Source organism: Phalacrocorax aristotelis, chromosome 5 (assembly GCF_949628215.1).
Source record: "Phalacrocorax aristotelis chromosome 5, bGulAri2.1, whole genome shotgun sequence".
NCBI lineage: Eukaryota > Metazoa > Chordata > Aves > Suliformes > Phalacrocoracidae > Phalacrocorax > Phalacrocorax aristotelis.
In genome coordinates, this window is record NC_134280.1 from 52,026,984 (window position 1) to 52,090,813 (window position 63,830).

The 63,830-nt window shown below is 40.3% G+C and overlaps 1 protein-coding gene across 1 annotated transcript; it reads left to right on the top strand.

Annotated features, from left to right (window-relative positions):
- The first annotated feature begins 3,642 nt into the window (after nucleotides 1-3,642).
- MUC2 (mucin 2, oligomeric mucus/gel-forming) lies at nucleotides 3,643-55,292 on the top strand. The gene is made up of 49 exons (XM_075092518.1): nucleotides 3,643-3,778; nucleotides 5,438-5,702; nucleotides 8,155-8,269; nucleotides 8,963-9,053; nucleotides 9,434-9,543; nucleotides 9,780-9,996; nucleotides 10,468-10,593; nucleotides 11,570-11,687; nucleotides 12,021-12,159; nucleotides 12,817-12,927; nucleotides 13,935-14,004; nucleotides 16,634-16,771; nucleotides 17,330-17,494; nucleotides 18,093-18,187; nucleotides 19,102-19,228; nucleotides 19,889-20,144; nucleotides 21,022-21,074; nucleotides 21,356-21,465; nucleotides 21,897-22,048; nucleotides 22,529-22,667; nucleotides 23,267-23,377; nucleotides 23,656-23,835; nucleotides 24,844-25,083; nucleotides 26,756-26,912; nucleotides 27,322-27,450; nucleotides 29,293-29,467; nucleotides 30,361-30,404; nucleotides 30,969-31,166; nucleotides 31,521-31,550; nucleotides 31,907-34,834; nucleotides 35,613-38,312; nucleotides 40,011-40,390; nucleotides 41,535-41,709; nucleotides 42,280-42,533; nucleotides 43,696-43,879; nucleotides 44,009-44,210; nucleotides 44,533-44,711; nucleotides 45,981-46,050; nucleotides 46,355-46,455; nucleotides 46,609-46,640; nucleotides 46,814-46,991; nucleotides 47,536-47,640; nucleotides 48,288-48,328; nucleotides 48,980-49,102; nucleotides 49,609-49,707; nucleotides 50,377-50,505; nucleotides 51,180-51,219; nucleotides 51,446-51,575; nucleotides 53,009-55,292. The coding sequence occupies exons 1-49, from the start codon at nucleotides 3,709-3,711 to the stop codon at nucleotides 53,259-53,261; spliced, it is 12,234 nt and encodes a 4,077-aa protein (XP_074948619.1). The 5' UTR covers nucleotides 3,643-3,708; the 3' UTR covers nucleotides 53,262-55,292.
- Nucleotides 55,293-63,830: the final 8,538 nt, after the last annotated feature.

Below are 63,830 nucleotides of genomic sequence, written 5' to 3' on the forward strand. Positions count from 1 at the left end.
CCTCTCCTTTGCTGTGTGGGAGGTAGCAACTCTCAAAGTGTTCTTCAATATAGACTGCTATATGCACAGTGTTGCTGTGATACAGCACTCTGTATTGACAATGTTGTCTTTTTAATGATTCAAAAGTTAATTATAAAGTAATGTTGTTAGAAAATGTGCATGGCAGCTGGAAGGCTTGGATATGAGTCAGATGTATTCTTGCATTTGACGCAGTTTTTCCCTCTTACACAACAGAAGGTACTGTTAATTACATAACTGTGTATTTGCATAACAGAAAAAAGTCAAAGTTTACCATAACTATGGCAAGTGTAGTAAACTGTACTAGCAGGATGGTAATATTTGGTGGCAGGAGGCAGAAAAGTAAAGATTCTTAAATGTTCATGCAAGTGAACTCAAGTTTCCATGGTGTCCTGTGGAACCATCACCATAGTTATATTGTGAATATAACTCAGAATAATGTTTAGCTTATCTATTTGATACTAAATCTTAAATTTATTAAGTTCTGTCAGGTCAGTTAGAAGTGTTGACTACGTGCCATTAAGTAAGCATCAAGCTTACTTAATGCTTACTTAAGCATCAAGAGTTGAGCAAAATGGGAAAAGTTTATCAGCCAAGTGACTAGACTGGACATTTCATAAAATAGAATATACCATATTAAGTAGGCATTCAGTGTAGTATTTGGAGGATCATTCAAAAATTCTGGTTTTGAAGGCTGAAAAATAACTCACAGCAACTGTTGACTTGGAGGTCATTTCAATTTACTGCTGCAAAGAGGAAGGGAAGAGCAAAGGGTTTGGTCTCTAGTTCTGTTAGTGGCAGTAAGGTGATTCTGATTTCCCACATGGCACCTGAAAATATTAAGTAAATGCAAATTTACTTCATTTTTCACCATCAGTGTCAATAGGAATTTTGAGGCTAGGAGATGGAAGAAAATATTAGTAGAGGAAAATTGCAGTTAAAGCAAGTATGCTCATTTTGTTTCTTGTCAAACTCTCTCTAACATCTCCTTGATATGCAAAATCCATTGAAAGAATACAAGCTTTGGCTAGAACATTTCCCAGCTTCCTAGCGAGCTGTATTTTCAGAAAAGAAAACCTTCTTCAGAGGACAGAGGAAAAAATGCATGTTTTGCCAGTATTTTTCTTCCCAGTGTTTCCTAGAGAGAAAACAAAAGATTTGGAAAATCCCATTCCACTGGGTAAAATTGCCAGAGGAAGGAATGTGGAGTGTAATTCCCTTGATGCTTTTTCTATGTTATCTCTTCTTGGCTCTGTCAACTTCCCTGTAGTAAATCCCATAGATGTTTGAGAAAGAAAAACTTTTCTAATATTTTTTTTAAATAATCAAATATTTTTCCATGTGTATTGACATAGAAGCTGTCATGCTTAGGCTTTTCTCAGACATACCTTTTCTAGAAGGTGTTAGTAGGCAGATTTGTTAGTTGAAGTTATTACTTACTACATCCATTCCTAATCTCCAGTCATTGTGTCACAAAGGTTATCCCCGTTTGTACTTAACTGGAAGAGATATGTTTTGCAACCTTGGTCTCAGAGTATGAGCTACCAACAAAAAGAAAGAAGTATTATGAGTGGAAAATGGATGCTAATCTTAAAATTTCTACACCAAGCCATTAAGGAAGGGCATGTGAGAATGTTCTACTCGGGCTAGCATCAGCAGATACCTTACACTATTGTATTTGTTTGAATAAAAAGGAATGCCAATAACCCAATTATTAACTCACGGAGACTGCTTTTTCTGGGTCAATAGTTGTTCTAGACAGGAGACTATCTGGAAAAATAAAGGGAGGAAAAGAAAAACTCAAAATAAAGTCCTTCGGGAATCTCCGAAGTATTTTTAGAAAACATTTCTGAACTAAGAATTTTGGGGGCATAAAAGACAGAAAATTCCAAGATGGGAGATGTCTCTGAAATGTCATAAGAAGTTAGACCTGTTAAAGTAACAATCAGGGAAAGGTCTCTGTAGGCAGTGTTTCTTCTTTTTTCTCTAAATGGTTTGTTCTAACTGGTTATTACTGGTTTCATTTTTCTTTTCCAAGATGGAAAATCAATTCTATATTCTTGTAGTGATAGACTCCCAATGGAGAAAAAGGTGACTACTTAATTTCAGTCATGAGTGTTGAGTGAATGATACCCTATGTAAGGGTGAGAGAAATGCAAACCTGTATCCTCAAATAGGAAAAGCAGAAAGTCTCAAAACTAGCCTTGGGTTACTTGAGATAAAAAAGGCAAAAAAACCCAGAACAGCTGAAGGCCATACCTTTATGACAAAAGGGTGTTTCTAGCTGACTAGAGCAGGTAAAAGGGCTAAGTGAAGAGTTTCCTTGGTGCTTTACAAAATATAAAAGTTCTACTTGTAATTTGAGCAATGAAAGTAAGGAGAGTTCTGAACAATTAAGGGGATTAGAGATTTTTAGACACTGCACTGAGCAACTTTTGATGAGAAAATATAGAGCCTGGCCTGGGAGCTTTAACAAGCAAACCCTGTTAGTGCTATGAAGCAGCTGTGTTGAAAGATGTGTTGAAATAAGTGTATTTTACCTCAAGAAGCCTGTGTTTTGTCTTCTGAAGAGAGTTTCAGGAAAGCCTCTCAAAGGAACTTTTCAGAGTAAAATACAGTGCATGTGGAAAACTTGTATTTCTGAGGCAGCATTCTGAACTGGTTCCTGGCTCTCTTTTCTGCTTTCTTCTTCTCCCAAGTACCGTCTTCATCTTTCTCTGCACAAAGCAAACTGACTTTATAGCTTTTGTAGGACAGTACACTGTGAATTTATCATTCGTGTAGAAGGTAAGCACGAACAAGCTGTTTAGGGGGATTCTGTCTGAAAACAATTGTTATTCAGTCTGGACAGTAATGTTTTCCCCCTTTTCCTTCTTTTTTTTTTTTTTTTTTTCTTTTTTTCTTTTTTTCCTTCTTTTTTCCCCTAAAGCTTACTATGTTGTGAGAGTCTCTACAACCTTTTTGATGGACTTTCTGTTGCACTATGACAATGTTTGGTAGAGCATCTCTTGCCGTGAATTCCTTGAGCTTACCTTGTCACTCTACCTCGGTTATATTTTGGACACAACATGCAGTATGGGCTATACCTTGTTTTAGATGTTCCCCAGAGCTTTACAAATGAAAAGAATCAAACAATTGCCTGCAAAATAATTTTACAATGCATGGTATATAATTTTTATTTGTAAGAGTTACTGTTGTCTACAAGAAGCTTCACAAGCACTGTTTAATTTTTACAGAAATCATTTATGTGATGGTGAAAAATGAAAAATCCTTCGGCTTTGAAGCCACTGTTTGAGGGTATCTCATCCTAAACTACCTTCAAGGGATTTCTTTGTTCAGCCACTCCAAAAGTCACTATTTGTTATAGGAGTTACTGAAGGTTAAACTTGGCATGAGCATTTGAAGGATTTAAAAGCATAGCATCCTGTAGATGAAAAAGAGCAATAAAAAATTGCATGATTACTGAATCAATATTATACCATTTCCTGTATACTGGATTCCTTCATTTATGTTGAAAAATACCTGTCTGTTTACTTCTTATCTCCTGTAAATATCACGCCTATTTTTTTTACCCCTCCTCTTTCCTCCTCCCTTTTTATCTTCTTCCTTGTGGTAGAATCAATTGCATCAGTGGATATTATATAAAGAAAAGTTTTCAGTGGAGTTCCCAGTTCACCTACCTTAGGCACCATGGGACTAAGAGTGGCCAGCCTTTTTATGCTCTGGCTGGCTCTTTCCTATGCAAATGAAATACGAAAAGGTAAGCTCTGGAAAAGAAATGGTAGCAGATTGCCTCCTGGAAAAGAGGGAGAGTGTTAAAATTCCACTGCAGAGATAGAATGAGGCAGTGCATTTAAATAATGCACTGGAGTTTTAAGGTGCCTTAAATTTCTTAAAGTTTCAAATGCTGAGGCTACATGGCTCAGCCTACAGAGGTAGATACTGCTCTCTTTGGAGAGATTAGTACCTCCATCTACTGCATTAATCTCTGGTTTGATTTGCGTGGAAAATATTTTCAGTGCTACTTTTCTTTCCATGTGTTGAGACTTCCCTAGGTATGGCAGTTACTTGGCAGAAAGTACCTATAGGAATTTGGGAGGTTCATTGTTACAGCAATGAAGAAAGTGGATGACTGTGCCTCCCGTTATGTTGGAATAACATAAATGCTTTCTTCAAAAGTGAATGTAGTAACATTGGACAAAGCTCATTTTGCCGTTCAGGACATTAATAATCCTTCTGTAAAAGCTCTAATTTACTCTATTTGTTATCAACTTTGTTTGAAGTGTTGAAATGGAGCTCTCATACTGAAAACTATTTAAGGAGGAATAGGTGATGAATTTTGTGCAGTAATCAGGTTTGGGCTATTAGTCTTTGTCTGCTGCATCTTGAATTCAGCAGTGGGAGGAAAGAGTTATCTTGCACTTGATATCCCAGCTGTGAGCTCTGGGAGAACCTCTGCGTAGCCTTCCTTCTGGGGAGAGAAGCATACATGCCAGATTGGCTGGATGTATCTGGCACGATTCATACCATCAAAGTACAATAACTTAGACATCTCCTTGATAGTTTCACTTTCTCAGATTAAACACCACAAGAAAATCCTGTGAAGATGAATGCCATGTGTGCTTTTGGTACCTTGGCTAGCTTCCTAAGTATGTTCAGCTTTTATGCTCACCCCTAATCTACAGCATCTTGAGATTTATCAGATACTGTGTTAATTTGTATTATTTGTTGGTATAGATGGCTGGGAAGGGAACAAATATAATCATTGTCTTCTCCTGCTATTGCAAAAACAAATTATTTTTGTTCCTACCATGGTTATTTTCTGATCTATCTTCTGAAGAATTTCTACTCTGTAGTAATAGAAATCACTACTTCTGTTAGGAAAAGAAGGAATTTTTAAAAACTCCTGCTATGCACAAGTCCTTCCATAACATTTAATATATTTGTCTTCCAGAGTAGGAGTGGTACTTCCTTGGTTTCCTAAATCTGTTTCCTTTCCAGTGCATGTTGTATCAGAGAAGAAAATAGCTCTTAGAAATATTTAATATTGCTAACAAGAATACTGTGGTTCAGAATAAATTTGCGTTTGGCAAAGCAGGGTCCATTGCACTGATGTGCCAGCTTGTTAGTGGACAGAGCCTTAAGTTTCCCCACCTCATGCAGACAAGTTCCTTCACCTCAGTGAGTATTGTAAGATATACCCAGGTCTCAGCAGCATTTGTTAATGTTTTATTTTCCATTAAAGATTTACATCTTCTTTGCTTAATAGGTAGATGCTTGAGCAGTCTTGAGATCTGTGAAATTGCTGTGCACATAATTGCAAATGGTTTCTACCGTAGATTTCAGCACTTGCCTTTTCTTGATGCTAGCTCATTCATTTCACTTTTTTAATGCCTATTTCCTTTCCATCACTTAACAGGAAGGACAAGAAACCATGGCCACTATGTCTGCAGCACTTGGGGAAACAACCATTTCAAAACTTTTGATGGAGACATCTATCAGTTCCCTGGTATTTGCGAGTATAATTTTGCTTCTGACTGCCGAGACCCTTACAAGGAGTTCTCTGTCCACATTCAGCGTTCTCTGGACAGCAATGACCACCCTAAGATCCAGTATATTCTGGTAACAATCAAGGACTTGATGATATACCTCAGACAGAAACTGGCTGTGGTCGATGGGCAGATGTAAGTTCCTTTAGTGTAATAATATTTCAGAGAAATGTGCTGGGAAGATAAAAGCAGGATTGATTCTTTACTGTCTGTATACCATTAAGGTAACTGCTACAAGCATTTCCACAGGCGAAAAAACAGCCCTTTGAAATCCAGCATAAAAAATTGCTTTGGGGAGGGACTTTAGTATTAAATCGTCTTTTCTACACTGGCATAAGAGGTGATTTAAATGCAAGTCAGGAAGAGGCTTGAGTGAATTGTTCTTCTTCTGCTTGTGTAGGAAACAATGCAGCTCATGGGACAGATCTTTCACTGCCATAAAATGACATCGCTTCATTTGTGTTATGGCATCACCTTGAGTTTACCTTAGCAGATGGTCTAGCAAGTCCTCAAAGATGCATTTTTCTCCAGGGTCTTTCTCTCTCATTTTGTGGCAGAAGAGAGGTGTTTTTTTCTGATCTTCATAAATAATTCTTTAAGGTCTGATGGCCATTTCTCAAGGGTTTAAAACAGATATAATGCAGGTCAAAATTTGCACTGATTTGTATGTGGCAATATATACTTTTCCACAGTAAGCAGTAGTAAATTTCTCCTCCTGTAACATGGTTAATGAGGAAATAGTCTGACACCATTACTGGTGCCAAATAGTGTCTTAACCTAGCCTTTCCTATCATCAGCCTATCCTTTCAGTGTACGTATAGATACACACTGAAACAAGTGCAGCAACTCATAGGTTAAGACATAGTTCTGAAGATGGAAGAAACTGGCTGTTAGTATGTTGTAGCATAATTAAAAAAAAATCCTCTCTGTTGTTATTGTAGGACTCAGTTTTTTCCAAAATTCAGATTTTTCTCTGAAATTTGGAAGGCATTGCAATGAAAATCTGTTCAAATATAGAAAATAATATTCAGATTTCCAAGGATTATACCAAAATGCATAACAAAGTGACAGGATGTTATGAAAAATACATCTTGCCCCAAAATGAAAAAGCCCTTTATTGTATACTTGGGTCTTAAAAAGAACTCATGAAAAACAAGTTTAGAAATCCTTTAAAAATTATTTTTCTTAAGCCAAGCCTCTTTTTGTCTTAGGTATTATTCATAAAACAGTAGATCCCTTCTGAAGAGGTGCATTTGGTTTTTTGTAGAACTTAATTTCCCATATTGCTCTTTAAATAACATACAATCCATTGTCATGTAAAATAACATTTCACACTACTGAAGTGAAAACTGTAAAGTAGAAAAATATATTAATTTGCCTTTCGGTACCTCACCTACTGATTGATTGAATGTCCTAGTATTAGAAAAAAAGAGAAATATTCCATTCAATGAAAACTGAAATGTGAAAAGCTGCCCCATATTTTATATTTCATCTACAAAAATATGTTCTATTAAGACCTCATTGTCCAGAGGATGAACAATGTGGCAAAAAGTAGAAATAATGGTGTCTGAGTTCCTGCCTAGTATTTAGATGTGTAAGTCACTTGGCCATGTTAAAAATGCCTGAGGTAAATAGTTGGAAAAACCCCAGTGACAGGAAATTAGCATATAAAATTCTCCCAGTCAAGAGACTAGTTAAGAGAAGATATGCATAGGCATACATGAATCCTGATAGGTAACAATAATATTGACAAATCTGTAGAAAATGAATGGGTTATTTTGACTGGATTCCACTTTACACTACTTCTGTTTGAACAGACTCTAGTTCTTTAGATTTTATGATGAGGCTGCTTGCCACAATCCCTTTATTGCTTAATGACTTGTTGCATAGTGCACTGTTAAGACAGACGTACCAGAGCAGGAGAGAGATCTGTGCAACTGATTCTTTATCAGACAAAAAGATCTATGCTCGGCCTTCTGCGAAATATCTTCTGTCACATTAACATGACTTGTTGTCACCATTAACAAGCTTGGTCCTGTCAACCAAAAACTAATGAACTAACTACTGGGTTCCTGTTAACATGCTCCTTTCTTTTCAAATTTTATTGGTAGTCCCTGTATCTGCCTGTGCTTTTTGGACTCTCTTGAGGAGGAAGATCCTTGCAAATGAACATTCATTCTCTGAAATTGTTGTCAGATCTTTTTGGTAAAGAAAAGCTTCCATTTATGTTGTTATGTCTTTCTTCAAAGTAAATTATTCGTGAGTGTTTGAATATCCTCTGTTAATACCACAATGATGATGGATTTTCCTTTGACTCATTTGAAGACATCTAACATTTTGGCTTTTTATTTTTAAAAACCAGTACCTCGGGGACACTTTGCCTCTGAAATTGCTTTGCCTTTTAAAGGTATCAATTGTCAAAGAGAGAGAGGATTTTATGCCTCATTAAAATAAGACATCCTGTGCAGCTAGGATCAGGTAGACACAGACTGGTTTCTCTATTCATTAGGGTATTTGGCTTATTAAAGACATTCATGTTACCCCTTATGTTTCTGTACTAATGCAAAGTCTCTGATTTTCTTCCTAGAGTGAAGACACCTTACTACAGCTCTGGCGTGCTCATTGAGAGCAATGACATTTACATCAAAGTTTATGCCAAATTAGGCCTGATAGTGATATGGAATCAGGAAGATGCACTGATGGTATGTGTGATCCAAGTCTTCTCTATTGATATTTCCTGGGTTTGAGAGACTACTATATGGTGAACAGGAGTAGAATCTCACAAACTGAACAGAGCTAGAGTGTTAGGCTGACTCATCCAACTGACGCTCACAGTACCTTATTTTAGAAACATAAAGTTCCTTTCTCTGCTATGTGATAGAAGTAGCAGTATGGTGTGCAGATGATCTTACTGGTCTCAAGAAGGGGAGAGGAAGCTTTCTGAGAAATAACTAGTGTTTTTGCTATAGCACCTCCACACTACAATCTGCATTTTCCTTCCATCTGTCTGTTAAAGGATTGCCATCATCGACTTGCTTAATTTATAGAAAGACTTAAATTTTATCCCAGTAGGGAAATAAAAGAGAAAAAAAAAGTCCTGTGATTTTAAGAATACTTTCTTTTTCATATTTATCACCATGGTGGTTACTGCCATTATTTAAGTACAGGAGGTTCAGTTACTTCCTTCTGTTTTCTGTGTTACTTTTTGCATCTAACTCTGTGTTTATTAACTATGCTACTAATTCAACTTCAATAACTACTTCTGTAACAGTTTTGAGTTCACCATCACTTCTGTCATTTAGCAACTTCCCTTTTGATGAAACATATTTGCTTTGGAATGCCTTCATGCTCCAGATAATTCTTTTCTATTTTTTCATTTTCTTTCCATTTCCTAGGTGGAAGTGGACAGCAAATTTAATAACCGTATGTGTGGTCTCTGTGGGGATTACAATGGAGTTCCAATCTACAATGAATTTATTAATGGAGGTGAGTCATCCCACAATACTGAAAGTTATCACAGAAGATAGGCTGATAAGCATTGTGCATAGGAGCATCCCAGGAGAGCAAAATTCACCTGAGAGGTTTCTGTGATTGCCCCCGAATAAACATTATGTTCCAGTGCTGCATTCCTAGTCTAAGGTTATTTTATTTATTTATTTATTCCAGAGAAATCATCTTGTTTTTTTCTCTGCTGGCCTTCTTTTCTCATTACGTCTTTAGATTTTTAAGCACACGTAGACATAACAGACATAATTCAGAGCAAAGACCTATGTCTTCCAATTGATCAATAGAGTCCCAGGAATCAGATGCTCCTTGTTGTCAATTTCTGGGGCTCAGCAAGTCCTCTTTGTAATTTTTTCTCATAGTTGCAAGCTACAATTCAATTACGTATGGGAATTTACAGAAGATCCACAAACCTAATGCCAAATGTGAAGATCCTGATGAAACTCAGGCTCTTCCAAGCTGTAATGGGCATGTGAGTATTCCTGATGGTGAACTTCACTTGCATTGGCACATGGACACATCCTTGTGCTATGGGGAGTTAGTATGTGAGGAGCTGGGAAGATTGTCCCTTCCAGGGCAAATGGTTTCTTCCTCCTTCCAAGAACAGTGTTGCTGTTCAGAAGACAAGAGTTATTATGACAAGACAGTAAGTGACTGGAAGCTTAGGTGCTTACAAATCTCTCAAATATTCTAATTCTTTGTCCTTAGCGTGGTGAGTGTGAGTGGTTGCTGACTTCCTCTGCATTTGCTGATTGTCGGTTACGTCTTAATTTGGAAATGTACATCCAAGCCTGCATGCAGGACAAGTGTGCATGTAAAGGACATGAGGACTCCTTCTGCCTCTGCAGCACCATCTCTGAGTATTCTCGCCAGTGTTCGCATGCGGGTGGCCGGCCTGGTGAATGGAGGACACAGTATTTTTGCCGTAAGCAGCTATAAGCAGCTATATGAATTTTACAAAGAAACAAATATTTCCTGGGTGTAGCACTGTGAAACACTTAAATTCATTCCTTCTTTGCAAAACTATAGTCATATATTACAAATTTCATACCAATAATGTGATAAAGTACATAGTACGTTTTTCCTGTTTTCTTTTTATATTACCCTTGTTATAAAGAATCTTTTTCAGCAAGTAGAAATTCTGTTCCCATTAAAAAACTGTGAGGTTTGATGCTGCAGATGACTGGGATAATTTGATCTATTTAAGATAAAAAAAAAAAAAAGAAAATATAAAAAGCAGGGAAAGCAGTTCAGAAACAGACAAACATGCTTTTTCGGATGGAGTCTGGCTTGGGACACCACTGCTTTCAGGGGAGTAGGGGATATGATCTGTGGTTTCTGAGGAATGATGGACTTTACTCTCAAATGACTGGTGGTGTCTTTCTCATTCTTTCAGCCAAGACCTGTCCTGATACCATGATCTATAAAGAAAGTAGCTCACCCTGCATGGATACTTGCTCACACTTGGAGACCAGCAGCCTTTGTGAGGAACACTACATGGATGGTTGTTTCTGCCCTGAAGGCAAGTGTTAGTCTAGCTGTTGTATATGGAACAAAACCAACAGCTATGCCAAATGAAGTCATAGTTAAAATATTAAATGTAGTCAAATTATATCTTAAAAACTAGTACTACTGCTCATTATCCCCCCCTCCCCCAGGGAACATAATTATAAGGTTTTTGAAAAAGGAGGTCATAATTGATTAATGAATCAATGATTTTATAGTTAAATTGTATTAACACAATGACAGGTAATAGGTCTGCTTTTTACTTCTCAACAAATGAACTTCTCCTAATATATAGAAAAACATGGTTTTCAGGTTGAATAATTCTGAGACAATGGACATCATTTGTCCAGAAACTGATAATGAAGGACAGTGAGTGAAATTCTCAGGCTTACTGTCTGTAGCTGTACGCTTCTACGGGAGAACTTATCTTGGGCCGCATATCTCCGGGACACAGGGCTCTACCCACCCTGGGGACAGTGATGCACAGACATCAATATGATGGATACAAAATGTCCGTTTATTTAGCTGCGTCACACGCTTATATAGCTCTTGAGCTTCCTGTTCCTGCCACTCCTATGGGGAGGAGTCTATCTTTCCGTCACATCCCGTGATCTTCCAGTCGCTGATCCCTGTCTGTTCCCCTACAACTGTCAACCTTAGGAAAAAAGATTACAGTGAAAGTCTACAGAGCATGCCAGATGGGCTGAAAATCTAAACATAAAATTCTGAAATTGTTCTTATATGCTTATATTAAGCTTCTAATCTGTGTATAGTTATATAAATGGATAGACTTAACATTTTCAAAGCTGAATAGAGGTGTTTTCCATGTGTCTTATATTACAAAAAGTAGAAACAGTATTCTTCAGAGTTTTGATAATCTCAGCCTCTGCTTTCTGTGTCAAGTTGAGAGCATGCTTCCTCTAAGAGTTTCTCCTCTGTGGAAATTGCGTATTTCAGAAAGAGCTGTAATAGTTTACTGTTGTGCTTTACAGGAACTGTGTATGATGATATTACTGAAAAAGGCTGCATACCTGCTAGCCAGTGTCACTGCAAACTCCATGGAAAGGAGTATTCACCTGGACAAAGCATTACCAATGAATGTGAAGAATGGTAAATATCATGGTTGTTTACACACCTTTCTTTGAATGATCGTAAATGGGTCTACATTTTTCAATCTTCCACTTAGTCATAGGAGCCTTCCTGAAAACATTCTGAAATTAACTTTTATGTTGCATGTCTATACAACCAATTTTCTGAAAGTTTTCTTGTATCTATGGCATATGGCAGAGGGGAAACCTTAAGAAAAAGGTCAAAGATACAGTTTTAAAACACCTGGGCATACCTTGCTATTTGCTAGGTATACAGATGCTTTCAGTGTTCTCAGCTCATGTAGAATCTACAAGCATTTTCTTTATTATTTGTGTTATTTATTATTTATTATAGCACCTGTGATTCAGGCAGATGGATGTGCAAAGATCTACCCTGTCCAGGCACATGTTCATTGGAAGGAGGTTCCCATTTTACCACCTTTGATGGGAAGAAATATACCTTCCATGGAGACTGTTACTATGTATTGGCCAAGGTACTGTGTAATGTAGGGCTTTTCTCTTTTAGAGTAAATACAAGTGTCTATGCGCTGATATGTAACAGCTATGAATTGTTGTTTTATTCCATTGTTAGGGGATAAGGGAAGCAGAAATGCTAAAAGTAGTACTGGAAAATTCAGGATGGGCTGTGATAGCCCTAGGGGGGGATTTGGGCACTTACTGCAATGGGTGGTTAACTTAGTCAGGTAGTAGACTAGGTATGCTGTCATTACCCAGTGGAGTCTTTCAAGTGTAAGAAATCAAAGGATGACTCTGGCTGCATGGCTAGGTAGACTGCAAAAATTGGCAGTTCTCAGGATTAGAAGCATTCAGCCAGATCTGTAATACCTTTTTCTGTGTCTGAGTGTCAAAGTCAGCTAGGGAAAGGAGCTAGGCAGCTATTTAATTCATCTCTCTCTGAAATATCTGGTGCCTGTTGTCCTACAGAATGGCAAAGATCTTGATGAGCTAGAAACCTTACCACTGAATCTGAAAGACATTTCAGCTTCCAGAGCCACTGCTGAAATGGTGGTCTTAATAGCTAAGTTCTGTAGTAATTGTTATTGTAACTGATTACTTTAGTCTTTGTTTTAGAAATCATCTTGTGAGATTTTTGATTGAACTAATGGACGTTTATTTCCCTGTGGTTGTAGGGTACTGTAAACGACACTCATGCTCTCCTGGCAGAGCTGGGTCCCTGTGGCTCCACAGACAGACAGACCTGTTTGAAGACTGTTGTGCTGTTAGTAGATCACAAAAAAAATGTAAGTATTCTGTGGGTTCTGCTAGATATGTTGAAAATCAGCATATTTCCCTTACTGTGGAGCAACAACTAATTCTTTTGGAGTCACTATTGTAGATAGATAAGGCACCTCAGACAGGCTGAAAACCAGCTCAGGCTTCTGCCTTGAGAACTCAAGTAGACCTAAACTGAACAAGAGAGGAGATTCAAATAAGCTGACATGTTATTTTCTTCCCTTCTCTACTCTGAGTTGTATGATTCTTCTCACTGTATTCCAGGCTGGCGGGAAGTAACAGTACCATTCTTCCTTCCGTCACAGTATTTTACTTTATTCAGATATAATTTTATAGATCTAATTGAGTCTTCAGAAGAGATCCCATCTTTGAATGTTGATACAATCCAACCTTCTGAAACATTTTTATTTTCATTCACTTTACTATCTAGTAGGTTATGGGAATATCTAGACTATATTTATACATAATTTTACATACATGCACACATAATTTTCCTCCCATATTTCTGGTCTTCCATGTCCTTGGCAGCATAACTAGAACAAAACCAGACCAAATCAGAAGCCCATCATTTTATGTTTCTGCATGTACAGACTACCATTTGATGAGGAAATTTAACAAACTGCTTTATTACCATGCCAGCATCATACTAAACCATTAAACTAGCTGTGGTATGTGCTTTTATAGGGACCCGGAACTTGCTATAGATCCTAAAGGCCCAATATTTTCTTTTACTTGCTGAAACCAAGGTGCCAAATATAAATGAGCTTTGCATTTCATTACTGATATAAATTGTTGTGGGCAGGTGTAAGTGAAACACTGAATAGCAAGATGAAACCTTATTTGTATCCTGCAGGTCTGCTGACACATTCAATTTTCAGACAGATTCTTCCTTTCAAAGATTTTAAGTTCTAGTCGCGGTCTACATGTGCAAAATATCTCCCCTCTTAATTTTTTTTATTAGTTCCTTTTCCTCTCAGTACCTGGAACCTCATTGATTCTATCTGCTATTATACAGGTGGTGGTTTTCAGACCAGATGGCAGTGTGTTACTGAATGGGATGACGGTGAATGTGCCTCATGTGACAGGTAAGAAACATAGCCTTGTGTATCATGTGTCACACAGCTGACTTCTCAAGTGGGGGTGTATTTTTTCAGAGGCAAAAGTCGAAAAGAGGCATATGAAATTTGTTCACATTTTAGAACAACTTGGGGATGAATGTGATTTAATAGTTGTCACTGAGAATTTCATGGGCAGACTGACTCTGCATAGAGCAGATGATTGAAAAAAATGTCCCTTCGTTTTTTTCATACATCTTGAATATACTTCATCATGTAGCTTGGAAAAGAGGAATTGTCGTGGCTTAAATTTAAAGCAGATAATTTTACCTGCCTATAAAGAGGGGTATTTAGCACATTTCAGGTCTAGCTACATGGTGTAGATATGTCCTGGCTCTCAGTCATGGCAAGGCTCAGGCATGTCTACTCCACCCCACTTCTTCCCCATGCTTTACTTTTTCCTGTGGGAAGAAAGCCTGACAGAAGGTAACTGCTGATTTTTTCTGGCCAACCAGGGCAGGAAAAAAAGGATGTACTGTGTAGCACCCTCTCATCTTCCCACCTCACTGGAGACATCAGCATCTTTTTATATAATCAGTAGATTAGACACTTTTAGAGGCTGACCCAGATCACCTAATTTAGGAGCCTAACTTCTGGTGGAAGGTCACTATCAGACAGCAGATGTGAGCTCTGGGAGTAACTTCTGAAAGGAATGTAGAACTTCTCTTTGTCATTCCTTTTTAGATATGTTCAGGCAGCACACTGACACAGTATATGTTGCTTCTTATTTACCAGCCTATCTGCAAATGGCAAGTTACTTGCAAGAAAGTCTTCTGAAAGGACAAGTGTTCATAGGATGATACATTCATGAATGCTTGCACAAAAATAATTACAGTGTGTAGCTGAAAGTTTAGACAGATTAAAGTGTTCTAGGCAGTAAAATAGATGATCTAATATGTAGACTAAATAGATAAATAGAGACTAAAATAATAGATTTGCTGTAAGAAATTGGTTAACCAGTAGATGTTGGTTTTTTGGACTCAGGCAAAGCTTTTGATACCGTCTCTCAGAGTATCCTTCTGGACAAAATGTCCAGCATACAGCTAGACAAGTCCATAATACATCAGGTGAACAACTGGCTGTTGGGTCAGGCTCAAATAGTTATAGTAAATGAGGCTACATCAGGCTGGCAGCCAGTCACCAGTGGGACTCCCCAAGGCTCAACTTTAGGGCCAGTGCTCTTTAAAGTTTTTATAAAGTTTTTATAAATGGATGCAGGAATCAAATGTACATTAAGTAAGTTTACCAATGATACTAAATCAGGAAAAGCTGTGAAATCCCTCAAGGGTAGAGAGATCTGGACAGACTAGAGAGCTGGGTAATCACCAACTGTATGAAATTTAACAAAAGCAAGTGCCAGATTCCACACCTGGGATGGAGTAATCCTGGTTATACATACAAATTGGGAGACAAGAGGCCGCAGAACAGCCCTGCAGAAAGAGATGTGGAGGTTTGGGTTGATGGCAAGTTGAATATAAGTCACCAATGTGCCCTGGCAGCCAGAAGGGCCAACCATGTCCTGGTGTGCATCAAGCATGGCATAGCTAGTCAGCTGAGGGAGCTAACTGTCCCACTCCACGTTGCACTAGTGCAGCCCCACCTTGAGCACTGTGCGCAGTTTTGGGTGTCTCAATATGAGGACATAAAACTACTAGAGTGTGTCCAGAGGAGGGCAACCAAGATAGTGAACAGTCTTAAGGGCAAGACTTATGAGGAGCAGCTGAGGTCACTTGATTTGTTCAGCTTGGAGAAGAGAAGGCTGAGGGGAGACCTCATTGCAGCCTACAACTTCCTCAAGAGGAGCAGGAGAGGGGGAGGTACTGATCTCCTCTGTCTGGTGACCAGCAATAGGACATGAAGAAATGGTATGAAGCTGCGTTATGGAAAGTTCAGACTGGACATTAGGGAAAGGCTCTTCACTGAGGGGGTGGTCAGTCACTGGAACAGGCTCCTCAGGGAAGTGGTCACAGCACCAAGCCTGTCAGAGTTCAAGAAATGTCTGGGCAACACTCTCAGTCATATGGTTCCATTTTAGGTAGGCCTGTGAGGAGCAGGGAGTTGAACTCCATGATTCTTCCAACTCGATATGTTCTATGGTTCTATGTTTCTAATTAGTAAGCATGGTTCCTCCACTATGCTGATTTTGTATGTCAGTTCTGCTGATTTTTCTATAATGGCTTGATTAACTTATGTATAAGCATCTAATATTTTAGTAGTAGTAGTAGTATTTAGCTATGTATTGGCTTGTAAAGACATGCCTATTACTTACTGTATGCAACAGTGCTGGGATAATACTTTTCCAGAAAACCTCTTGCTCCTCAGATTGTTCATCGTTAATGAGTTATCATTGAAGCTGTATTGCAGAAAATCTGAATTTGGTTCTGATTCCAGGGATGAGTCATTACAGGTTGTCAACTTGCTAAGTTAGTGGGGACCAGCATTGTATCTAGTTGGTCAGTGATTTTCAGAGGAAAAAAAGTTATTAATTTGATCCTGATCTGAGAGTTTTCATGGCAGGTGATACCTTAGAATCTAATAGAAATATTTTTTCAGCAGCCTATGTGTGTGTTTACTGCATAGTTCATGTTTTGTTTTTCAGCCAGCTTCTCAGTATTCAAGCCATCTTCCTACTACGTTGTTGTACAAACTTCTTATGGGCTTCAGCTGCAGATCCAGTTGTTTCCAGTCATGCAGCTGTTTGTGACTGTGGATCAATCAGTTCAAGGAAAACTTCAAGGCAAGTGTCTACTCAAATGGGAAGCAAAGCCATGCTGAAGAGTCATGTATCCTTTCATGAGTGATAATTCATGCTACTTATTGATTTGAGAGGAGGAAACTAAAAGCAGAAACCAAAACATTGCAACAGAATTGACTCAAGCAAACTAGAAATGCGTTTTTATTATTTCATGTTGATGTGACCTATGACTCCAGTGCCAGTATATTAATGTTTCTTAGAATAATTCATTCAGTTTAAGTTTTAACTCCCCACAAAACCAGGCATTTGGTGCATTTTGTGGTTTTAATATCATCAGAAAGCATAAAAAATACAGGTCAGGTTGGTGATCTCCTGAGGCAGAGACATCTTCACAAAGACTGTTCTTCTCAAGAGGTTAAAAATTTAAAATGGGGCTCCTAAGTCTTCAGTGCTTACAGTATACATTAATACTGAGGTGAAGTAGTCAGCTGTATGAACTCCGGTTTCTAATGTTTGTGATCAGTTGTCCCTTTCCCTTTGACATTTTAGAACGAGAATGAGTAATGATTAGGTAAAATTTTTTACCTTCTTTTTCAACAGGTCTTTGCGGAAACTTTAATGGAGTGGAAGGTGATGACTTTAAAACAACCAGTGGGCTGGTAGAAGCTACAGGATCTGCCTTTGCTAACACATGGAAAGCTCAGTCCACTTGTACAGACCAGGTAGAAAAGCTGGAGGACCCCTGCAGTCTCAGTGTTGAAAGTGGTAAGCACACTAAAAAGTCAGATGGTTGGCTTCTGCCAGAATGAGCAGTGTTTGCTGTCTATTACTCCAACAGGTGTGTAAGCGTTGTAGTGTGGCGCTGAAGTTTTTTTTGAGGACTGTAAATTAATAATTAATTTTTGCAAGTATGTATACATATGAGCACTGATTTCCCATCAAACTGAAGTGAAATTTTAGGGGGTGATTGTAGAGGAATCCTGAGCTGGAAGATAGGGAAGCAAGGTCATTAATTTATATTATTTGCAAAGGCAGCTTGTGTTTCCTAGCATTATTTATCCCTGTGTTTAACTTAGATTTATGGTCCTCAAATGGAAAGGGCTGACACAATTCCATGTAGACAAGTTGCAGCAGTAAGATACGATTTTTGATTTTATGATTGCGTGTCTGCTGCTAGAATCGGAGAACAGGAATATACGTACAGTGATTACATGTAGTTTCTCGACTCCCCAAAGTGCACACAGTTCTCTCATTTGTATTGTTCCATTGCATTTATGTGACAACATAACCAGACATGGCACAAGGAAGAGAAGTGAATGTAATGAATATAATAATATAATTTAATTTTTCTCCTTTTTTGCAGCAAATTATGCTGAGCATTGGTGTTCTTTGCTGAAAAACTCAGAGGGTCCTTTTGCAAAATGCCATGTAATCATTGATCCTTCAGAATACTATAAGGTATTGTAATCTTGCACTCTTTTTAGTTCTGGTTGTTTTTTTTTTTCAGATGGATGACTGTAGACGTTTATCATTGTTCAAACATTTGAGACATTACTGAGTAGCTTGCCCATAAAAGCTGGTGAAGTTTTTGCAGTCATTAACTGAGACAGCCTAGCATGCATCCAAAGTATCTCCTATGAGGAGATTGTTATGGAATGTTGCTGAAGAAAAATGTAAATTTGTATTTAATGTACCTTTTTATCGGATTGGATATTTGAACTGGAAAGAAGATTCAAGAGATGCAGGTGTGCACAGAAAGTCTAAGTCTACCCTTACACATTAGTTGCTATTAAGTCAGGGGGAAAAAAAAGGTAAATATTTACTAAGTTTTTTGTATTGGTTGGAATGTAGCACCAAATAATTTTCATGCCAGAAACTCCATGGTTTCTTTTTCCCCTGTGCTCATCACTCCTGAGTGGTAAGTGAGTCTTACCTGAGCAAAAAAAGAAATTCCTAAGTCTTTGCTCATACCTCAGTCTGAGCTCAAATTTTGTGAACACCTTCATAGATCTGGTTAATATTTTACTATTTTGATTGTTCATTTCAATGGATCTCTGCATTTCTAAGTTGCAACTGAGAAAGAACTGTATCAAAATCCTTTAAGAAAGGTGTTGTTAGGATGCGGGCTACATTATAAAGGTTCAAGAGGCTTGGCTTAGGTTAGGATAAGCATTCAAACATTTTTATTGTGTATGAAATTAAGCAGCATTTTCAGTCTCTGGTCTTTGTCCATTCCTTCCATTGTTCTCTGATCACAGGGATTAGTAAAAACAACATGAAAAATAATACCTATCAGGGTATTTCGTAGCAGCTGAGTTGAAATTGCTGATTGGGTTCCTGTGGGCCAACTGACCCTTTCGTTCTTTTTTCAGAAATGTAAATATGACACCTGCCTCTGCGAAGACAGTGAAAAATGCTTGTGTGCTGCCCTGTCCTCTTACTCAAGAGCATGTGCTTTCAAAGGGGTCATACTGGGAGGCTGGAGAAAAAGTGTCTGCAGTAAGTAGTGGAATTGTAATTCCCATGGAATTAATTAGCCATGAGAAATAAGCAGGATCTCTCTGAATTTAGCTGTCAGTGATCTCAATATTAAGGGATTTGGAGTATCTTAGAAATGTCTAATGGACTTAAAAGAGACAATGCTTATAATGTTTACTAATTGATGTTATATTCTTTAGCTGTCATTTGTTCATGATATATTTAAAAGTAGAAAGCAATATTTTTCACTTTCACCTTCTTTCCCCAGTTTAAAAAATAGTGCTGTTTCTATCTTTGACTAATGGAATCAGCCATCATGGCTTTTACATTGTTTTTGCTTATCAGTGTCTTTGTTTATTATTATGCTTGCTTTTCAACAGTACAGTATTGTTGAGACTAGGAGTTTATTATATTGTGCACTCTCTCTGATTTTTAGTATGTGAAACAAATATGGGTATGAAAGTAGAAACTATTAGTAGCAGTTAAAAAGAAGTCTTGAACTAGTAAACAAAGTTAGGCTAATGTTACTTGTGACTTATGATATTTTTATACTTTAATAAAATCTAAGGGAATATTTTTACCATTACATGCTGCACAGCCAAAGAAACTAAAGTGCAAATGTCAAGGTTACATTGTCCATCCTGCGTCCCTTATTCACCAGTTTGTTTATTTTCCCTCCAGATAGTGAAGTGTCTGCCTGCCCAGGAAATCAAATCTTCCTTTACAATCTTACAATGTGCCAGCAAACCTGTCGTTCCCTTGCTGATGGTGAAAAGCATTGCTTGCAAGACTTTGCTCCTGTGGATGGTTGTGGCTGTCCATATAATACATACTTGGATAACCAGGATACCTGTGTCCCCATCTCCAAGTGCCCATGTTATCACAAGGGATCATACCTGGCACCAGGGGAATATGTTACAAAAGATGGAGAACGTTGGTATGTTTTATTGTGTTTTCTTTTCTGGGGGGATGAAAGCCCTTTTAAAATTTGCTTATTGGATGTAAGCTGCTTAGTTTTCTTGGTGCTCTAATGAACATTTGTAATACGTTTCATACCATCTTCATGCTGAGAAAAACATCATCCTGTTGTCATGCAATTTATTAATAATTGAGAAGTACGGCTTTGTCCGGAGGTGTGAGCACTGGTCTTCACAGATAAACATTACTCTGAAGCTGCACTGTTAATAGGGCTTTCTTGAGCAGAGGGGTAGAAGGCCAGCTATAATGTTATGTAGCTGTTTCCTTTTCTGCCAGAGACAGATTGCTTGTGGTTTTTTCCACTGGAGGAAGGTGCCCTTGATATGTATTTACTGTAGCATAGGCTTTTGAAAGCAGCTTTCATGACCCTGGTGTTTTTCATCATGAACTCTGACAACTGTTTGCTGCATGAATCATCAGTGCAAACTGTGAAATACTTCCTTCTCTTATCTGGCAGATGAAGTATACAGGCCCACAATTTTGCAGCATAGGAATTGAAGAGGCATAAAAAGATACTGTGTATCCAAATGAAGGCTTTGATTTAAATTATCATTATTATCTGTTTCCTAAGTCATCAAAAAGCATAGTATTAAGGATTAATAGAATAACTGTCATTCCTTAAAACATAACCTTTCTGTGCATTATGCCTAAACTCTCGCTACACCTTTTCTCCAAGTGAAAATTCATGAGTGGGCTTCAATATAGTTCACCTTGAAGTATCAGTAGAAATTATGCAGGATAAATAGTCTCAAATTTATATAAACAAATCCTTAAATTTAAATTGAAGACACTGAACTTACTTTTTTATATTTTTACTTACTTCATCTCTTTTCTAGTGTTTGCCGAAATGCAAAGGTCCAGTGTACTTCAGTGACAATCAGAATGAAAAGTAAGTGACATTATGTAAAGTAAAATAAAATAAAAAACATAACCCAACCTCCAAACCCAAACCAACACTTTCCACTTGAATTCTCCACCTATTTGTTTTGTGTGTTTCTTTTTTCTCTTTATGTCAAACAGTTACGCATTTTCACTTTTTCTGTCGTCACTGAGCCTCTTTTTTTTATAAGGATAGATGTACCCTGAGATTTCTTCTCAGTAACTACCACCTTTCACACACATTTCTTTTGCCTTTTCTTGATTTGTCTAAACCAACAATGTACCTTGCAGGTGCAATGGAATGTTCTTCTAACAAGACATACTTTGACTGCAACACATCCCCAAAATGGATGTTGCGAATGCCTGTACAACTTAGCTGTCATACTCCTCGAACAGATCATGTATGTATCCAATTTTTCTCCATGTCATGTTTCCTTTATTTTGTATTCTTTAAATGACACAGTGCAACACAGAAAATGCAGTTGTAACTAACAGTTTATATTTCCTTGTTTTAACCTTCCTTTTTTTTCTCCCTAATGATATTACTCTGTTGCCTATTTCATGATAATTCCCCTTATGGCTTCCCTGTCTGTTTTCTTTTTCCTGTGTCTCCAGTAGAGTCATACCTCCCAAGTAAAATATGATTTGGATTCTTAGATAATCAAAAAAAGAAAGGCAAAGCATTAGAAACTTAGAAAGAAAAACCTTATAAAACTAATCGATATTAGGCTGTTTGCTTAAAAGTGCTGTTTTTACTAGAGTGCTTATGAAGAAGTGAAAGAAAAATGCAGTGCTTTTTCATAAAGTAACAATTTCTCCTTATGTTCCTTAGTTTCAGGAAGAGTGTGTCTCAGCCTGTGTGTGCCCTGAAGGTCTATTAGATGATGGGAAAGGGGGCTGTGTTGAGCAGAAGGACTGCCCATGCAGTCATAATAACCAGTGGTATTCTCCTGGGCAGAACATAACAGTAGACTGCAACACCTGGTAAGTTATAATTTTGTACTCTCTTTTAGAATATATTCTATTCAGTAAATTAATAGTTACATCTAGGCTTATGTACTACAGTGGCTGCGATAGCTGCAAGTATTAACCTTTATTTTCAGCCATATTTTTTGCTATCTGAGGAAATACAGGTTGTGCTGAAAATATTGGGGTTACCATTACCTCTGTTTTCAGTAGGCATCTGAAAGGCATATTGGGAAAGTGCACTCATTTTTAAAATACAAATACATTCAGATCTAAAAAATGTAACTGGCCAGAGTTAAAATTCATGTAGAAATCATGTTATAGGCTTAAAAACAGGATAAACTAATGAAGTTGAAAGTTAAGACACTCTGTAACAGTGAAATGGGTATTGTGTACACTATTATCTTATACCAGGTAGCTGCTCGGTTTGTTTTGCTGTTTTCCAAACAGCACACTCTTGGTGAGATCTGAAAATTCAACTTTTCTGCTCTCTTCTAGTACCTGCCAAAAAGGGGTTTGGAAGTGCACTGAAGAGGTGTGCTATGGGACTTGTATGATATATGGAAGTGGCCATTACATCACCTTTGATGGAAAATTCTTTGACTTTGATGGGACTTGTGACTATGTGGCCACGCAGGTAATGCTCATCAGGAGGGCTGAAATGGCATCTGATTGCCTTGAAGATCCACTTTCCTCTTCGGTTTTGTCATTCCTTATTGCCTGCCATCACTGTTCCTGAGATGTTTGCACAGTCCACCAAGATAAATTCTGTTTTCTGTACGGGCAAGATGTGTGAATGTTTTTTTTTTTTCCTGATACAGTGGTTGTAAATTGTATGTAGGAGGACTAATATATAGTGAGAGCTAGCAGCTCATCATCAGTTGTGAAATAAATAAAAAATAAATTAAAATTCAAAGTCTACAAAACAAAGACATTTACATTTAAAGATATACCCTCATTTTGTTTTATCATCCTACATGTTTCCCAGGTTTTGCCACACATGAGACTGTATTAACTGTTTATATGTATGCAAAGATGTATGTGTATATGTTCATGCATTTGTGTACATGTTTGTGTATCTGTAACAATATTATGTATGTAGAATTTCACATATGAAACAGCAGTGACGACTTATACATTATGGAGATTTAAATGATTGTAATTATTATGAGATTGAATTAAAAATTAAATATTCTACCTATTTTTCTTATGCTAATTTTTCTCATTTTTCCATAGGATTTTTGTGGTGACAAAAATTCCAGTGGCTCCTTTAGTATCATCACAGAGAATGTCCCTTGTGGAACTACAGGAGTTACCTGCTCAAAGGCTATTAAAATATTTCTAGGGGTGAGTAACGATACTCAGTGAGTATATATTTGTATTCAAGTATTTTAAAAAAAGTAATGCTCCAAAGCCACATCCCTAAAAGCAGCTATAACAACGAAAGGTTAGAGGCCCTGTCAAATTAATCTGTAAAGTTGTAGATTCTCAGGTACTGAAACCTCTGTCAAACAAAGCTGCTACACCACTTTCTGTCATCCTGGAAAGTTGTATTGTTACGAGCGTCTAATATTTTATCTCATCATAAAAGTTAGTGTTGTAATATTTCTCTTTTTATCTTTCAGAAAACTGAACTGAAATTAGAGGACAAAGATTATAAAGAAATTCAAAGAGATATTGGAGGTGATGTGCGATATTGGAACAGGACAGTAGGCCTCTACCTCGTTATTGAGGCTAGCAATGGTGTGATGCTTATCTGGGATAAGAAGACTACTGTTTTCATCAAGCTGACCCCAGATTACAAAGTTAGGACCCATCTGTCTTTTTCTGAAGTAGTAGTATGAATAGATAAATGACATAAGGAAACATAAATGTTCTTTAATTCTAACTCCGTGTTTAATTCCTATATCCTCTGCACATTGATTATTAGCTTGTGTTATTACTATCACAACTTGCAGAGGTGCTACTGGAATTCCTTACAGTCCATCACAATGCATTGCAGAGAATGCATAGCATATGACTGCAAAAAAGGTAAATGTCTAAGGCATTCTGTGTTTGTGAATATTAAGAGCCAAGCATTGAAAGTCATTTAGGGGATGCAAACTGATTGTACATGCACTTGGAAACCTGCATGGAATCTCAGTCCTGAGTTAAAACCAAATTCCTTGTGCAATGCATGGAGATGGTTCTGATTTCTCAAAATCAGCATGCTGAATCAGACTACTGAATTCACTGGGCTGAATGAGGAGGTGCATGGTTGTGTAAACAGGGACATACTGTTGCTTGAGGATGCTGATGTACCTTAAGTAACACTACCAAAAATTCACTATTGTGGGTAAGTTGCTAAATACTTTCTTTCAAGAAAAATGAGTCCCTGTCATTGTTTTTTACCATGGATGAAGAAATGGTGCTCATTATAATAAAAGCAGAATGAAATTCCCTCAGGCTTATATTAATAGCTGACTTATGATAAATTGAGAATGAAAAACAAATTAAATCTTCTCATCCAAAAGAGGCTTAGCCACTCTTTAGTGTTACAATTTGGATGAAGGGCCACCACAGAGGCATGGAAATGCACTAGATATAATTGATTTCAAGGAGGAAGGACATGGGAGCTGAATAGTTTGCTGAGTACACAGACAAATAAAGGTTCAATTTCTGTACAAATTATTTGGAAGATGAAAATACGTCATTTACAGGGAGAGTCAGTTGCCCTTTTTAATGTCAATGTTTTGGTCTTACTTTACTACAGTCTGTTTCTCACTTCCATGGTATATTTAAAAGCTGTGGATATGTTAATTTTTTTTTTCCAGGGCAAAGTGTGTGGTCTGTGTGGCAACTTTGATGACAAGTCTAACAATGACTTTACAACAAGGAGTGGGCTGCAGGAGACTAATGCTCTGAAGTTTGGGAATTCCTGGAAACAGTCTCCCACATGCTCAGATGTCACACAAGAGATTAAGCCCTGTGATGTGAAACCTCATCGGAAGTCCTGGGCAGAGAAAGAATGCAGCATCATCCGGAGTGAAGTCTTTCAAATTTGTCACTTCAAGGTTTGTGGAAGGCAGTAAGCGATGGGTCAGCACAGTGCACTTCTGTTACCACAGTAGCAGAGATCATAGAAATGAATGAAGAGATGGTTAAATAGAGTAATTTCAATTATGTCTTCAGTACAGCTACAGTTGTCGGCACATTTCAGCTAGCCTTAGTCAAAGAAGTTTGAGTATCTGTGGCAATGTAGTAGTGCTAGCCCCAACTGCACAAGTTCATATTCATCACCACGGTTTAACTGCTACTGCTGTGCATGCTACCTTCATAAATCTAGCCTGAACAGGTCTGTGTGTGCTGCAGTTGCACCATCTGTTGTTGAGAAACTGTCAATACTATAAGTTCTGAAGGGCTTTGGGATCATCAGACCCATCTTCTTACAGAAATGCATACTGTACTTGAAAGGTGGCTGTTGAAGAGACCACTGCTCCTTGTAGCAGTCAACCCACAAAAAGGATCATCTTGGAAACCACTGTCATCATGCAGTTTGGATAGGCTTAGCTGCTACTTTTGCACCTCCAAATTGTCGCAGCATACACTATTTCAGGCACACAGCTTCCAGAGCATGGTCTACAGAGGTAGATCACTCCTCTCTATTTCTTGTCTCTTTCCTGAAGTATGGTAATATTAACAACAGTTTATTCTTAACTCACAGTGGAAAAGTCACAAAGAATTATTAATTTACTTAACTTAGAATCGTCAAATCATAGAATCATTTAGGTTGGAAAAGACCTTTAAGATCATCAAGTCCAGGCATTAACCTAGCACTGCCAAGTCCACAACTAAACCATGTCCCTAAGTGTCATGTCTACGCATCTTTTAAATACCTCCAGGGATGGTGACTCAACCACTTCCCCAGGTAGCCTGTTCCAATGCTTGATAACCCTTTCAGTGAAGAAATTTTCCTAATACCCAATCTAAACCTCCCCTGGCGCAACTTAAGGCCATTTCCTTTTGTCCTATCACTTGTTACTTGGGAGGAGAGACCATCACACACCTCACTACAGCCTCCTTTCAGATAGTTGTGGATAGCCATAAGGTCTCCGCTCAGCCTCTTTTTCTCCAGACCAAACAACCCCAGTTCCCTCAGCCACTCCTCATAAGACCTGTTCTCTAGACCCTTCACCAACTTTGTTGGTTTTCTTTGGACACGCTCCAACACTTTAATGTCTTGAAACTGAACACAGTATTCAGTGTACCAGTGCCGAGTACAGGGGCACAATCACCTCCCTGCTCCTGCTGGCCACACTATTCCTGATACAAGCCAGGATGCCATTGGCCTTCTTGACCACTTGGGCACACTGCTGGCTCATGTTCAGCCGACTGTCAACCAACACCCCCAGGCCCTTTTCCAGCCACTTTGTTGGCATCAATCCAACTTGGTTTTAAAAGCAGTAAAATGGAACTCTGTTAGAAAATGTGGGCACTGCCAAGGACTCCTACCTTATTTTTTCAGTCATAACAAATTATGAAGGTACTGTATTACTTTTAAGTCTATTATTATCCAAAATAGATTAAGCAGCTTCAAGCCTATAATATTTGTTTGTGATCTGGCAATTCTTAGAAACAGTCTCATTCCTGCCCAGCTCAATTCCCATATCTCAGGAGATCTCTCAAGCTTACTAGTTTGAAAACTAATTTGGAGATCAACTGGGGTACCATCTCTTTCCTCAACAGGTGGACCCAAATCCTTTCTATGAAGCTTGTGTTCATGATGCCTGCTCTTGTGACAGTGGTGGAGATTGTGAGTGCTTCTGTTCTGCAGTTGCTGCGTATGCTCAAGAATGTACCAAGGCTCAGGCCTGTGTTTTCTGGAGAACTCCTGATATATGCCGTGAGTAACAGTTAAACACAACTGTATCTTTCTGGCTACTGTCAGAAAGCCTATCAAATATTTTTAGAGGTTTACTAGTAGCTAGGGAAGAAAAATACTCTCAGAAATTTATCCTTATTTTTAATTTAAAATCAATACTAATTCTTTACATTTTTTTGTCATTTGAATCAAACTTTTTCACTCTGTGGTTAGTGTGTTCAAAATTAAAATATTGGGCCCTAGAGTTTTGACCCCAAATTTTTATGTATCCTATGTTTAAGTATAGTAGAAGAAAGTCCAAGTCCTATACCTCAAGAGAAGTTTTGCTGGCTTAATGTGTCGATTAATTTAGCTTGTACCTTTGAAGACCTGATCAAAGCTGCATTCTGGCAACGATGTTTTTAATCAGCTTCTCTTTTTTTCTCATCAGCGATATTTTGTGACTACTACAACCCTCGTAATGAGTGTGATTGGCACTATGAGCCTTGCGGCAGTAATGTCATGACCTGCAGGATGATTAATAATGTCAGCACCAACTTTTCAGTGCCATACCTGGAAGGTAAGTTCCTTGCCATTTTTGTATTTTATTTCATATAACTTTGTCCAGGTATCATTTAATGAATGGAATGTCACTCAGCTTGGCAAGATGTTCCTGCACCTGTTATGTAGAATTTGCCTCCAGTCTTAGATAAATGTTTCCTATAATGTAATTTATTATTTATTAACATCAGTGAGTGATTGTTACATTGATATCAGCCATAAAACTAGGTCTCTTCTTGGATAATATCCTGAAACATGCAAGATTATTACACCACTGTTATTTTGCGTCCCATCCTATGGGCATTTCAAGAGAAGAAAAACCTTTTACATGGCAAAGCAGCAAGTTACTGATAGTTGGGGTTTTTTAACTTATCATTCTTTATGCATCAGATCTGTCTTGACTTTGTTAGATTAATGTGCAGCATCCTCCTATCTTTACAATAGGAAATATCTTCGATATCAGGAACATTGATGCTGATATACATCGAATTCTTAATGGAGACCACAAAATGTTGTCAGAGGGCTACTGGGGGCTACCTCCATTTTTAGGGTATTTAATTTGTAGTTTTCGTTTAGGCTTTAAGACCAAGATGTGAGGCTAAAACAGGTTATTCTGCATTGTATCCCACTTAGAGGATGCACAAGCCATTTACATCCCATTGAACCCCTCAGAGTAAGTAGAGATATCATATTAGTAGGTGAAAGTCTTTGATAACTGAAAAGGAATTTCATGTTATGGGGACTGCAATGATCGAAGAACGTGAATGGCTTTATATATATCTTCCGTTTTACCACATGATGAAGTTAGAAAAAACAGCCACGGTTTTGGCCACACAGTCTTTTCGGTCTGGACTGGAAGGTGTTATCACCAGTTCAGGGATTGGAAAGAACTGCCCAGAGTTTGACTTTGCTATTTTAATCCTTGAACTGCTGGCAACAAACAAAAAAAAACCAGAAAGCCTAACTAAAAAAAAAGTTCCCTCGCTTTTGAAATAGATTGTCTTAGGTTATTAGAAAGATTTGGGAAGTGTCAGAAAGCAGATCATTATATATCCAAAAATCTTTCTAAATTATTTTGGTTTTTTTATCTTCAGTGGAAATATAGAGCGTGCTTACTTTTGTTAGGATATCTTCAGTACAGTATGGCAGTGTGAAGACTTTTAAGTACCAGTTAATTACATGGTCATTCAGTTTATAGGCTATTTGGAACTCCAGTAGAGTATAAACAGGATTTTATGCAACTAAGAGTTGGATTTTATGAGAGTTTATTTGGAAGCAGGACAAAATAATTTTTTAAAACTCTATTTAGATGAAAAATACAATGAGAATTGACACACAATTCATCCAAGGGTATGGAAAAAAGCAGATAAATTATCTATTTGGGGTGAAGATACCTGGTCTATTAAAGGCACATAGACTTTGTTTATGTAGTGGAAAAACCTGTTTGTTAATGAATCCACTTCCATATTCTTCACAAAAGTATTACTGATATGGCTGTCACTTTCAATATCTGTAGAAAAATAGAGATATTTCTTTGTCTTAAAATTACTAGCTGCCCATAGAAATCAATATAAATTAGGGATTTCTCCAAGATCTTGAACTAGGAAAAAACAACTTCCCATGTTTTTGTGACTAAACTCTTATTTAATCATCCTCAATCATCCTCTTTGTCAATCAGAATTGTTGATTTAAGTCTTTTGGAAAGACTAAGCGTCCAAGGATTAATTTGAATTGGAAATTTTCAGTTTCTTTCACTATGCTTAATTTGGTGAGAATCATTTACCTTCAGAAGGTATCCTATCATTGAGTTAACTCTATACTTTTTCTTCATTCTGTGTACTGTTCTACTTGTCGTCAACAGGTTGCTACCCCAGATGCCCTAAAGACAAGCCTATTTATAATGAAGAGACAAAGGAATGTGTGCCTGAAGATCAGTGCTGGTGTTACATCAATGGAACTCCTGGACCTGATGGAACTCCTGGAACTTCTGTTCCTCCCGGGACTGAAATACCCACAGAAGAAAACTGTACAAAATGGTATATACAAAAGTGCAAAAAATTTTGCAGTAGGTTCAGGAAACAATTTATGGATGCTGACAACCTCATTTTCTTCACTGGGTCTCAGACAAATAGAGATGCAACTTCAGCTGAAGGGCTGCTATGTTCTAGCATTTATCTATACAAATTAGAGGAACAATGCCATTTATTCCACTTGAGACTTAAACTCAAAACATGCGGCACTTACAATATGTTTAGATTCTAAACATTTAATTCATAATTAATTCATAATTTTCCAAACCCATAATAATCCAGATTTCAGGTTGATAGTGTCGTTATAGTAAGTGTATTGGCAAATTCATTAAATATACTCTTCGAAGTGTCATAAATGATATAATGGCATGAAGCCTGTGTGTGTCTCTGGAACAACCCTTTGACTCATGCCTCTTTGGGAAGATAGGGGTACTCTGCCTCAAATTCTCACTTAAACTTGGGATTTCAAAATCACTGTAATCTGAAATTAACTGTACTAGCCCTGAAAGAGATAGTTGAGTCCTAATTGCTCATTCCTAGAGCCTTACTAATGATGACACTGACATCTATGACTCCACATGGTGACCAGAGAAAAATACCCTTGATCTAGCTATAAGTTCACTGCTCTGAAAAAGTTGTTGTTATTATTATTGCACTATTGCAACTTGCAACACAAAGTGGTTCATGATAGTTTTAAGATGTTGCACTTAAATAATGAAAGTGATTACTTAGTTTGAATTAAATAATGATAGGCAATACTGGAAAATACTATACCCAGAAAAATATCCAGTAGTGTGAATAAAGATCAAGTGCAAATTTCTGTTTCTGTGCTCTTGGCTGTCCTAACATGTGCCATAAAACATCTGCAACATTTTAATTTTTGAAAATTTTGCTTTTAGTGTCTGTGGGCCCTCAGGATCCATACAGTGTACACCAATCCCAGGTAAAAAATGTTTGGGTTTTTCTACAAATAGAAAGAAAAAACGCATAGAACTGCTATGTCTGTCGCTACAAAAGACTTAGTAATGCTTTGGAACGATTCTTTCCAATGCAAGTGATATTTGTGGCCAAAGAAAATTGGGCAGCACTTTTGCTGAGCCTTGCTAGTAGTACTTCTTGTTCAACCTTTTCCTCATGTCCCTTTACTCTTTCTCCCCATGTCCCATATCCAGACTAATGGATTTCACGACAAGAGTTTGCACTCCCAGAACAGAGAGTATTACAGAAAACTGTCAGAGAGTAAATTTCAATTATTTCTCTCAGAACATTTTAAAACTTGGTTTGTAAGTCTGTTCTTCCAAGCATTTTATTCAGGTCTTTATTAAATATATTTTAATGTTCCTCTAAATGTAAAGGTAAATTAGTGTGATGCATTAAATCTAAACTCCAGGTATAGGTCTAAAAGGAGCATGCATGACTCACGTAAATGCTTACTTGTCCATAAATATTTTGCCTTTATCTGTAACCTGGTAGTAGAAAAATGGCACAGTAAAGCTTTTTCTTGCAGGGTGTCCTTGTGTCATCAACGGAACAAGTTATCAAGTGGGTGAAATTGTGGCACAAACACAGAATGGCAGCATATGTATAACATACATTTGTGCAGAAAATGGTTCCATAGAAGTTGAAACTACTTATCCTTGTCCAACATCTACTTCACCTACAACCATTTCAACCTCCTTTCCTACCAGTACTCTTACCACCACAGGTAAATCTTCAACAGAGTTGTGCATCTAAAAATTATTTTCTTTAAGGAAAATACTTTAAAGAAAGAATGTATAAGTATATGGGCTTATAGTTGACACAGAGTGGTACTTATGAATATTTTTATCACACCACACTAAGAAAGATTTTTAACAATTTGAGTTTATATACTTCTTATGGAAGAAAGTGTAACTATAAAGGTACAAGGTACTTCCTAATTCTGAAAAATATGTTAGCATCTCAATATCCTGCTGTCTCAGTAGTGTCAGGAAAAAAAACATAATGAAGATATTTAAAACTACTATTATATTTTTTCTAAAGCTTGCATATGATGGAGTGATCTTTTTTTCTATTTCAGTTACCAGTACAAGCTCTCCAGTAACTACAGGTAAGTTTTAAATAGAAAACTAAGTTGTTAAATGTTGAGGGAACATTCAAAGGAAGAGTAAATTGAAGATGGCCACTAGAGAAAAATATACTTCAACAAAAATAAATCATTTTTTAGAATTGCAAAAATGTGATAAGTATAGAGAGAAGAAAGAACTTTAAAGGCTTCAGCTTGGTGATTTTATTTTGATGTGAAGCTTCCTGTTGAAAAACCTGGTAATGTAAAACTAACTCTCTTCTCTTGGAAAAACAAGCTCCAATGCACTGCTTTAGTCATTAATGGAATAGAATACAAAATTAATCTTCTCAGAATGTTCTCTGCAAGCTCAGATGATAAATCTCTATCTTTTCTTGCAGCTCCATGCTTTGGATCAATGTGTTATTGGACTGAGTGGTTTGATGTTAGTAAACCTGACGAAGACGGTGGTGACTATGAAACCTATGAAGCAATAAGAAACAAACATGGAAACAAAATATGTGAAGCTCCTAAAAAAATTCAGTGCAGGGCTAAAAATCAACCTGATATAAGCTTAGAGGAACTTGGCCAGAAAGTAGAGTGTAATGTCACATATGGACTGATCTGTAAAAATGAGGATCAAGATCCAACTCTGTGGGAACTTTGCTATAATTATGAAATCAGGGTAAACTGTTGTGAGTGGTATGAATTTCCTTGTAAGAATACAAGTACAATAACTTCAACACCAACTGCAACTTCAACCACCACCAGCACAACAGTACTCATCACCACTACAACCAGACAGACAACATCAATTACCACCATGCCCATACCCACCCCAACAATAACAAGTGAATTCACACCACCCACCCCAACTACTGCAAGCACATCCGTGCCCACGCCAACACCATCACAGCCTCCCAGCAGCACCACCACGACGCTCCGCACCAGCACGACCAGCACGACAATGACAACTGTTCCTGCCACACCAACATTCACCCCAACTACTGCAAGCCCATCTGTGCCCACGTCAACACCGTCGCATCCTACCAGCAGCACCGCCACGACCACGATGCCCCCCACCAGCACCACTAGCGTGACAACGACAATTGTTCCTGGCACACCAACATCCAGCCTAACAACTGCAAGCACATCTGTGTACACGTCAACACTGCCGCAGCCTCCCAGCAGCACTGCCACGACCACGATGCCCCCCACCAGCACCACCGGCACCACCAGCGCGACAACGACAACAGTTCCTGGCACACCAACATCCACCCCAACTACTTCAAGTACATCCGTGCCCACACCAACACCGTCGCAGACTCCCAGCAGCACCGCCACGACCACGATGCCCCCCACCAGCACCACCGGCACCACCAGTGCGACGACAACAACTGTTCCTGGCACACCAACATCCACCCCAACTACTTCAAGCACATCTGTGCCCACACCAACACTGTCGCAGCCTCCCAGCAGCACCGTCATGACCACGATGCCCCCCACCAGCACCACCAGCGTGACAACGACAACAGTTCCTGGCACACCAACATCCACCCCAACTACTGCAAGCACATCCGTGCCCACACCAACACCATCGCAGACTCCCAGCAGCACCGTCACGACCACGATGTCCCCCACCAGCACGACAACGACAATTGTTCCTGGCACACCAACGTCCACCCTAACAACTTCAAGCACATCTGTGCCCACGTCAACACTGCCGCAGCCTCCCAGCAGCACTGCCACGACCACGATGCCCCCCACCGGCACTACCAGCACCACCAGTACGATAACGACAACTATTCCTGGCACACCAACCCCCACCCCAACTACTGCAAGCACAACTGTGCCCACACCAACACTGTCGCAGCCTCCCAGCAGCACAACCACGACTACGATGCCCCCCACCAGCACCACCGGCACCACCAGCGCAACAACGACAACAGTTCCTGACACACCAACATCCACCCCACCTACTGCAAGCACATCTGTGGCCACGTCAACACCATCACAGACTCCCAGCAGCACCACCACAACCACGATGCCCCCCACCAGCACCACCAGCGTGACAACGACAACAGTTCCTGGCACACCAACGTCCACCCTAACAACTGCAAGCACATCTGTGCCCACGTCAACGCTGCCGCAGACTCCCAGCAGCACCGTCACGACCACGATGCCCCCCACCAGCACCACCAGCACGACAACGACAACTGTTCCTGGCACACCAACATCCACCCCAACTACTGCAAGCACATCTGTGCCCACACCAACACCGTCACATGCTACCAGCAGCACCGTCACGACCACGATGCCCCCCACCAGCACCACCGGCACCACCAGTGCAACGACAACAGTTCCTGGCACACCAACGTCCACCCCAACTACTGCAAGCACATCTGTGGCCACGTCAACACCATCGCAGCCTCCCAGCAGCACCACCACGACCACGATGCCCCCCACCAGCACTACCAGCACCTCCAGTGCGACAACGACAACAGTTCCTGGCACACCAACCCCCACCCCAACTACTTCAAGCACATCTGTGCCCACACCAACACCATCGCAGACTCCCAGCAGCACTGCCACGACCACGATGCCCCCCACCAGCACCACCAGCATGACGATGACAACTGTTCCTGGCACACCAACGTCCACCCCAACTACTGCAAGCACATCTGTACCCACATCAACACCGTCGCAGCCTCCCAGCAGCACCACCACAACCACGATGCCCCCCACCAGCACCACCAGCGTGACAACGACAACTGTTCGTGGCACACCAACATCCACCCAAACTACTGCAAGCACATCCGTGCCCACACCAACACTGTCGCAGACTCCCAGCAGCACAACCACGACCACGATGCCCCCCACCAGCACTACCAGTACCACCAGCGCGACAACGACAACAGTTCCTGGCACACCAACATCCACCCCAACTACTGCAAGCACATCTGTGCCCACACCAACACCGTCGCAGACTCCCAGCAGCACTGCCACGACCACGGTACCCCCCACCAGCACCACCAGCATGACGACGACAACTGTTCCTGGCACACCAACATCCACCCCAACTACTTCAAGCACATCTGTGGCCACGTCAACACCATCGCAGCCTCCCAGCAGCACCACCACAACCACGATGCCCCCCACCAGCACCACCAGCGTGACAACGACAACAGTTCCTGACACACCAACATCCACCCCAACTACTGCAAGCACATCTGTGGCCACGTCAACACCATCGCAGACTCCCAGCAGCACCGCCACGACCACGATGCCCCCCACCAGCACCACCAGCGTGACAACGACAACAGTTCCTGGTATACCAACCCCCACTCCAACTACTGCAAGCACGTCTGTGCCCACACCAACACCATCACAGACTCCCAGCAGCACTGTCACGACCACGATGCCCCCCACCAGCACCACCGGCACCACCAGCATTGCTGCCACTTACCTGCAATTTTGGCTGTAGGAAGGAAGGTTTTTCCCCAGCCGGGATTGGGGAAGAGTTTCAGACCTAGGGTTGCCCCTTGCTATGGACCAAAGCTCTGGGCAGGCAGGTTCTCCCAACGTTCCCATAGGCATTGTTTTCCAGCTGTCCACACACTGCTGGGAAGCAAGACCATATTTTGGCAGCAGTGTGTGTCCTGTGCCGCCTTCTTTTGTAGTCACAACCCTTCCTGGTGTTTGGTTTCTTTCTGAGATAGTGAGGTGGTGTGAGAGGCATGAGGTGAGAGAGTGGCACCATTCCTGCTGAGTCCTGCTCTACCTCATGTGTTGACCTGATGTGAGTGGTTATTGCACATGATCAGCCCAATACAGCAATGTGCCCTAGCTGGAGATGGGGCGACAAACATGGCTCAGCAATGCCTGTGCGCTGGTTTGGCCCTAGTGTGCATTCTAGGGCCAAGAAAGGCAGGTCTGCCCTCACAGGTGAGCTTTGTTGTGGCCAGTGTGGGCTGACTGGTGTAGCAGTTCCCAAGGGGCACCCCTGTCTGAAGCAGACGCTCAGAGAACCACCTGCAAGTGTGCTGGTGCCCTGGCTTGTCTCTGTCCCGGCTGTTTCTAATTGTTCCTCTTGTTGCTGTTCCCCAGGCTGTGACTGCATCTGGACGGACTGGATTGATGTGAGTTACCCAGATAGTTCTGACAGAAACAGCGGTGACTACGAAACCTTTGAGAACATTCAGAAGAATGACCCCTCCTGGGTCTGTGCAAAACCTGAGAATATTAATTGCAGAGCAAAAAACTTTCCTGACACACCCATTGCAGAATTAGGGCAGAACGTGCATTGCCATATTGACAAAGGACTCATCTGTAACAATAGTGATCAGAAAATAGGAGGTCAAATACAGATGCCGTATTGCCTCAATTATGAGATAATGGTCTGCTGCGTCCCCAACATGCCAGAGTGTATGACAACTACACCCATGAGCACCATGACAGCTACATCTTTGCCCACAACAACCAGTGTTTCCTCTCAACCCATATCAACGACCGTTCCCACACCAACACCAACACAGCCTCCCAGCAGCACTGCCACAACTACGATGCCCCCCACCAGCACTACCAGCTCCACCAGCACGATGAAGACAACAGTTCCTGGCACACCAACCCCCACTCCAACTACTGCAAGCACATCCGTGCCCACACCAACACCATCGCACACTCCCAGCAGCACCACCACGACCACGATGCCCCCCACCGGCACTACCAGCGTGACACCGACAAGTGTTCCTAGCACACCAACCCCCACCCCAACTACTGCAAGCACATCCGTGCCCACACCAACACCATCGCAGACTCCCAGCAGCACTGCCACGACCATGATGCCCCCCACCAGCACCACCGGCACCACCAGTGCGACGACAACAACTGTTCCTGGCACACCAACATCCACCCCAACTACTTCAAGCACATCTGTGCCCACACCAACACCGTCGCAGACTCCCAGCAGTACCACCACGACCACGATGCCCCCCACCAGCACCACCGGCACCACCAGCATGACGACAACAACTGTTCCTGGCACACCAACATCCACCCCAACTACTTCAAGCACATCTGTGCCCACGTCAACACCATCGCAGACTCCCAGCAGTACCACCACAACCACGATGCCCCCCACCGGCACCACCAGCATGACGACAGCAACTGTTCCTGGCACACCAACATCCACCCCAACTACTGCAAGCACATCTGTGCCCACGTCAACACTGCCGCAGACTCCCAGCAGCACCGTCACGACCACGATGCCCCCCACCAGCACCACCGGCACCACCAGTGCGATAACGACAACTGTTCCTAGCCCACCAACATCCACCCCAACTACTGCAAGCACATCTGTGCCCACACCAACACAATCGCATCCTACCAGCAGCACCGCCACGACCACGATGCCCCCCACCAGCACCACCGGCACCACCAGTGCGACGACAACAACTGTTCCTGGCACACCAACATCCACCCCAACTACTTCAAGCACATCTGTGCCCACGTCAACACCATCACAGACTCCCAGCAGCACCGTCACGACCACGATGTCCCCCACCAGCACCACCAGCACGACAACGACAATTGTTCCTGGCACAACAACATCCACCCTAACAACTGCAAGCACATCTGTGCCCACGTCAACGCTGCCGCAGCCTCCCAGCAGCACTGCCACGACCACGATGCCCCCCACCGGCACCACCAGCGCGACAACGACAACAGTTCCTGGCACACCAACATCCACCCCAACTACTTCAAGTACATCCGTGCCCACACCAACACCGTCGCAGACTCCCAGCAGCACCGCCACGACCACGATGCCCCCCACCAGCACCACCGGCACCACCAGTGCGACGACAACAACTGTTCCTGGCACACCAACATCCACCCCAACTACTGCAAGCACATCTGTGCCCACACCAACACTGTCGCAGCCTCCCAGCAGCACCGTCACGACCACGATGCCCCCCACCAGCACCACCAGCGTGACAACGACAACAGTTCCTGGCACATCAACATCCACCCCAACTACTTCAAGCACATCTGTGCCCACGTCAACACTGCCGCAGACTCCCAGCAGCACCGTCACGACCACGATGCCCCCCACCAGCACCACCGGCACCACCAGCATGACGACAACAACTGTTCCTGGCACACCAACATCCACCCCAACTACTTCAAGCACATCTGTGCCCACACCAACACTGTCACAGCCTCCCAGCAGCACCGTCACGACCACGATGCCCCCCACCGGCACTACCAGCACCACCAGCGTGACAATGACAACTGTTCCTGGCCCACCAACATCCACCCCAACTACTGCAAGCACATCTGTGCCCACACCAACACCGTCGCAGCCTCCCAGCAGCACTGCCACGACCACGATGCCCCCCACCAGCACCACCAGCACGACAACGACAATTGTTCCTGGCACACCAACATCCACCCCAACTACTGCAAGCACATCTGTGCCCACACCAACACTGTCGCAGCCTCCCAGCAGCACTGCCACGACCACGATGCCCCCCACCAGCACTACCAGCACCACCAGTGCGATAACGACAACTGTTCCTGGCACACCAACCCCCACCCCAACTACTGCAAGCACATCTGTGCCCACACCAACACCGTCGCAGACTCCCAGCAGCACTGCCACGACCACGATGCCCCCCACCAGCACCACCAGCGTGACACCGACAAGTGTTTCTGGTACACCAGCATCCACCCCAGCTACTGCAAGCACATTTTCAACACCAGCAATATTCACCAAAATCCCACAACCATCAACTGAAGAACTAAGAGGTAATGCTGTTTTTGTGTTGTCATTTGTTGCATTACTTTGGGAAATATCCAAGTTTATTGGCAGCTTAACCTGTTTCTTAATATTTGTACTCTGAGGGAGCGCAGTTGATTTATACTTTGAAAGAAATCATGGATCCATGTAATATTTTGGGTGCAAGGGTCCTTTTTAAAGCTCTTTTTAGTCCAAAGCCCCTGATATGGGCAAGGACATCTTTCACTCTCTCAGGTGCTCAGACCCCACTCAAACTGACTTTGAACGCAACTAGTTATAGGTAAACAACTATTTATAAGGGAAAGCTGTTCCAGTCTGTCACCACCCTCATTATAAAAAATTTCTTCTTCTTTTCCAGTCTAGACCTGCCCTCTTTCTGTTTAAAACTGTTGCCTCTTTTTCTGTAACTTCATGCCTTGCTAAAAAGTTTCTCTCAGCCTTTTTTATAAACTCCCCTTATATATTGGAAACCCACAGTAGGGTCTTTCCTGGCTGACCAGCCCCACCTCTCACAGGGGAGGATCCATCCCTCTGATATTTTTTGTGACCTTCCGCTGGACCCGCTCAAGCAGTTTCATGTCTGTCTTGTACTGGGGACCCCAGAGCTGGATGTAGTACTCCAGGTGGTGTCTCACAGCAGTGGAGGAGAGTGGGTCCTGCACTGAACTCTCTCTCTAAAGAGGGAGAGTGGACAGCATGTTTCTGGCTCTTGGTTCCATTCTTCGATTTTCAGGAACATCGGGAGGTTTTTCATCCTCTGCCCGGTTTAGGCAGGAACTGAACAGATGGGAACTCTTGCTTTTGCTGCTCTTGGACCTCGTCCTTCAGCTGGAGAGAATGTACTCAGTGAGACCCATGGTGTGCAATGGGAGCAGGGCTTGGCTTTGTGTCCCTGTCCTTGCAGGCACTGTTTGGGCGCAGCTGTGCAGCCTTTCTTCCATTTTGTCTCCTGCATTGCCTTGGTGACCATTGCTGCCACTTACCTGCAATTCTGGCTGTAGGAAGGAAGGTTTTTCCCCAGCCGGGATTGGGGAAGAGTTTCAGACCTAGGGTTGCCCCTTGCTATGGACCAAAGCTCTGGGCAGGCAGGTTCTCCCAACGTTCCCATAGGCATTGTTTTCCAGCTGTCCGCACAGTGCTGGGAAGCAAGACCATATTTTGGCAGCAGTGTGCGACCCCCAACATCCCAGTGAATCTGCTGCTGTGACAGTTATCCATTTGTTCCTGTATTACCTTCTGAACCTGAAGTTGTTTGCCTGTCCTCACCCAAATGTGAATTAATTTTAGTTGAAGTCCTGTCCTTGTTGACTTTGTGGGTAGAAGCAGTTTATCTTACTTCCTCCTATTCTATAGCATTATGACTGCACTCTTATTACGGACAAAATGCTTCTTTATCTACCATGTGTCTCTTACATCATGCTGTAAAACAAACAGATGGCTCTGAGGCTGGCCTCTGAGTATCATGAACAATTTATAAAATGCTATTCAAAAACTATTTCAAAGGAGCCTGCATTAGGTCCCATAATGAAAACTGGCATGGTCATGTGAGAAGGGAAAAGCAGAAAGGTGAATTTGGGGTTCTTAGCATGCTGAAATAGCTTCCACTTTGGGTCCCACACCCTCAGGGACCCCTTCCCACAGCATCACGATAGTAACAGAAACTGGTAGCCCAATGACAACCACTGCAACTTGCTCTACTCTGACAGGATCGACTGCTGTCACCACCACGATGACTTCAGGACCATCCTCCCTAGAGTCTACTGCTAGCACTATTGTACCTCTGCTATCAGTATCTACCAGCCCTGTGTCAGTCACTACCTCTGGTACAACTCCAACAGAATCTTTTACCACCACTTCAGGAACAACCTCTAGTAACTTTACTACAATCACTGCAACCACCACCACTTCTGAAATTGTTTCATCTGTCTCAACTAGTACTTCTGGGCCAACTGCAACATCAAGTGCAGTCACCTTTGCAGGAAGTTCTACATACAGTACTCCAGTTAGTTCTTCAAGTTCAACTACCAGTCCCTCACCAACTACTCCTGGAAGAAATTGTTCCGTGTTACCTAATGAATCTTATGCAGTGAGTAGATTTCCTGAAGTTTTTTTAACATTCTGCTTTGGATGGAGACTAGGCTGATAATTTCAATGTTGGTACCATACAGAGTAGATATTAATCTGGGTAGAAAAGGAAGTATCAGTCCATTCTATTTCTTTCTGTTTTGTTGGGTATCAGCATGACTTCCAATAATATTTAGTTTGTTAGCATATATATTACTATTAGTTTTTCAAGGATAGCTTTAAAAAAGCTTTCTTCAAGGAGTTAGATCACAGCTCAATGTTCTCTTTGTTGTAGGTTAGCTTTGATGAAAAGGTAACCAAGGGCTAAGTGGTGCTAGATTATCTTTTCTGTTTCGGCTTTTGAATAAGTCCAGAGTGGGGAAAAGTTGTTTGTGTGTTCAGAGTGCAATCCAACAAGGAAACCACAGGGCTGAACTAGTCTGAGCTTGGAATGAGTCTTGGTCATAGTCTGGTTTCAGGAGAGGACTGTGAAACTGATCACTGCATTCAAACACTTGTGAAATTTGACTCAGAGCTCTGGTTTTTTGAATCTTCCACCTCTGACACAGACAAGCTAGTGTCTCGTACATTTCTAAAGCCTCCTCACAGCTTACATGTGTACCAACTTGTTCAGTAGATCTGCAGGGATAAAAATTATACATAGCTGAAAAATCGGTGGAAGGTAGAAAAAGTGTATACAATCACAATACATGTGCGTAATCACCTTAGCCATTACTCCCCTCATAGCTGATGTTCACTGTAGCTTTAGCCCTTAATCTGTTCTAGGCATTCATGCAAGGGGATTGATCATATATTGATCACTGATATTGGTCAGTGTCTTTCACTGATGATTAGAGAGAGTCTAGGTGAAGAGATGGGATCAGACACCTAACTTTTAGGTAGCTTAAACTAAAAAAGGCAGTTCCCACTTCGGGTTACTGGATTCACTTCTGTAAGTAATGCTTTTCACTTAGTGCTAGCTCACCCTGCAGGCCTTGAAGGTGCTGACTGCTGCACTTCCCACTTTCAGACTTCTGGTGGGGAAAAAAATGTCAATAAACGTATGGTGTTTTAAAACTGCAAAACTCAGGCATAACTGTTATCAGTCTGACTGCTTCATAAGGCTTCTCTCCCTCTTCCCTCTCCCCCTCTCTTTCCAAACACAGCCAGGAGAGTCATGGTGGCTCTGTAACTGCACTATGGCAATATGTGTACAGGATGATATAGTCAAGATAGTTCCTATAATCTGTAATCCACCTCCTAAACCTACATGTGCTAATGGGCTTTCTCCTGTGCGAGTCATTGATAAGGATGGATGCTGTTGGCACTGGGAGTGTGACTGTAAGTATATGTTTTGTTGAATATTTTATCTCCTGTGGGAACAATACTAGTGTTAAGAGCAACAATATTTATCAGGGGACATTTATCACACAAGACTGTGACGCTCAGACTTCTAGTGTTGGTCTCTTTGAAGTGCTTCATTGATTATTTTTAGCTAACGGGGGGCTTTTACTTAATTTGCTATCATTTCTACATAACCTGTGTGACAGTAGAATAAATTGGTCTCCCAAGGCAGATACATGTATCTCCCAGATACAGACATCTATAAGCTAGAAGCCTACATACAAGTTACTTATTCAGACTATCAGTAAAGTTATATCTAGGGTGCAGTTAATCCTATTCTTAGTCGTCTACCAGAAATAAGTCAGATGAACTGTGCCTTAAAAGTGCCTGTTTTTCTCTACTATTGATGAGTTCTAGTAATGAGCTCATGCATTGATAAATACACTTTAAAAATTTAAATATTTAACATCAGATGAGATGAATCCCACACTTGCAGATGCTGTTTTGTAGTCTGATCTGATTCTGTATGTTGCCATAAGAAGCTAACCTAGCTGTATGTTTTTATAGGCTACTGCACTGGCTGGGGAGACCCACATTACATGACTTTTGATGGACTGTACTACAGCTATCAAGGGAATTGTACATATGTGCTTGTGGAAGAGATTAATAAGACAGTTGACAACTTTGGTGTCTACATTGATAACTACCATTGTGATACACGGGATGTAGTCTCCTGTCCTCGGACACTCATTGTGAGACATGAGACTCTGGAAGTGCGCATAGCAACAGTCAAACCAAATACAATACCCCTACAAGTAGAGGTACTGGAGAATGATAACTTTGATTTCTTGATTAAAATATTAATACAGCATCAATCTGATAATTACATTCACAATGTTAGGGAAAAACTATTAAAAAAGAATCTGTGTTTTAGGTTTAATACCAGTTTAGATTATAAAATAAGACTGCTTTGAAGGACTGATTTTTTTGACTCTGAATATGGGGAAGAATATCTACAACTTCTTCCTGTTTTGTCTCAAATATTTGCAGTGCCTTATCTCTCCTAAATACACAAATGTGGACAAATTGCTCAGAGTTAAGGATATAAAATAAATTAATTTATAATTATTATTAATGTAACAAAGGAAAAGAATAATTCCCCTTCCATTGAATGGGAAGATGCAACATAAACTAGGCATAACAATAAAGTAGTGGGCATTTTTTAAAAGTACCATTTCTAGCTTTGATTGGTGTCACCTTTATAATTTTTTCAGAACAGGGGCTCTTATGTATTTATTTCATTGACAATGATGCCTTAGCTTTGGGGCTTCAAAATTGGGTGAGAAGTGTTTGTTTTCAGGTTTTTGTGGGGTTTGTTTGGTTTGTTTTTATACATTACTGTGTGAGAATATTACAAGTTATGTTGCAGCATATTGTTGAAAATTTGCAACATTGAGATCTCTTTTTTTTTTTTTTTTTTCCCTCCAAAGCAAGGAAATCTACCATTGCTGAGTAAAAGTAGTAGTGTCAGTTCCATAGGTATATCATGGCTACTGTATTTAATAAATAATAAAGATTTTGGCTTATTTCTTTCATTTAATTTTCCTACAAGTATGTTCCCTTTATGCCAAGAAAGTTAAAACTGCGTGCACTAGGAATTTAGGAGAATTTTATATTGCACTTTCATGGGGTGTCCTCAATGCCATAGTCACTCTAATAAATCTGTTGAGTGATAGAATTTAGCTGTTTTAAACTCTGAATTTTAGCCTAGTTTATCAGTGGCTGATAGACCTTTTCTTTGGCTCAGAGAAGGAAAGTTTGACTTTCCAGTAACATAAAAGGAAACATAGGGACATTTGTTACAAACTAAAAGCTCATCATTTGCCTTTACATTCTATCTCCAATGCAAAGTAATGAACAGTCTATTGTTTTCTAAAATCAAACTAAATATATGTCTCTTTTCTGTCTTCTTTTATTTATTAGGTGACAGTAAACAAACAGGCAGTGGCTTTGCCTTACAAAAAATTTGGCTTGACCATCTATGAGTCAGGCATAAATCGTGTAGTGGAAATTCCTGAACTAAAAATGAATGTGACTTACAATGGCTTGTCCTTTTCTATCAGAATGCCCTACAGCCTGTTTGGGAACAACACTCATGGACAGTGTGGTAAGGCTTACTCTCGTAATTTTTGTACTCTCGGAAACCACAAACAGGTAGATGACAGTCTGCCACAAAGATGAATGGAATTTAATAACAAATCTGTGAGTGAATTCTTTCTCCCCTTACCAATTTCAGGTACTTGCAATAACAACACAGCAGATGACTGCATGTTGCCAGATGGAAACATTGCAGAGAACTGTGAAACCATGGCAGATCACTGGCAAGTTGTTGATCCCTCCAAACCACAGTGTACTCCAGGCCTAATTCCTACAAAACCACCTGGCATAATCCCAGGGAGCTGCAAAGAATCTGCCATCTGCAAGCTTCTTTTGGGAAGGTAGATGTTCCTCTGGAGTTTATAAGCCTTTGATCTTCAAATTAAGTGGCAATTTTAGGTTTCATTTTTCAATAAAAAGTGTTTCTAACTATTGCTCCATTTCTTGTAGCTTTGTGGGTTGCTTCCATTCCCTTTACTGTTTCTAGATTTCATTCTTTGCTGATAGTTTGCTTCCAGCCCTCTGGCTGCTACTTTAACCTTTCTTGATGTTCTCACATCCTTCTATGCTCTTTGCCCTCCACTGTCCTATTCTCTTGCCTTTTCTCACACTCACTTAGCAGAAAACAGTGTAACTAGTAATGATAAATGTTTCTGATTCTAGTGTGTTCAAGCCATGCCATGACGTTGTCCACCCTGAAAAGTACTATGCAGCCTGCTTTTTTGATAGTTGTGCAGTTCCTGACTCAGATCTGGAATGCTCAAGTCTGCAGATCTATGCTGCCACCTGTGCTGATCAAAGCGTATGCATTGACTGGAGAAGTCATACCAATGGTGTTTGCTGTAAGTATTTGGCCATTGATCTTGAACCATTAGGGAAACATATGGAACTCTTTTGGCAATAATGTCCTAATGGTAAGTCATATTCCTTTCTGAACAATGAATAAACCAATAAATCACACCAGCTGCTTTCATTAAGTAATTTTACAGGTAACTTTCTTAACAACGGAGATGATAAATGAGCCTGCAAAAATATACATCTATTGACTGTGCCAGAAACTTCTGAATCAGTAGATACTTTTTTGTACACAGGCAGTTTTGTGTTTTACCAGACATCAGCAGATCACTCTCTATTTAGTGACATATGCATTCATTTTCAGCTGTAGGAAGAAGATGACAGAGGGTAGGAATACGCTCCCTTTGAGAACTTGTGCAAAAGAGACCAAAATTATGAAAAAAAATTTAATCAAAATTACTATTGACTTTATTTCCTTAATGTAAAGTATGGTGCTATATCTCTATGGGTAAACTGCTGTCATGGTTCAGCCTCAGCTGGCAACTAAACACCATGCAGCTGCTCGCTCACTCCCCCCCACCCCTGTGGGATGGGGAAGAGAATCGGAAGAGCAAAAGAACTTGTGCGTTTAGATAAGCACAGTTTAATGATTACAGTAAAACAATAATTATAATAATGATTATGATAATAATGGCAATAATGTTAACATAATAAAATGGAAAAGGAAGGGGGAAAAAAAAAAGGAAAAAAACCCACAGAAGCACAAACGATACAACCGCTCACCACCCGCTGACCAATGCTGCCTGTCCCTGAGCCGTGATCGCTGCCTCCCTCCCTGGCCAGCTCCTCCCAGTTAACACACTGGGCATGACGTTACATGATATGGAATATCCCTTTGGTCAGCTTGAATCAGCTCTCTTAGCTGTGCCCCCTCCCCTCCCGGCTTCTTGTGCACCCAGCAGAGCATGGGAAGGTAGAAATGTCCTTGACTCTAATACAAGCTCTACCCAGCAACAGCCCAAACATCTGTGTGTTATCTCAACATTGTTTTTCATGCTAAGTTCAAAGCACAGCGCTATGCCAGCTAGAGTGAAGAAAATTAACTCTATCCCAGCTAAAACCATGACAACTGCATAAAATAACTCCATTCAGAAACGTGAGTCTGATATCTGGGTTTTTTTTCTCTTTGCTGCTCAAGATTGCCAAACATACATAGGAAAATGAGTAGTCAGTATTTAATTTCTTGGCATAAGGTCATGGGGCTTTTATATGATATTGTTACTGAGCTCTTCCTCCTTTTTATTCTCCCCTTCCAGCTTATAAATGCCCCTCAGATAAAGAATACAGAGCATGCGGTCCTATTAAAGAGATAACCTGCAAATCAAGGTAAATAATTCCTTCACTGGTAGTTATAGTTCGTACAACTCTTCAGTCATGTCTAATGCATAGATGAATGAGAGAAATATACCTCCTATCGTGTCTTAAATTGACTGTAAAATTTGGTACCACTGTTCTCTTGGTCCTAAATCTGGGTGCCTGTACTGTTTATGTTTTTTGGTCTTACCAAACATGAACACTGGAAATCCCTAAATTGTAAATGTGCAGTTCATTTGCCACTGTATCTGGCATAATCTTCCTCTGTGTGCCTACGACAGTAATGGTGTCCTTCTGAACATTTTGTCTCATACAGTCAACAAAACGAAACTTCAACTAAACAAGTGGAAGGTTGTTTCTGTCCTAATGGAACAATGCTGTATGACTCTGGTATAGATGTCTGTGTGAAAACCTGTGGTGAGTTTTACTGCTTCACTTGGATGCACATTTGTTTCCTCTTTGTTGTTTCCTTCTCACGTATGCAACATAGATCTGACTATATGCAGTGCTCATATGACATGTCTACTGTTATATGAGTGGTAACGGAAATTTATTTTTATATATTCACAGGCTGTGTTGGAGTGGATAATGTACCAAGAGAGGTATGCTGCCATATGCTCTTGTATTTCACGTAGTGGCTGGGGGTGAGGAGAAGAGAGGGGTCTCCATTGGTGCAGTCTTCTTTTGTGGTCTCTCAGCTTTTCATTCCTGTTTTTACTTCTGTAATTTTAATTGGTAACTATGCAACTGCTCACTTTATTTTCTTTAATGACAGTTTGGGGAAAAGTTTACAGTAGACTGTAAGGACTGTATTTGCCTGGAAGGTGGAAGTGGCATTTTATGTGAGCCTCACGCATGTGCCAAACAAGATAAGGCCAGTTGTGATGGAGAAGGCTTCTATGAGGTCAAGGAAGTCAACTCTGATGACCCCTGCTGTCCCATTGCCACCTGCAGTGAGTTTATACTTTTGTTTCTAGTCTTTCTTTACCTTTTAGGAAGAGAAAGGAAAAGAAAACTGAACTAGTTAGCACCAGAGACCTGCAGCAGGAAGTCACAAAATAGGACCTTTCCTCATGCTTTTTAAAATCAGCTTGCCCAGTGGTAGGGAAAATACATTTTAATATTGCAATGACTCAGCATAACTGAATTTACAATTGTGTGATGCAACATGGCTGAATCTATAGTCCTTGAGTCCAGGACCACATTTTATTCAAGTAAAATGCAGATAGGAATTCTATGTGGGTTTTCGTTTTGCAGCTGTTGCCTACAACCTTGGAGAGAGTAACAGTTGTCCACTATACACTGCAAAGGACTGTGATACTTTTTTAACACTTGGTAATTACATAATAGAGAAAGTTGCATAAACTAGTGCAATTTTTTTTTTTCATTGGAGAGGATCTGGACTGTTTCCTGGCAATCGAGAGTCTATCACAACTGCTTTGATATATGCCTATTTCTAGTAGCCATGCACTTTCTGGCTTATTCCTTTCTTTTCAGAATGCAATACAAGCTTGTGCACAACTAAAGCCATCAAGTGTACCATGGGATTTGAAGTTCATTCTCATATTCCCAGTGGTCAGTGCTGCCCTGTGTACCAGTGTGGTAAGTCCCTTGGAAATATATTAAAATGATTAGCATTATATTTTACATGATTTAGCATCACACTTAGTAAGACTGTGTGCAATAGCCTATTGAAGGAAATAATAAACACAGTCAGATTCTGCAGACTAATATTGACATCAGTTACAATTGCTATGATTATGATGAATAACTAAAAATCAGATATAGCTCAGGTGGCTCAAGTTCGATTCTCCTGGTTGTAAGTACATGTAGGAACAGGTAAAGAATTAACTGGGACTATGGTCTCAGCTTAATCTAGCAAAATGTCCCTGTAAGCATCCCCAGTAGAAGACAGCTTTACAAAGTCTGCTTTGTAAAGCAACTGTAAAGCAGTTGCATGCAGTTCTTGGTAGTTGAAACAAGGAACTATTTGTACCTGTTAAGTGGACATGAGTTGACTATGAACTGGACTGTGTTTATTGGGCCAAATCTTCCACGCTTTTTGCCCATGCAGTATTTGTTCTTATACTTTATGTATGTCATATATGCTACCAGAAATTGGGAATAACCATTGTATTTGACCATATGTCTTGTGATTCTTTGTGGAAGAAGTAAGTTTGATCAGAGTGGGGTGAAGATCTTTCTTTTTTCCTCCCTATGTAACCACCTACCTCCTTGCTTGTTAACAGTTCCCAAGAGGGTTTGCGTACACCAGAATGCTGAGTTCTTGGTAAGTTCCTATTTCAAAAGTCTTCTGAAAATGCTTAAAAGACCAGTTAGTATACTTTATCAGAAGTGTTATGAGGATGTTTATCTAGTACAATCAATATTTTAGAAATTTTCAAAACCCTGTCAGGAGTTCATCAATTTCACAATGCCTAAATCTTTTCTGAAAAGGTTGCTGTGTATGAAAGAGATGAAAGATATGTTTGTATGTCAATATCACACAGAGATTTGGGTTTAGAGTTAAGTGTGCATGCATTCTAAGAAGTCAGCCCACATTTACTGTCAACATGTTATTGTAGTTATAAGACTCTGCTTTCAAAAATGGAAAGATTTGTAAATAGCTATTATTCTAAATAGACAGATTCCTAATAAATTCTGTTGGGTCTAGTAATTGTTTTATTGCTGATATGTTTATGTCACCTGTCCTTTTAATATCTGAGTTTATCATTGCTATATAGGACTTCAATAAAGACACACATTAAATCAAATTCAGCATTTAAAATGTAGTCTTCATAAATGGCTAGCCAAACTATTCAACAGTGTTTATGATTGCTTCTTTTTCCATTGCTGGCTTTATAGATTTTTTGGAAATTAAGAAATGTCTGTCACGTCAAATCTCATTAATATATGAAACTTTTATTTTTTACATTGATAGCCTAATTCCTCAGTCTTCGTTGACAAGTGTCAGAATTGTTTCTGCACTAATGAAGTTAACGTCAGCACTCAACTGAATATCATCTCATGTGAACATATTCCATGCAACACATATTGTCAACCAGTAAGTGCAAACATAAAAAACAAAAAACAAACAAAAAAACCCCACACCAAAATACCCATGTACATGAAAAGCAGTTTAATCAATAAGTGGTATAAGCAAAGGACAGGGAGCAGAAGTCCAGAGACCAACTCCAGCGTGGACACCAACTGTCCTTGAGCAATCTGTTGCATGAAGCTTGACTGTGTAACATTCAGCTCAAATTGGGAGGATTAGCTGGGAAATTTCTGGAGAGCACTTCATGGAGTGATATTTAATTATTAGGCATACTTGCTATAGTACTTTAATTTGTTCCATCTGTAGCCTGTTTTTTATTACTTGTCTTCTGTTGGGTTGGAACACAGAAAAGCACAGAAAGGCACAAATCTAGAGTGTGCTTCAATGTATAATTAGTTAATGGGTTGATTTTATTTCAGAATCTATCAGAATCTTTTGAATTCAAGTTTCATTTATTTCTCAAAAATAAATCTATCATACTGCTTTCATCTTTAATTAATTTTAATATCTAGGGATATGAACGTCAACCAGTGAAAGGTGAATGTTGTGGAAGATGTGTGCAGACCAAGTGTGTTATACGTACAGCAAACAGTTCTGATCTCATCTTGAAAGTAAGTATGCTCCACATCTTCCATCTCTACCAAATTTGTAAAGTTCCTCCTTTCAGAGAGGGAACATCTCCTTCTCAGAGATAAGGCTTAGTGTAAGTTTGCACCTGGAAGGTCAGAGGCTCACCTGAAGCAAAACCTAGCTACACTTTTTTTTCCTGAAGGAAGGACTCATGAAATAAAATTTTCTGGAAGGCTCTTCATGGAATGACAAATCCAATACCATTGGAAGGGTATTTCATGCCACGTCTCGAAGCTTCGGCTTTTCTATATTATGCAATTTCTGTGTACTGAAAAACACTACTAAAGCCTGTGTGTGAAACAATTTTATTGCCCCTGTAGGGTGAATGTTTAGGATTGTTCTTGATTACTATATAACAGTTTAGCTTTCCCTAGCCAAAATCCATTGGCATGGATGATTTTGTTAATAACTCTAATGCATTCCACATACTTTAGAGGGATTTTTCTTTTCCAAGGGAAATCCCCTGTAAAACTGAAAATTCTCTCCGCATATAGAATACTGAAATAAATGTAATAATCTGTATCTACAATGGCTGTTAACCTAAAAATAATTGACTGGGAAACAAGAGGAACATCATTGCCAGATGACAGGAAAATTTCTGTCCAAGTTCCCTTCAGCTTTCCTTATTACATTTTGTACTTTGCTTGCAGCCTGGAGAGTATAAAAATGATCCTTACAACAACTGCACCATTTATAGCTGTGTAAATATCCACAACCAGTTTATCTCTTCCACATCTGAAATTACTTGCCCAGCATTCAATGAAGACAGATGCAAACCTGTAAGTAAATATGGAAAACTTACCCTCTCCTCAATGCATAGTTTACTTCAGTTTAGGTCAGCCATGTAGCTAACAACAAAAGACATATTAAGCTCTGATGACCTTTCACCAAAGTTTTTGGGTCCCAAGGGTGAAAGTTTCTGCTGCATCCATGCACAGACCAGTAGAGTGTATAAAATATCTGGGTGAGAGCTCAAGGCTTATAACTAGCAGTTGTCTCTCAGTAGCCAAAACACTCGTCAGCACTGAGATACAAAGTCCTCATTGACTGCTTTGTGCGGGGTCCTGTCTGAACAAGAACCATGTTTCCTTGAATATTACAGAAATGCAAGCTTTTCAGTCAGTAGGCTGCCAGTAACACCATGCATACTCCCCATTCAAATATAGAAACTCTCTGAGAGAACAGTTTTTGGAATTGATTGCATCATGTTAACTGTAGACTTCCTTCAAAGCATTATCTTTATTTCCAGAGTCCTTTGTAAATTGATACATTTCAAGTCTGGAAGAGACCATTATCTTTGTTTATTCAGATCAGTGCTGGTTATTGGTTTTCGCTGGTTATTTCCAGCCATTCAGGAATTGCTGTGCTCAGTTATTGGCCTCTCCTCAGTTACTAAAACCTCTTTAATACAGAGAAAGAAAATAATATTTTTCCTGTTTCTTTGTTATTTTAGGGAACTGTTACATTCTTACCTAATGGTTGTTGCAAAACCTGTAAGTATAGCTACTTTTATATTTACGTTAATATGATATATTTTAGTTTTATATTTGTTTGTTATTCCAAACATTCATTGTCTGATCTCTCTGAGAAAGCTTAAAGTGAAGTAGAAAGACCACGTAAGGCAATCCTTTAGTGCACTAGAGAAGCCCAGACAATGCTGAACTGCAAGGAATTTCTGGAGCTGTTTCACTGACAGTGTTTTCTGATCCTTCTCTGTAGGTGCACCTCTGGATAGTCACACAGCGTGCTCTGTCCGTCAAAGAAAAGACTTTATTGTCTATAATGGCTGCCGTTCTGTGGACAGAGTTATCATGACTGAATGTGAGGGAACATGTGGAACCTTCTCACAGTAAGTAAACTGATTGGACAATAAGATTTGGATTCTGCTGGCACTGAGCTTGTTTATATAAAAGGAACAATAAATAGGTAGAGTACATATTGGTAGACGACCTAAAACTATCAGCTCCCTAAATCATGGGCACAAAATCATGAAATCTGTGACTGAAGAGTTGATTGATCTTAATACAAAGCAGGAAAGTGTATTAAATTGCCTTGGTATTGAGACAGCTATGATAAGATCTATTCATCCATTAAGAGCTGGCTGGTCTGTCATTTGTGTTAGACCACCTTGGCTAGAAATCATCACAAAAGAACAAGGATTATTTCCTGTATGAGAATGAGCCCAGAAAGCAGCCAGACCTGATGCTCGTAAGCTGAAAGGCTGATTCTCAATAATTAACATCTAAAATGAAATACACATATACCTTTTAAAGGAAGATTCAAACATCCACAGTTTTCATCCAGTAAAGAAATGAGAAAACAATTGCTTTAGGGGTGGTGTTAGTAGAGTAGTTTCACTCTGCATTTATCTCTGGAATGAGAGAATCCACAAGAAAGTGACTGTAAGAAAGTGGCTAATAGGACACCTGGTACTGAGCTATTAAAACACTGGAAAAACATAATTCTAAATCCCCACATAAACTGTTGTTTTCTGCCTATCACTGAATATGCCACAGGGCACCTTACATGGGAGAAAACTGATCTTTAGTCTCAGATTGAACCCTGATTAGCCAGTGGGCTTATTAGTATTTTGAAATACGTTATCACCTTAGAGTGTTGCTGTGGTTGCCTCTGCACACAAATGCAAGAAAAAGATGAATCTTGACACAGTTTATAGCCTGATATTGACAGATTCTGTAGGTTAGGAATGGTGCTTGGGAAGCTGATGAACACAAGGCTGCAAAAAATACTTTACTGTGAGATAGAAACAGAAAGAGCTACTGCTTCCCCTTCCTGTTAACACTGCCTGGTTTGGGATATACTTTGATTCACATGATGCAATTGTAGCCCTTGTAGCCAGCTGATTGATATGATGTCATTGTAGATGTCATTGTAGCCACTTGTCTATGCAGTTTTCTTACTCAGGTCAGGGCTTTGCCTGCCCTTAACTGTTGATCTGGTGTGTTTAACACCCATCAGCACTGGAATGATGAGAAGAATCTAAGGAAGCTGAACTCCTAGAACTCACTGGGTTTTTTTACTAGGACTTCGATACTAATTGTTTTACCAGGAAAAAAAATCTCAGCAAATGCAATGAATTTTAAGAGTATATTGCTATAACCACTGCTCTGTCAGCTGAGCTTATCACTTTCATCAGCCACAACTATGGCTCTTCTACATATTATTCCAACATTCTCATGGGAGTTCTGTACCTAATTTCATCCTCTCCTCTGCATGTGGGCTTCTGGCACAGAGTAATGTTGCCATTTTCCATATTAACAGATACTCTGCTGAGGCCAATTCTATGGAGCACAGCTGTTCCTGCTGCAGGGAATCAAGTACTACTGTGAGGGATGTGGAACTGAAATGCCCCACTGGGCATTCAATTTCACATAAGTATATATACGTGGAAAGCTGCAGCTGTCATGACACTGAATGCAGCTCACAATCCAATGAGTTGCAGAACACAGAAGAAAATGACAAGGTGAGCACTCTGAACCGTATCAAGAGAGCCATCAGCTTAACATCAAAATGAAGGGGAAACACCCTAGCAGCATTCACCTAAAAGGACTATGCACCATTCTCATCTTCCTTGACTACTTTTGGACTTTGCTTTTCCCGGTTACTGTATCCTGTTTGTTTTCTGATTATTTTTAACAGTGCTCTATTTATTTGTGCACAAAGTAAGAACACAAATTTGTATTCTTCCCAGTGTACAGCCTTTTTGGTCCTTTTATAATCAGCTTATTTTCTCTGAATGATTAAAAGCACATTTCAGAAAACATGGGTTTTGTACTTATTCACATACTCTTTTGATGAGCCTGAGTTTTAAAAGAGAAGAAAAGTTCTTTTTCAAATTATAGGAAGTTAGATGACATGTTTCTTAAATTTTTGGGGCTATCTATTTCTGGCTTCTTAAAAACTGAAATATCAGAAGGTACTATCTGGAGGACCCAACATATAAGGTGGGGCAGAAGTTGATGCTGTCTGCCAGAACAAAGCCAAAGATATAAAAAGTGCATCATGAAGTGATTCAGATGACTTGGAGAAACTTGTAGTTCAGCACCAGCTCTCATTTTAGCAGGGCTGTGTATGTTAGAACTGTCTCAGTTCATCACAATTGTGTATTTTCACTGAGAAAGTTGTCCCTCAGCTATGAGAATATGAAGTTCATTCACAGTGCTTGAGGGATGTATAGTTAGTATTATAGTAAGAGGTCTCCAAATTCCAACATTTTCAAAACGGATGTCCATCTCTGAGCTAGTAATCCTAGGCTTCCTCTACAGGAAATGGAGAGAAATAGCCATTTTTGACATTCATCTCACAGCAAAGTACATATCCAAAGGAGCTTAGCTGAATTGCATTCTAAAGTGCCTGTTTATCTGATCTTACTGTAAGGGAGCTAAAGGAGGTTAGCTAAGAGATGGACATGTCTCTTGAATCATCTGAAGTACAATGAGGGTAATCCATACCTTCTGATGTGTGTGAAAAATGCTTTTGGTTTTATTTTGTCTGTTAATGAACACTAATTGTGCTTTACCCTTCTGAGAACTTAAAGTAACTGCTTGAGCCACAGCCAACCTGAATACAAGGGTCTTTGGTACCTAAAGAATTGGTGGCACCATTTTGTGCTATTACTAGCCCTGCCAAATGTGTTGCAGCTTAGAACGAAGACACTGGTAGGAATGCACAGAAAATGAAACTGCAGAAGTTTTGCATCTTGAGAATAGTATGATTAGAGAGCTAATCTCTGTGGAGGGGAAGAGGTAGCTGATCTAAGAAGAAGGAAGTATCAACAGTTTACAAAGTAAACTTCAGGACTAATGAAACCTGGTTTCTGCTTTAGTATGGGTTTCTAAGGATTTCTATCTCTAGGTTCATTGTGAGATGTGACTGAGAGGGGCATCTACATGGGATCACAATCTCCTGGGGCATTTACAAAGTCACTCTTCTCTGGGGATTCTTTGCTGTCTAACAATTTCTGTGCTGACACTACAGCCATACTTTTCCTTGAGTTGATGGCAAAAACCACTTTTCCCCAAATTTGTTGACATTTAGCTGTCTTTGAGATCTTAATTTTTGCAGTTAAATTTGGCTGAAGTCAGAAAATAGCTTCTAGAGACAAACAGATTCTGAAGGTGTGTTCTAATCTTCCTTGCTTCCTATGAAAGAGATAAAATATTCCAAATCAGTAGTGGCATTTTGCTGTATGCTGTATTTACACTGAACACTAAAATCTCCCTTGCTTCATTTTTTCATTTGTTTGTTCTGTAGTTTGCATGGGCTCTTTCTGTTCCTTCTAGCGATGGGCAAAGTACTTCTAAATAAGGAAGTTAAAAGATCCCATGTATCAGTAAGGCTGCAGATTTTGGCTTCACCACCGCAGGGCAGTCTATGGCTAAGAATGTAAAATTACTTCAGACACAAAAAAGCAAGCTGCCTCCAAAAGAGAGTTCGTACTTCATCAAGTAGAGGGTTTTACCTCTGAGAAGAATGAATGCCACTGTTTCCCCACAGACACTTGTATGCTTTTAGTAAGCACTGAATAAAAAGCTATTCTGACAGGAATTTGCATGCATGTACAGGATGGTGTTCTTTACAGTGCTCTGGATTATAGCGGCCCCTTCATTTTTGGTGCTGGGTCAGTGTTGCCCATAAGCAGGCTCCCTAGCAGGCACTCTCAGAAAATTCTTATTTACAAGACCTTGGCAGTTCCAGGTCAAACTGTACATGTCAAACCTCTGCCCCTTTCTGCACTCATAGTCACCTTAGAACTTTGCAGTTCAGTTTGCACTTGTATTCCCATTGGAACTTGATGACAAAATTGGACAGATTAATATTTTTCCAGCAAAGAAATCCACAGAGAGTCTTTTGGAGAGAAAAGAAGGAAAGAACCTTTAACTGTGTATCCCTACAAAGACAATAGTAGTGGCAGTGAACAGCACTTTTGCTCCTTCCCACAACCATGTTGGAAGTAAATGGAAACCTGTCCTACCTAATCCCATGGAGCATTTTTTTCTTAAGCAAGAGCTGTTAGGTCTATAGGTCACAAGCAGAGATTCATCTGGAAAACCCAGGGGACAAACCAAAGAAATCTCTCAGAAGGCAATGTCAGCTCTTTAGGAGTTCAGAAGAGATGGTGGAACCTTCTGATCCCATAGTCTCTCAGGCAGGACCTACTGCAAGGGGCACTCACAGCTTCATAAAGAAAAATATTGGTGCTGGAAGGGAATGGGCTTGACTCCCTCTGTCCTCCAAGAATTACTCCATTCTCCAGGAATTTCTGTGTCTTCTGGAGTTCAGCAAGACAGGAGCAGTAGCAAGAGCCCCAGCAGAGTTCAGCTGGGTGGCAGAGTGGCTAAAACACTGTCATGTCTCCATGCCTGAGGCCTGTGTTTATCTCCTCTTAGACTTTCTGTCTAGCCTCCCACTTCCACTGTGGCAAAGGGCTTCTTTTTGGTTTGTTTCTTTATGTTCATCTCCAGTTACCTAGCAGTTTTATTTCGCCTTGAAACTTGGGAGGCAAGAGAGACTTCTAGCCACACAGCCTTGAAGGCACCAAAAGCTACGGTCCTAGCTCTTGCTCTCCAAGAGCTGCTTGGTTTGGCCTCACTTTGTCACATTGTCCCTATGCAAGATGTGAGCAGAGTTCCTCTAAGCCTGGGGTTTGAACATGTCCCTGAGGCCCTCAAAGAAGTGCTTGAACCTGCTTGGACATTCTGGTAAACAAACAAACAAAATATCATGGCCTTATTGCTGCTTTCCCTAAGGGAAGGAAGAGCAGATACAGGCAGTCTGAAATTTCCAAGTACAGGCTGGAGCTGGGATTTACCTGTAGTATAATTATTGTCTTGGTTGCCAGAGGCTATGATTCTGAGTCCTTCCCTTAGGTGCAGGCTCTTCCAAGGCAGCTGGAAGCTCAAGCAAATCCTCCTCAGGCAGCTGCAGTCTAACAGGAAGCTTCTCACAGCATAGAGCTAGCTGTAGGAGACCACTGCCAAACGCTGGAGCAAACCTGAGTGAGTTTGCTGCAGCTCAGGGAGGGTGCTTTTGCCACACTAGTAAAAAGCACCACAGCTGAGAGCTTCCCGTGCAGCTCTTGACATACTTGGCCGGTCTAATAAGCAAAAAGTAAAACCCATCGTCCTATTGCATTGTGGGCCATTTTGGGCGTATACACACAAGTATTCCATTAAATGCACCCTGAGCCTTTCTTACGGTAAGGTTACATGCTTCCCTGGAAGCAAGGTGATTGTGGCATGCACCTTATTTGTGGAAGTGCATGGGTTTCATTCCTAGTTGTAGTCTTCTCCAAGAAAGTTGAAGCTCAGATGATTTCTTCCTAATTTACTGGAGATGCACTGGAAACTCAATGTTGTTCATATGACTCTACAGTAATACAGTGCGAACTTTCATCTGGAGTTAAAAAAGAGTTCTCAGAAGATTTGCTAATAAAGTGAGCACAGATGTTTTATGAACCATTACTGGACAAGTGTTTTGAGAACACCAGAGGCAGAAAGGAAAATGCTTGTTAGCAATATGGAAAAATCACTGCTTCTATCTGAGGTGAGGCAGATGGGATTCAGAAGAGGGGAAAAAAGCCACAGGCAAACCAAGAACCCTCCCCAAAATAATAAAAGGTAGGGATTTCTGATCTAATAACTACCTTGTTTAGTGACGTAACTCTGTATTATAACACTAGCATTTTGTGCTGTAGGAGAGAAACGGTAAGATAAAATTTTCAATATGTTTGCTGTTGCACCATACTTTGCTAAACCACTCTTCACTGAACTAAGCACATGCAACTCTGCCCATAAACATCAGTGAAAGGACTTCAAGAAAGGCAAAGCCCTAAGTAAATAATCATGTAGTTGTGCTTGTTACACACTGTTTGACCTTGTATAGCAAAGCAAACTAAGATACTGGGAATTGAGGCAGAAATAGACTTACAAATTCTAAGATCATAGGAAAGAGAATTCTTGAGAACTTTAGGTCCCATGAAACTGAAATACATTTAAGTAACTGTAACATTGATATAAAATTTCTGAAATTCCATCTCCCAGCAGAAACTTTGAGGGGTAGGTTTTTTAAGGCAGAACCAGCTTTTCAAGTTAAGCAGCCCTCTTCCTAGGCCAAATTTCCTAAATTAACTCAATCTTTTCAGGCTACCACAAACAACCAGTTGACTGGCAACCTCCCAGATTAACTTTCAACCAGGCTACGTAAACCATATTCCCATCACTAATGTTGAAAGTCCTGGAAGCTCTTTTTCAGCATCACCCTTTTAAAATCTGATATGTTCACACTGGATGTCCTTTAATGTTCCAGTGTTTCAGCATTCTTATGTAAAATGCTTGAATTCCTTTCACAAACACCTCTAGAACAGTGAAAACACCACTGTAATTTTTTCCTTATTCCAAGACTTTAAGACAACTCACCAAATATGGTAGAACTCATAATGTATTTTTGATATTGCTTCAGTGCAACAACTTCCTTATCAGAACATCTTTCTGCTGGTTTAAAGAGAGAAGAGTCTTTGTGTCACCTTTTGCTATGTTTTTGGCTAGTTTCCTGTCCATTTGGGCAAAGAAATGTGTTCTCCCAACTGCCGTTGAGCTTCCTTAGTTTCAGGAAACCACGGATCTTCCAGCGATAAGCAATTACTCTTACAAAGAATAGCTTGTAAGAATTACACTGGAAATTTGTTCCTGGTCATATTATGTGGTATATTTGACAGGTGAAAACCTTATTTGCTTTGAAGGCTAAGCAGAAGGACAACTCATGAAGCCCTGATTCTGTTAGTCACACAAATGCTAGTCTTCCTACATAGAAGAAGCTACCACGTGACCATATCAAGTCCATTAAACTCAGTCTGACCTAATGATAATAGAAGCATCACAGATTTTCAAATCGTGCAAAGACTAGCATGTTCATGGGGATCAAGGCGGAGAAGAAACTTAATAATAAGTAAAACAACATACATACAACCATCCTATTTAGCAGAAGTCAAGTAGAAAGTATGTCAGAGCTGCATTTGGGAAGGAGCATCTTTGCTTCATGCAGCTCTCTTAAGCAGTAACAAAAGGTAGCAGAAATTTGTGATCAAGGAACTTGGCTTTACACAGTGCCTGTTACCTGACACAGCAGTGGAATTTCAATAGTCTGTCCCTTTGGACTAGTGTAGCTGAGTACTTCTTGCAGTTTGTTTGCAGCATCTGTGGGAGCTGTACACTCATTCTTCTTAAAAACACAAGAAGCCTGAGCTAAACACGGTACACTTAGAGCAGCTAGCTATTGGGTGGCTAATTCTAACTTCTACAACATGCTAAGCAGAGGCCTGGGGAGACTGTGGCCCCATTTGTCTTGTTTTTCCTCTTTCTGGGTAGTCATTTGAATTTAAAAGAAAAATTTGTATTCAGCCACCTACAGAATTGCTTTGGTTTTAAGTGGCTACAGTGTTCAAGACAAGGCAAGCTCTGAAACTTGGGTGACAGAGAAAAGTTATATGCTCACTGTGAAATGTCATGCTTCATGTTGGAAGGATCACAAACTCATAAGCCCAGTAGAAATGCTCTGACAAAATTTTAGATCAGGTCCTTCATTGGGACATAGTGTAAGTCAAATTTAGGAAAAAAAACAGGCCAAGGTTGCTTAGCTTCTCACCTCAACATGTTCTCTGCCCCATTTCTCTACCTTTCTTTTGGCTTGCAGTAATTTTCAGTCATGGTGGATGTGGTTACTGGGTATGTAATTTAATGTAATTTAAGAGTTATACAGACTTCAATATTAAGTATTTAGTTACTTAAGTTTACACTGTAAGGTTACTAACTCTACACTGTTAAGGCCTCTTCTGAATTGTCTTGGCATCCATGAAATAAGAAATTCCTTTTAAAAAGAGGGGTAGAATCTGCTCTAGCCTGAAACCCATGAAGCTCTAATTCTTAAAGCAGAATGCTCATACCCTTCCCCACGTGGGGCCCTGGATTTCCTTTGTTCTGCTGCTCCATGTTTTTCACCAGGAAGGTTGTTTAAAGAAAAATTGTTCAAGTAGAAAAAGCTCAAGGGCCCAACCTGGTGAGATGGCTTTCTGTGCAGGGAGTCTTTCTTAAGTAAGTGAGGAAGTGCCAATAGGTCAATGAGACCTGTGTGCACAAACACCAATCAGCCATGTGATTACTCCTTGTATGTGGATTTTGAAAGATCTACATAATCTTAAAAAAAAAAAAAAAAACGGAAACAAGCAGCTGAACTGATTCCTTGCAAACAGGAGTAACTAATGCCCTTAATTAGTTCAGGAAAAGTCAAGGAACCCTATGGCAAGATGAGAGGTTAAGGAACTTTGTGTTCATTCTAAGGCAAAATGTAAGAAAACACCCAATGACCACCTATCAAAATTAAAATTCTGAAGGCATTCTTCATGTATTTTAGTTGACAATTAATGACAGAGATCCATTCCTTCTTTTCCTCTGCCTGTTACAGATAACCTTATACTTACTGTCAGCCATTTCAAACTATGTGGTAGACCCAAACCTGATGGATCAAATAAATCTTTGATGTGAATTTCCTAAAGTCTATGCAATTATACCAAGGATAAAAATATAGTTCGTGTTGTTCTTGAATTCTTCTTGCAATTTAGAATATGCAAAATAGTGTAACAATCAGTTATGTAAAATATTTTGCCTGATTCACTTCAGACGTTTTTATCATGTAGATTATGGGCACAAGAGAGCTTGACACCAAATCCAAATTAATTATTTTCCTAGCTAACATTACCTTGTTAATGAAGTACACAGCATTTCTCTAGAGTTATTATCTAGTCAGTGCTTGTAAAACACCATTTTATAGTGGATTCACATTTTAAGAAGCAGTAACAGCTTTGCCTGAAATGAACTAGAATATTAGAGGATTTCCAGACTGAACACCCACAGTGCTTGGACTGACCCAAGATGGTGTGTTATAGAAGTCTTTGTAGCCTTAATGCTTTAGAGTATGTATGGGATCACCTTTTGACAGGAGGCTGTGATACAAATGCAACATCCAGGCCTCAGTATGGTGGCTGGCTATGAATGGCATTAATCCACCAGCGGCCCCCAATTTCAGTGCCTCTTTAACAAGTTTGTATCAAAAATATGAGATGTGGGTCACTGGTGTATTACATTAGCTTCATGATGGTTTATCTCCGGTGAGTCAGTGGTGATAAAGGAGCCAAGTTAATATTTACCTATTGTATTTACTAAAATCACATACCCTTTAAAGGCAAATGATCCATGAAATGGGCTGTAAAAGGGCCAAGAGGAATTGTTCTTTTTGCTAGTACAGCTGCAGCAGAGTGAAGGCCTCTTATGCCACAGGGCCCAATAAAGGGAAGAGTTATTAAGCCCAGTATGTCACTACTGGGGGAATAGTTATAACTTGTGTGCCTGCAGTAGTAATGATTCAGTGGTAAGTGATCAACATATTTGCAAGCTCCCTGTCAGTCTCAATTTCCTTCTGAAAAGCTACTATGTATTTCTTCTGAAAACCTCAGTGTTGCCACACTTGAATATAAAAACTTAATTGAATGCAGATATCCTTCCCCTGTCAGTGGCCCTGAAATCATTGCAGGGGATTGAAGCATCCAGTGATTTCTAAGGAGTATAGCCAGCACTCTCTGCGGAGAAGCCAGAAGCAGAAGCTCTGGTTAGTCACTGACAGGAACTCTGCTCCCCAAGAAATGGCAAAGGAATGGCAAAAATGACAGAGCAGATAAGCAGAGGTAAGAAAATTACTAGGTACAGAGCAAGAGGACTGGGTTTCCTGTTTCTCTGAGTAGCAAGCTCTTGCTTTTCTCAGGGGAAGATCCCAGATGACTGGTATTACTTCCTCTACTGAGTGGAGCAATTGTGGACTTTGGTTCAATGAATTATTATTTTTATTCTGTCTGTTCTTTGGACACAGTTTTAACATGCTGTTCATGTTCTTCCCAGGCTCCTAAGTACTAAGCGGGGCTTGCAGGGGAAACCATACCTTAGCTCATCTCTCCTGCCCACCCTGGCATGACCCTGAACCATACCACATGTAGAAGACAAAGGGCTGGGATTTGCGGTGGTCAGCCACACCATGTCTTTGTCATCTAAGGACTACTCCAGCCTGAAGGGTATCTTTGGCAAGTAGTTTGTATGTGGTTCCTGCTGCTCTTGTGCTGCCCACTGGGAATAAAGGGATTTTTTTCTAAGGTCAGAAATCATACTCCTGGAGTCCTATTCTTCTTTCTGCTCTCATATCAGTATGAATGAAACAGGTGCCTTGATTGCCTGGGTGAGAAAGAGAGAGGACAATGATTTAAAAGAAAAGGGACTCTATATCAGCAGGTTCCACATGTGGATTTTGACACTAGCTTTGATTTGGGAAAATTAATGGGTTTCAGCTTTCCACCTTTATCCTCAACTAAGCTCTCTTTGTCAGTGTCTGGTCTACTGACCTATGTGCTTTTTCTCTTGGGCTTCACAGCCCTTCCCCACACCTGCTCTTTGGCCTGAACAAGAACTCAATTTGAAAGTTTCCATGGGAATCTGCTGAACTTGAGTGTTACTATTACACTGTATTCAATATCAGACCATCCTCTTATCTACAACGTCATATTCTTGTGGATTGGTTTATCTACTAGATATTCTGCTGGTTTACTCTGTAATTTTGGATGGAGATCAGCAGGAAAAAATATACTGTGATTAAAAGGAAAAGCAGCAGAAGCCTATTACTTCCATCACTGGTGCCATAAAGTCTGTTGGTTCTGTATTTCAGCCAAAATGGCAGGGCTTCAAGAACAGACATTACCTTCCAGTAGTGCCCTGCCTCAAGTGAGACTGACAATGGAATTAATGGAGCATGGATAGTGGGAAAGGGGTAACATGAACTCATGTTTCATGTACTGCACAATGCGCTTGCCTGCTAGTGCAGGATTTTCTTAAGAGCAACAGCAGCAGCAAATCTTTATCTGGCAGACATTTGCACCTGCAATTCTGTAACCCACTTAGGAAGTGACTCATAACTGTATAGGGGTAACAGCTGAAGGAAGCAGTGGGCCAGGTCTAGGACACTTAGCTTTGTAAATGCCAGAAAGCTTGGTAAAGCAATGAGCAAGACACAATTCTCAAGGACCAGCTTACTGTCTGCTAACCAGATAAAAGGGCATGCATATTGCTTAGTGAGTCCATGGACAGACTTGACCTAAGGACTTGCAACAAGGGTGAAACTTAAGTCCAGTCCACTTTAAACTGTATTTGTGCCCATTTACTACTGGCAATCATTCTGGCATTACTGTATTCTCAAAGGGGCATAGAGCAGTTGGAATTGTGGGAATGTCTGTTACCTGTGTTTGATTTGCTGGGAATAGGTGAGAGAGGCTTCCTCTGTGTCAGAGGCAGTTCCCCCACGGCACAGATAAGGTGAAGAAGTGCTAGGTCAGCTTGTGCCAACAGAGCAAATAGATCTCTAAAAGAGACCCTAAAATTACTGACATCAAACATCTGTGACAGTGTCTAAGAACTGTCCTACAGTGGAACATAGATGAGCTCATGATTGAGCCCACTGGATTTTTTATGGGTATGTGATAGGGTATTAAAGCACTCTGATAACACCAAGGGACCCTCTTCCAGCAGCACAATTTAGGAGATGAAGGAATGAATTGTAGTCTACATTTTGGTGGACTTGGGGCACTGGTCCCCTGTGCTGTTTGGAGAAACCACCACCTCTGTGTGTATAAAAGATAAATTAACTTCCCATGTCTGACTGGTGCAATTAAATCCCATTTGTGCAGTAGAAGTGAGAAGTTTGGACTTTGTGGACTAATATAGTTCCTAGTCTGTTGCAGCAGTTAATCTCTGGGCTTTTTTGTATGATATTTTGGATACACTTCTTAAAGAACGTTGCTGTCCTGCCAAAAGTTTTTGTTCTAAATAAATAATACATGATGCCTGACCTTACAATATTTTTTGCCCTAACATTTGGAAGTCACCATCAAGCTAGAAGAGGCAACAAACACTTTTTCTTGAGCTGGGGGACTGTGCTGATGTGCAAGCCAGAGGAAAGCTCTGAAAGAGGGCAATGATTGCTTGTTATTAATCAG

Bases quoted from the DNA above. Each gene is read 5' to 3' on its own strand.
- MUC2 (XM_075092518.1), top strand. From the start codon at position 3,709: ATGGGACTAAGAGTGGCCAGCCTTTTTATGCTCTGGCTGGCTCTTTCC. The intron at 9,997-10,467 runs GTAAGCAGCTAT...TCATTCTTTCAG, and splicing joins GAGGACACAGTATTTTTGCC to CCAAGACCTGTCCTGATACC. The intron at 48,329-48,979 runs GTAAGTTCCTAT...TTACATTGATAG, and splicing joins ACCAGAATGCTGAGTTCTTG to CCTAATTCCTCAGTCTTCGT.